We start from the raw sequence: 62642 nt of genomic DNA, 5'->3' as shown, positions 1-62642 counted from the left end.
GGGGAGGGGCAGAGAGAGAGAGGGCGACACAGAATCCAAAACAGGCTCCAGGTTCTGACTTGGGGCTTGAACTCATGAACCAGGAGATCATGACCTGAGCCAAAGTCTGACATTCAACCGACTGAGCCACGCAGGCGCCCAGGGTTTTCAATATTTCCTAGCTCAACACTGCAGTGCATTTTTAGCACACTGACATCAGTGTTCTCCATCTTCAGTCCATCATTTCCATTTCTGCCTGCCTGCCTCTTCTCATTCATATATTGGATGTCACTCCCTTGTTTCAAACTATTTTGTGGCACTTTATAGCTTTCCAATTCATTTATTAAACAGTTTTTATTAAATGTGTAAAGAAAGAGATATCAGAGATGAACCAACAGATTCAATCAGCATGTTTACAATTTACTAAGAAAAACAATGATGAAAAATAAATTACAGTAAGATATAGTAGCCTAAGATGGGGAAGCATGGAGCAGGAGTACCTAACTACAGAGTAGGGAAAGGCTGTGAGGAAAGGCTTTCTAAAGAACAGAAGAATGAAAGATGGGGGTGGCTTGTGGGCCATGCTCTGAAGAGGCCCTAAAGCCACATTTATGGTATCTTGACTTCTTAGCCACATGTTTAAGGACCTTTTGTGTCTCAGTCATGGTGTTTGTCAGTTTTATGTTCCATATTTTCTCAATTTGGATTCCCTGTCAAGAGCTGATTCTTTAAAGTTCTCCAAATGCTGCATGTGGATTCCTGCTTCTGCAGCTCTACCCCCAATGGCCTGTTCATTCTTGCTGGTCTAGGAGACAAGATTCTGTTTTATAAGGGCATCATCTATTTCACACTGTCCTCACCTTCTCTGCTGTACATGAACATATTTCTAAAAGCAACTTGACTTCTTTCCTCAGTTTTCCAGAAACAGTTTCTGTTTCCAGGACATTAGCAAGCCCATGTTAAATGGCAGGGATTGGAGAAAGAAGTGTCTACATTCTCTTCACATAATGTAGAGAGCTCAAAGACTCTTCAATATGTAGAACTCCTTGAGGGAGATTTGTGACTCACCAAATCATTCTTCCCTGTTTTAAAAGATAAAGGATAGCTTTTTCAGTTACATTGAGTAATGACAGCCAAATGGTAACTTCAAATTTAATTTAATATAGACTATAATCTGAAGCATAGTAAACAATAGAAACATAGCAATAGATATGAGACGAAACAGAAAATATTCAACCTTTAAGTGTGAATATATCACTATTTATTAATATTCTCAGATTATTGAATATTTGTGTCTCTGTGCCACTGTGGATAATGAAACCTCCTATTCATTCATAGCAGTGGGTATTAATGTGATTGCAGAGAGTTGAAAAGCATATATATACCAAAAACTAAACTAACAAACAACTTGTTCACAATTTTCTAATCACAATTGCACTCTGGTGTCAAATCTGGCCAAAAGTAACAATATAGAATATACAATTATAGTATTACTTTGTTACCAAAGAAGTTCATAGTAATTAACATAGAAAAAATTAAATTCACAAGTGAAGTATGTCATTATTAAAATGCATTTTGGGGCGCCTGGGTGGCGCAGTCGGTTAAGCGTCCGACTTCAGCCAGGTCACGATCTCGCGGTCCGTGGGTTCGAGCCCCGCGTAGGGCTCTGGGCTGATGGCTCAGAGCCTGGAGCCTGTTTCAGATTCTGTGTCTCCCTCTCTCTCTGCCCCTCCCCCGTTCATGCTCTGTCTCTCTCTGTCCCACAAATAGATAAACGTTGAAAAAAAAAAAATTTTTAAAAAATAATAAAAAAAAATAAATAAAATGCATATTGATTTTTTTCAGGCAATGTGTTGTTCTACATTTTTGTATGAAATAAAGATACCAAGTTACAAAAGCAAAATTCTACAGTATTTAAGTTACAAAAAACAAAGATACCATGATGTGTGATGTGACTTAGTAAGAATACACAAATAACAAATTATACTGGATATATCTATTAGCATTTTACTTTTGGCAAGCCAATGGGAATTTGTAAAATTGATCAGAAAAAAAACCCTGCTAACCGTAATATGTCATATTTTGATGCAACTAATTACTATTACATGGATTCAAATTTACCATGAAACAAATCATGCAGACTGTAACTTGGGATAACACATTTTGCCTTCAAGGGAGACTTAAATTTTCTACCAATGTCATAAAAGATACCACCAGATATTTTTACTCGAATATCTTCTTAAGACAAAAGTAAATCTAACACCATGCCATATTACCATTTCTTATATTATTATACTAACGATCTAATATCATCAGATCCATCTTCACATTTTCCTTATTGATGGCAGATAGGATATTCTGTTGACTGGTACAAAGACTTCCTGTAAAGAAAGTGATTGTTAATGATCCGTGACTCTTAATGAATCATAATTCCTCCAGTATTTGGACTGGTGAATGATCTCTTGTTTGACTTGATATTCTGGAAGTTCTATGTAAAAGTAAAAGTAAAAGTTAACAACATGCCATTCTCATGATTTTTACAAATCAGCTTCTGTGTGCTTAGTTTTGGATGGATTCTATGCCCAGAGAGAGAAACATAATCAAGTTTCTGAATGTAAAGTCCCAATAGTCAAATATCTTATGGTCTTTCTAAGAAGCATCATGCATTTAACTGTGATTGCCAAGAAATCATTTTTTTAAAGACTCTTTTAAATTACATTTAAGTTTCCAATTATTTATCTTTATTTAATTTTTAAGTTTTAAATATTAAAATTTAAGTTATTGGTTTCTCTGCAAATTTCTCTGAAGACTGAGGGTTGTTTTAATTTTGCATAACATGAAACAAATGTAAAAATGCTAACCTGTGTTGCAGAAGGTATTCACAGGGATTAAACCTGACTGACCACTAAGAGAGGGAACAGTGTCTGAAGTGGCTATCAGCCTTCTTTCATTAATGAAGCACCAGTCACCTCCAGATGTAGGGTAACATGAGCTTTGTTGTTACTGATGCTTTTGTTTGCTTTGTTCTTTTCATGACAGAGTATAATTTTGTCATTTACTTAACCTAGATCATTTACTTTCTGGATCATTCAGATTAAGGGTTAAGGATCAATTTTAAATTGTATAGAAAATAATTTGTAACTAAATGTGGTATACTTAAGAGTATGAACGATTTGCCTTAAAATACACATTACAGTAAATTCAAGATTTTTGTCTAAAACATCCACAGTCTCATGCAATGAAGGGAGAGGCCTTTCTATGCAAATGAGAAAGGAAATGAACTTATAGCTGACACACAGGGAATTTCAATAGGCAACACCTTATTTATTTATGGCACAACGGTAATCTGTAAAAACTGACTGGCCTGTGTGGTAGATACTAACTTTACACATTATGTTTGCCTAAGAAATAAAGATTCAGAACAATGAAGATAAGATTTTTGCTAGGCTAGAAAACCATCTGTGCCTCTCTGAACAATATGTCTGTGATGGAATGTCTAGGTAGGCCCAGTAACTGAACAGTGCTCTCAAATATTTTAAACCAAATAAAGTTAAGTTTAATAAATCCCAATGTCATTTTCCCCCTTAGAAAATGATTCTAATTATTTGGCCTTTAAACTGTATCTTGGAACCCAAGAAACATCTTCTCATACAAATACAGCTTTTAAAGCCTTGGAGAAAAGCAATGCGTTTGGGTACTGGTGTTGGTAAGCTCCAAGTTAATGGTTCAGTGGAGTGGGATCCAACAAGTGGATATTACATTTCAAAATAAATACATTTGAATATCTTTAGTCAGAACATAGACTCCTATGCCTGAGCTCTTGGTACTGCCCTACACCTCCTCACTTAAGTCTTTGATTTTATCTGCCTGGTTGTCAAGGCCTCAACAGCGCCAGTTTTCTGAAGGAGCAACACGTATGCACGCACTGGGTAGTTTATGGAGTCCTCCTCTGTGAATGTCATCAGAGAAATGTCTATTGCCGGGTGCTCTTTGCTAGGCCTCATCGTACTGATAAGTATTTTACGTGTGTGTGTGTGTGTGTGTGTGTGTGTGTGTGTGTGTACATGATATATATTCATATATGCAAACAGACATATATTTCTTCATTACATGATACTCAAATTATATGCAAATATACACACATGTATAATGAATAAGCAAATGAACATCATTGATTTATAAATACGAGTTTTCTTAAATGAAAGATAAGCAGATGGACACCATTTATACCTATTTGTCAATGTTAAATAAGTGGAAAAATTTAGACCTTGGACATTTAGAAATCTAGAGATTGATATATCGCTAATGTTAAGTCTCGCATGGCCGCTGGAACATTACCGCATTCCAGCAACGAGGGCAGCCAAGGAAAAAGATTTGGAAAGAGTGAATGAATGTCAGGAAATAGTAATAAGTCTTTCTAAGGGTCCTTGGGAGGCCTCATTAAATCTCTCTTTTAATAATTGCATATTAAAACATGAACAAAGTTTTTTTGCACATAAGAAATTAGAGGGAAGAGGAAATCTTCAGGTAAATATAAACTGTGTGAAGCACACAACAGCTCCGTGCTGTTAGCTGATCAATTCTGCAAATGATTTGAATAAGGAATGCAGCAAAGTTCAACTCGGATTTTGTAGGAAAACCAGGGGAAAGATTGATAACAGTTTAATTGGGGGGAACAATGCACATGTGCTTGTAAAATGCAACATAAAAAAATTCTCCCTGATCACATTTCTCTTGCATGTGAAGACTTAGAGTAACATTTCCATGGACCTATCCCACATTAAAAAATGATTTAGTATGTCTTAACAGAGAAGCTTTCATTCTCAGGCCCTTTGTAAAGTCTGCCATTGTGAAATGTGCTTTAACTAGGCTGATTCTGTTCCAGCCCTTCCCTTCTGAGTTGTATCCAGTTACCTCAGCTTGAGCATAACCAGGAGAAGGATTCCACAGGTGACTGTCATGCACATGACAGCATAGATTACTTCTCCTAGAAACACAAGATTTAAAAAAAAAATTAATGGATTTTTAGTGAGAATAAATAGTAAAAATAGAGGATAGATTTTTTTAACTGACCATTGAAGGGGGAATGAAATCCACTTAGAGTTACTTCCTTCGCATGTTTTCTTTTATGCAATGCAATGCCTTTGACATTAGACAGGGTCGGGTAATCTGAAAGAGAATAACGAAAATGAGATTACAGTATTTAAATGTTTCACATTACTTTTTCTCCATGGGTTGCAATTTGCTTTATATTGTATTACAGAGCAGCAATTTATTTATCACACTATCTTAATAAAATCTGATAAAGATAAAAGTGGGAGCACTTTCCTTACATTTTAACACCTCTTTTTTCTAGCTTTTAATCAGATCATTTCTTTACAGAAACTGTTTTGTCTTTTTTTTTTCCAAATGATAATTAGAAAAGTGGATTACACTTTATGACAGTTCATTGCATTTTATACAAAGACTAGGGGGAAAAAGCAGCAAGTTTAGGCTACCCATTATGATAAATAAAAGATTCCTTTTTTTACAAGAATTGTTGTTTTAATGTGATTTTAACAATATCAATTCTCCCTAAGACTCATTGTATTTATGAATTCCAGTAGACTTTCTAAACTACAATCACTCTGTTCACCCCTCCACTCAGACTTCAACATCCAACTTTACTTATTTCACTATTATGTCTCTTTTAAATTCCTTCAATTTCTATTGTTGCTACCTATTTTTTGTTACCCTTAGGGGAAACTCCTGGCTGCTCTATGGCCGTAGTCTTCATGGGAGTATTTTGCTAAATGCATTTCTACCTTACTTCACAATTCACAAGAGAAAAATGTGTGATCCTTAAAATTAATTAACAGGTTTATTTTAGGTGCCTTTCACTGATAATTTGAAGTGAAATCACTCCTAGCTTTGACTCAATTCAATGCAAATATGAATGTCAAACATACCAATAGCCCAATAACCAATTTCTTTGATGATGAAGATTCAGGTAAAATTTGAGTCTTTCAAAAAGGTGGAGGATCTCATGAGATAAATCTTCCTCTTGAGACAGGATTTGCTGTCCTCTCTGATTGTTTCATGTACTTTGAGAACTGGACACTAAGTATGAGTAGACTGCTGTTTGTAGAAATGAGTGCATCACATAGTGGAAATACATCTGATGACAATAAGTGACAATAGGGTTTGAGTAGGAAGGGAGATGAGAAGACATATTACCATTAGTCCCATTTCATCCTCTCTCCACCTGGCGTTGCTGCTGTTCAGAAGCCAACTGCTTGGAAGCCAACATTTGAGGTCTATGTTAGGAATAATCACCAGAAAGCACAGAAGACAGACTTCAGATCAGTAACAAAGGTCTCAGGGTGGGGCCAAGAGAAGGAGCCAAACATAAGAGGTAGAAAAGTGAGGGTTTTTTTTTTTATTAGAAAACCTATTTTCAAGAAGTCTAAACTCTAATGCAGTGAAAATATTTTAGCTCAAGATTTTTAAATCTCTGATTTACATATTGGATTATTATATATTTCTAGAAGTCTTTCTTAGGAACTGAAAAATCTGTAATGCAATCAGTTTACATTACTCTTCTAAATGTAAAAGTAATAAAGGTAGATTGTGTAATTTTTTTTTCAATTTTTTGGTTATAAAATACTTTCTGTTGTTCACTAAAGTTAGAATAGAAAAATTGAGCTATTTCAAATACCATTTTTATACTAGTGGTTTCTTTTTTTGGACGAATCTTAATCAAATTTATCTTACAAATTTTAGTGAAACAACTTATATTAAAAGTTTAATTCAAATCAATTCAGAATATGAAGAGTAGTTTTACTTTAAAAAAAATTCTATGATGGCTCAGTTGGTTGAGTGTCCAACTCTTAATTTTAGCTCAGGTCATAATTCAAGGGTCCTGAGATAGCCCCGTGTCAGACCCCATGCTGGGTGTGGAGCCTGCTTAAGATTCTCTTTCTCTGCCCCTCTGCCCCTTTCCCCCACTCATGCTCTCTTTCTCTCTAAAAGAAAAAAGAAAAAGAAAAAGAAAAGAAAAAAGAATAAAAAATCTATGGCATTTTGTGATGTTGTAAACATTTAAAAATGTTTTAAATCTATAGCATTTTGAGGCAGATTCATGGTTCAAATGTAAATGTATATAATGTACATTGGATAATTATATGAATGATGCTATATTTTCCTTTATGAAATTCTATCCCTAAGTACATTTGGTCTAGTTAGGTACAATGATTCATCTTTGCATAAGAAAAAAGGTCACTATTTTGACAAATTAGGCTACCTTTTAAATATATCTGCCTAAAGTGATTGTTAAACATTCACCTAGCAAAATTTAGAAAGAATCGTCTCATTCACTAAATTTCACTCACATGGAACTCATTAACAAAGTTATAATAGATCAATGACAGAAATGTTAGCTAATGATCCCAGTGAAAATTTTAATGTGTCTAGCAATCACTCTACAATCTTAAATATTGCCCCCTAGGAGGATACCGAATATCAGTTAGAGAGATTAATGTTACAGAGGGTTTCTTGGCTACTGAAGCCCATTGGAGATTCTCTTCTGCCTTTTATAAACAGTGAGGTTTACAATGTTTTATAACCATGAAATTAAAGTCGGCAGAGTTAATAACCAACCTCGGTCCCACACCATCTGCTATATTTATAGATAAACACTGTCAGTGACTTGTTTATCTTAACTCGTACCCTAGAGGAGTTAAACACTATTATGAACTATATTGTAAAATCCCTGTACATTTGACGGGAAATCAAGATTAATTTCAGCCTTATGTTAAGAACAAATTTAAATAGTGTTCTCCCCAAATGAGCTACAGAGATCTGATCATTCCTTTTTTTTTTTTTTTCTTTTCAAAATCCTTGTGCAGCAGTGGCTGAGGGCTGATGGGATCTAAAACTTTACTTTGTATAATTTATATGATATGGTAAATACATAATTAAAGATATGATACATCATATAAAATCTAATGATTTAAAAATAAATGTCATGGGGTGCCTGGGTGGCTCAGTCGGTTGAACATCCAACCTCAGCTCAGGTCATGATCTCACAGTCTGTAGGTTTGAGCCCTGCATCGAGCTCCGTATTGACAGCTCAGAGCCTGGAGCCTGCTTCAGATTCTGTGTCTCCCTCTCTCTCTGCCCCTCCCCTGCTCATGTTCTGTCTCTCTCTGTCTCAAAAATAAAAACATTTAAAAAAAATTTAAAAATAAATGTCAGAATAGTTGAAATAGAAAGTAAATATAATCACAAAAAAACTTTTGCAGAGAACAATTTAAAAATATATTTTATAGTTATTTATTTTAATTGTTAATGTGTCACATGGCATAGTTAAATTTTATTGTCTTCTTTCCATTTTTAAGGAAAAGATTGCCAATACCATGGCAATATCATAGTAAGAATGAAAATTCGAGGGCGACCTTCTTGCATATCCAAGGATTGGAGCTATTTCTAATTTGGCCATTATTTTCTCACCTGAAGGTATTTCAGTTCCCAAATTGGAAATAATTTTTGAATTTTTTCACTTAATGATCAGTAGTGATATTCATGTATCAGGGACTCTTTCAATTATTAGTGTATAAAACCTTCTAAGATGAATCTAAAAAGCGTTGCAGTTGGGAAGAAAGGAAAATATATAAACATCTTTAAAGTATGAAAAAAACAATACATTAGTAATGTGATAAACCGAGGTATTAAAAACATACAATGACAATATAACTCCACTGCTTCTAAAATGTATGTCGTAAAAAGTAAATTGAGCAAATAATATGCTTGACCTTAACAGACATAACATGCATCAACAAAGCACATTCATTTATTTAGGGCATAAACTCCAAAGAAGATAAAACAATGTCTTAGATTTATCTTCTTGCACTATGTATGGGTAAACAAATGGTTGTCAGGGGTTAGGGAGAAAGGGAAATTTAGAGCTAGTAGCCTGCTACTTTGCAATCCTCAGGAATTCCCTGATGAAATCTATAATCAGCCCCCCATACACAGAGGGCAAGGAAAAACTAAAGAAAAAGGTAAGCCATTCCAGATTTGTAGGTGGCTGTTTTAACAAGGGAACTTATATACGAGGCTTGTCTTGGGCACTCACAAGATAGTAGATCTTGGCACTCACCCACCAGAAAAGTAAAAGTTTATACAGATGTCTTAAATGGGGTTCAGCCACACAGACAGTCCATATGGTCTCAACAACACATTGCTCTCTCAAGACTGCATCTTTGAAACACCTCTGGCTATGAGAACAGTGAATAGAATGCATATTCCAAGAACAGGGAAGGTGGCAAGGATCCTCCAATTGTCCTGGTATAGCTCACATGTCAACCAACAGTAATATCTTCTGGCGACCTCCTCCAACATAATCCAAAGGTACAAAATTTCAGTTATGCAAAATGAGTAAGTCCCAGAGACCTACTATACGCCATAGCGCCTACTGCTAGCAATGCTATATTTTACACTTAAACATTTTCTCAGAGGGTACCTATTAAGTTAAATGCTCTTATCACACATGCAAAATAATAGCAAATAGAGGACAGGAAGAAACTTGTGGAGGTGATACAGATTATACTTATGGTGTAGATAATAGTGGTGGTAGTTTCCTGGTGTATATTTACCTTGAAGCTCATCAAGCTGTATATATTAAATATATACAGTTCTCTGTATGTCAACAAAAACAAAAGCAAAAAACGTCTCCTTGAATAAGTGTACCCTGTAGAACATTTGCCTTGATCTTTTGGCATGAACCAAAAAGCTCAGTGTTAGTGAATGACGGTATTGACAAGCCTGGCAACTACTCTTCGGCCCTCCGTTGAATAACAGTGTTGTTCACACGTCAAGTAGATTTGCTTAGGTATTATAGTGAGTCTCAGCTGCACTACTAAAATATCTCAAATTTTCTACATTTTCCTTAATAGTTTCTGCAAATAATGAAATAGCAACTGAGACAGCAATTAGAATGCAAATTATGTATCGGTATCTGATAACCAACACTAGATTATTTTATTTTTTTTTAATTTTATTTATTTATTTTGAGAGAAACAGAGACAGTGCCAATGAAGAGGGGCAGAGAGAGAGAGAGACAGAATCCCTATCAGGCTCTGTGCTACCAGTGCAGAACCTGATAGTGGGGCTTGAACCTCTGAACCATGAGATCATGACCTGAGCTGAAACCAAGAGTCAGACACTTAACTGACTGATTCAACCAGGTGCCCACTATGATTGACTTAGAAGGCAATACTTTTACATTTTGGAATTAAAAATATATGTCACCTGTGGGCTCATATAAAACATATCTAAAGATACAGATTGAAAATAGGATTAAATATTCATGGTTAGAGTATATGTCAATAAATATGTGATTATATATATATAGCAGAATTACAAACTGGATGGGATTCCTTAGATGATCTAATTCAAACTTTCCATTCTTCCTCACTGTTGACACAAGTAAAACTATTCTAGGAATGAGCCATTTCACACCTTCTATCTCTCCACTACTGTTGATGGTCAGTTCTAGTTAAAATATAAAGTATTCTAGACTTCTCTTTTATCACCTCATGATGATAAACCTACCTTCTTTTGCCTAGCCCTCTGGTTGCTACATACATGTATGTTTGTTTTTGTGGAGGGAGAAAGATCAGACTGTAAGGAGACCTCATGTAGCAATGGTTTTCAAACTTTAACATGAATCTCAGTTTACCTTAAAATGCCAATTTCGAGTCTGTAAGTCTGGGATGAGGCAGAAATTCTGAATTTCTTACAACTCCCCAGATGCTGCTGCTGACAGAATACACACATACACAGAAAGAAATGCATATACATACTCATCCAATACACAAAATGCTTTACTTCTGTATATATGATGCTTCATACTTTAAAAGGCACTTTGACAAACACTGCTAAACTGTATAACATCTAGCCAAATAGGAATTATTATCTCAACTTGATAACAAAAAAAAAAAAACAGAAAACAACAACAACAAAAAAAAACAGAACAAAAAAACCTCAGACTCAGAATAGTTATCTTGTCCAAGATCACAGATTTGGTAAATAGTAAAGATGTAATCTACAAAAGTATGTAAAACACTTTGAATGTTGTCCGGTGTGGCAGCCAATTGGATTGAGAAATAACCTTGAAAAGTAAGAGGGGCAAGTTGTATTTGATAGTGTTGCACGATAAGAAGCATTTAATAGTAATATCTGCTTACAAATGTTCATGACCATGTATGTTTCTGTTGCTGAAATCTGCAATACAAAAGGTGACATAAAGCTAATAACTAAAGCTTCTGAAATGACTCATATACACCTGTAAGATGTTTCAACTTGTGTACCCTTCTGAAATATGTTAATCATTTTCAGTGTAATCGAATAAATCAGCCACTTAAACTGTGACATTTAACAGAAATTAAAAAAAAAATAAATGCTGCAATTTTCAAGGTAGTTATCTTAGACTATGATATCAGTATGAACATTTTCTGTTTTTACAGATGTAGAATTAGGACTATACATAAAGCTTTCCAGAGTGTTCAACAGGCAAAGGGCACACAAAGAATAATGCACAAAAGATCAGTTATAACTGTTTAAAATCAGACTTGGCTATTTCTTTGGTTGCTATAATCTGTGTCTACATTGATACAACCTGAATCTTGGATAAATATATAAAATAACCCCACTGTTTAAAAACTGCCTCTATCTGGAATGAATTTATTGGGGGAAAATGTGTTCCTGAAATTTAAGAGTAATTTTTACCTTGAATTATATTATACAAGCACTAGGAGAGCTTGTAATGAGACAAAAGTAAGATAAGAGTGGGAATAATTTACACTGTATTTAATCAATTTCATAGTTTTTGTTTTTCTATATGGAGGTTTCTAACATACAGAAATATTTTTATGAAAAAGTATATGTGACAATACATTAATTGTCCAGATAGCTTTTGCTTTCTGATGTTTCCACTTGGAATTGAATGATTCCCTAATGTCTGCCCTTTTGAAAATGTGTAAGACTTCACTGGCTAGCTTACACAATTTTTCATAAACTGATTGAAAACACCAGGGAAAAGAGAGTTAGGAAAAAAATGAAGAAAAGGGATACATTTTGGAAAGTCTTCATAGCCATTTGGAATGATGAAATAATTCAGAAAGTTTTATAAATTATTGAGTTTTAAAATGGGAAAAAAATATATAATTGCAGTATCTCTTCCCTGCACATAAATTTGCAAATTTCCAGGAGAAAGCTGAATTTAAAGGATGATATATGTTGTTGGTTTTCCTTAAATAGCAAACTTCTTAAAAATAGACACCATATTTATTTAATTTGCAATATAATATGACCATCATAATGCCATGCCTATGCAATTACCTAATGGCCAAAAAGCATATATTAGCAATTTTACATTTGAAATAGCACATCTGTCACTGTGTAGTGACATATACCAAATAATGTATGATTATATGATGTTTAGTTATTTCTTTGACATTAACCCAGAGTCATTAGATAAATCACATATTTTTCACATATTATCAGTTTTATAAAGGAAAATTCAGAGTCCCATCCGTAATGCATATGGTCACCCAATCAACAATAATGTATTCAGAAACTATTTGGCAATAAATTCTAATGGTCAGGTTTGTTATACTGATGGGCAAAGAGTTAATATTTTGGTCAGTGGATTAGGAGATACCCAAAGCAAAGAATTTTGAGAATTTCTCTAGGCTTCAACTCTCTCATTTATAAAATAAAACTAGTACACCTAGCTTTACAAGATTTTTTTGAGGATGAAAATATTAAAACTCATTAGCATAAACAGGGCTTTTGGAGACTTCCATGAGAAAGAAGGTACAATTATAGGGAGAATGGGAAGGGAAAATAAGGCTAAGAGAAGGGATTCCTTTGATGGTTCCTTTTCCTTTCCTATCCTCCTTTCCTTCCTTTCTCTCCTTGGAAAGATCTTGGGCCAATTCACTGAAGCAGAACCCCCCGTTATTTTCGATTTCAGAAACCCGATTTCAAGTGGACATAGTCAATTCAAAGTTTGTTAGAAGAGGCAAAGTTATCTAAATGTTTTCTGTGAAACACGATTCCTGTAGAACCCTTTAATGTGTTAGCCAAATAAAACATCTTATAAGTAAATGATTGGAAAATTTTAGATTTGACAAAATAAATTCTGTCCTTTTTTTTTTCCTACAAGTGTTTTCTAGGTTTTTGGTGGTGTTGTTTTGTTTTTTTTACTATAGTATAAGGGACACTTTACCTAAATTTATTTTCTCCAAGGAATATGTCTAGGAACCCACTTAAAAAAAAAGCAAAAAACAAAAAAAAACTTAGAAGGGGTGCCTGGGTGGCTCAGTAGGTTAAGCATCTGAATTCAGCTCTGGTCATGATCTCAAGGTTGGTGAGTTTGAGCCCATATCAGGCTCTGTGCTGACAGCTCAGAGCCTGGGGTCTGATTCAGATTCTGTGTCTCCCTGTCTGCCCCACTCATGCTCTCTCTGTCTCTCAAAAATAAATAAATGTTTATAAAATTTTTAAAAACAAAACAAAAACTTAGAAAACATCGGCATATGTGATTGATAGACAAATATTTATGTATTTTGAGTAGGTATAGGATTTTTATTGAGGATAATTATTTTTATTTAGTCAATGGAAAGCCAGATAATATCATACTAATAGTATTTTGTGTTCCTGAATACAGGCACCATTTATAAACATTTCCTCTATTAAGCATACATATATACAAGCACCTGACACCACAATTTCTCTTGTTCTCTATTCCTGAGAGTTAAGCAAATTTTTTAACCCATGGTTTGGGAGATGCCTGACCCACAAAGGCTACTCCTATTGCCCCTTAGAGAGATTGGTGTGATGCAACATTAATTCCACATTTGCTGCCAGTTAATCTGCCATACTTCAATTTCTCAATTTGTCCTCAGGGGACATGGAGAATTTAAAATCTGCCCTCTACTTAGGAGACCCATTCCAGCAGAACGAGAAGGGGTTCATGGATCATTTACACCTAGTCACCTATGAATGTCCACAGGACCCCGTAGCAGAAACCACCATATTTGGACCCACATAAAGATTTTCCAGATAAGTAATTACTTCCTACTTCAAAACTAGCACCATGGCAGTCAGCATGGGAATATATTGGTAGGATGATACATGACCCCACTCTTATGAAGTTCTCAATCTAGTTTCAGGTAAGGGAAATAATTTAAATAAAGTGAGGTGGGAACCGACCAGGGAGAGCTAAGGGAAGGTACATATTTGAGGAATGGGGAGAAATAAGACTGATTTGCATTCAGGGTGCTCTTGGGAATCTGATGAAGTTTAGTGATCTCTCTGTCCTCAGACCCCAGCTGAGGTTGGAAAGAAGAAGCACTGGAGAGCAACAGAGGCCTTTTGCAGACAGAAATAGCACGATCAGGACAGAGATGGAGACTTAGTCTAGTCATAGTGAATCGGCTCATTTGGTGAGGAGACTAACTACGAAACAGTTCAGATATGAGAAGATGAAAACTAAAAATAGGTGGTAGAAAGCATTGTAGAGAAGAGAGACAGTGTGTGGCTACATTTCAAACATAGCAGGCACAGATGTTAGAATTGGGTATGGATCAGAAACCAGCTCGGCCTCACCTCAGCGCTGTCATTTTAGGCAACTTACTGAGACTTTGCTCCTTTATTTTTAAAATGGGATAATGCCTACCACAGCACTGATTGTTCCAAATTAAACAAGACAGTATGTGAAAAGAACACAAAGGAAGTGCTCAGTAGATTACATAGTTATTAAGCATTTTGCCATTTGGAGTTTTATTTGATACCAAAAACGCAGAGGACTAAATGAGAGGTGACTCTTAGGTTCTTGAGACGACTTGATGTTTTAGGATACTTCAGTGAATTGGCCCAAGATTGTTCTGAGGAAAGGAAGGAAGGAAAGGAGGATAGGAAGGGGCAAGGGGTAGAGAAAAAGAACCATCAAAGGAATCCCTTCTCTTACCTTTGTTTTCCTTTCTCTTCCTCCCTACAGATGCACATTATTTCTCATGAAAGATTCCACAAACCCTGCTTATCCTAATATGAGTTTTAATATTTTCATCCTCAAAAAACTCTTGCAAAGCTAGGTATTCTAGTTTCATTTTATAAATGAGAGAACTGAAACTTAGAGACATTATCAACCCTCTTTGCTCTTGAATGTCTCCTAATCCAATGACCTAGATATAGAGAATGGTCAGGATGGAGATTCACTGGTAGAGAATGGAAAACACATGGTTGGACAGAAGGGAGGACAGAAGGGAGGGCAGAAGGTGGACAGAAGGGAGATAATATTCTAAACCACATTATGGTAGGCTAATAGAAGTTCATAACTAGAAAGAGAGAAGAGGTCAGGGATTTAAGTTTAGTAAGTAAAGGCCTTTGAAAAAACCAGCAGTTGGTGGAGAGTAAGATACATAGATAGTAATTGCTAAGTAATTTACTGATTGAAAAAGATATATATGTATATATTTGTATCAGTAAAAGATGTTACACCTCAAAAGTTCCCTTTCAGCTACCTGGCAGTATTAAAAGAACAGAACAAATTAATGTCGAATCACTATTTTGTACACCTGAAATTAATATAATACTGTATGTTAACTAACTGGAATTAAAAACTTTTAAAAAAAGAACAAAACAATTAAAAGCAACAATATTTCCATTGTAGAGGAGGAGGGGTGCTGGAATGGAAATTTGGGCCAAAGAACAGTGAGAGAAATTGACTGGGTGGAAGCAGCCGTGTAGAAGTGTTGGAAGGAGCTATTAGGGTTGTAGACATATGCTTAGTGTACATTTTCCATGTAATAACTACCATATGTACTTAAAACAAAATACTATTGTAAGTTTCAGGCCATTACACTAGGAAGAGTGAGTGAAGAGAGATGCAAGTACTGAATCATAGCTGCCTAGACACTAAAGACATCAACAGAGGCATCTTCCTACATAGACCCCAGTGACACACAGCAGTGTATCACTAAGCTAAGTTGCCCTTTGGAGAAAGCACTACAGTCCAATTTATATGGCTTTTCTCCTTGCAGATCACCTTGACTCTCAACTAAAGTAGACATACAATCTGGAATGAGTGGGCTCTGGCCTCTGTCTTCAGTTGAGTTACTTTGAAAGTCCCTAACCTATGCCTACAGTGAGCGTCTGGCCACTTGAATAAGGTGCTAATGCAATAGTCAAACACCAGTCCCAGAGTTTTCTGAATACTCAAAGCATATTGGGATTGGTAAAGCCACTCTCCGGGCTTAGTGGCAACCAAAGGAAGCCATTCCACACTAAGCTGAAAGCCAGTGGAAAGGAAAGTGACAATGAGCAATAGTCTCTGTCTGTCACAGATGCACACTCTCATCATATCACCAGGCAAGCACACCGTGCCATATAGCAGCTTTCGTCCATTCTGCACACTCTTATCTACTTATCTACTTATCTACTGAAAGTCAGTTTGCTCACTGTGATTTGTACCACAAACCCCAAATAAATGCTTTTCAAGGAATAATATTTAGAAGAAGAAAAATTATGCTGTGCCCATTCTTACGGTTTACTACATATCTGTGTGATGTTAGGGCATTCTTGCAAACTTGAGACTGAGAGAATATTTGCCGATGTTGGTAATGCTGTAAAAGTTTTTCCTGAACCCATGGGGGGAAAAAAACCTCTAGAAAGAGGTTTGAGACAATCTGATATACTAACGGAAGATGAAAGATTGTCGTTATCAGTGAATTCTTAATAATTGTCTCTACTCCTTGTTCACCTATCTCATCTACAGGATTTTATTTGTCTGAGTGCCAAATGTTCTTTACTCTAAGGAGTCTCCCTTTAAGATGATATTCCAGTATATAGGTGCCAGGGCAATAACTATTAAGTGCCCACATATGGTGTTTTATAGGAATACATGTGATGCTATTATACTGTTGTCACAAGAATACTTGGCTCTTTAAGCCAGGAATACACATGCTCATAATAAATTATTTTTATGACTTCACATACACAATCATGATGCACAGAAAGTATAAAGGAAAGATTGCTTATTTTATGCAGCTTTGGCACTAACTCCATCCCCAATTATAGGCAACAAGGGGATTATATGAAGCCAATGAAAGCACGAGAGTGGAAAATGGAAAAGATAACACTACGCTTTCACATACTGAAGCCTGTTATTGTTCAAATTGTAACAGTATTGTTTTGTTGTTTTATTTCCCTCCATGATCTTAAATGCTCCTTCCTTCTCTAGTGATGCCAAAAGTTGAGTTGTCTCACTCATCAATGGCAACTCTTTAATCTTTCCTTTTTGGCTTAGAGCAAACAACAAAGGTAGTCATGGATGATTCATACCATCTTTCATGCTCAGAGGCAGACATTTTCCCCTCTGTTAAAAACACCCAAGGCTTTAAGGGTAGAGGTGGGAGAAAGTGAAGGTAGGAGACAGCTGTTCTCCTGTTGTTTCTGTTAAGGGTTTGTACACTTCAGTCTTTCCAGATTACAGCCGTGTGAAACATTTTCTGCAAAATAGGAAGCCAAGCCAAATTTGCTGGGTTTCAGGTCTGTAGACAAAATTTAAAACAGCTGGATTTTATTGGTAACTTTTGCACGCAAGTAAACCTAGTAGTGAAACTAAAACCAGCGTTTGTCTCCACTGGAGTGGGCTACATCTTTAGGGGCTATCCCCTCCATGTCTCTTCCCTTGAGAGAGTTTTGAATTTTGAAGGGTCCTAAGAGAAACCTGCCAGATTATTCCTTAGAGTACCTGATTGAAATCTTAGCCAATGAAGGTGGAAGGCACAACCAGATATGAGGCCTCTCATAGTCAAATCTTCAGGGGGATGAGAGGAAGGTTGGTCTCTTTCTGTAATCTAATTTTAAATTACCTCAATTAAAATAGCTAATGATTCTCTCTTTACACCTACTAAACAAAAGTCCCCCCCCAACACACACACACATAACACAGTAGTGCCTAGTTACAGGGGCAAATAATGGCCAACTTATTGGCTTTGTATGTAGCAAAAGTCCCACCTCATATCTTAAATATGCCCTAAGTGAAAATGATCATATTCCTTGAAAAAATAATGCAAATTTATAGATTTAAACATAAAAATAGAAGCAATGACACCTGCTCTATCATGGTTATATCGTGAGTTTGAAATATGTTATTTATGAAGCTATTTAGAATTTGGGGAAACAAAACAATAAAAAGTAATCCAGCACTAGAGAAAACCATTTTATTACAAATCTCAGTTAAGATCTCTGAGGGCATGAGTATTTCTCAAGAGCAAAAAAAAAGAAATGATACACACTATCTTAAAATTTTAGCATAACCATAGAAAGAAAAAGTTCTTGGCTGTCTTTGGGCATAAAAAAATATATATCACTTCAGATATGTCCCAATTCGCAGGCAGTGACGAGGTTTGTGGAAAGTGCAGTGGCATCAAAAATATCTTCAGTCATCTACCCCAAGAATATTAAGCACATCTAATATCAGAGGTCATCTGTTTTTGTTAAACCATTACCCAAATTTAATATGCAAGAAATGTGAGGTAAAAGGAGGGAATAACTGACCTCCTTCAAACCACCATGTGTAGGTAGGGCTCAAACTTGTTGCTTAGTTCTTGTTCTTTTTATTACTCCATACTGCCTCCCAACAAACACATTTTTTTTCTGAAATTCTCTTGTTATGTAAACATACTCCCTGGGAGATAGAACATCAGTTGTGAATTCTAAATTTCCCACCATTAGATGAGAAGAGCATATTTTGTTTTTTGACATCACAGTTTCTGGTCTCCAAAATCTCCTTGTTTAAATTATGCATCTATTGCCTTCTGTGTGACCTTGGACAGGTTACCAAATTCTAGGTGTCTCTGTTTCCTCTAAGGTAAAAGAAAGAACACCTACCTCATATATTGCTTGTGAAAATTAATCAAGACATATTAAATCAGTGAAATCGTGTCTCACACTTAGTAAATACTCAGGTTGTAGGACACTGAGTAAGCAAAAGACAAGTAAACTAGTGTTCATGGCCAGGGTACAGCTTTAAACTGGGAAGCAGTAACTTTAGATGTTTATTAAACCACCATTTAAAGGATATTATATCTTATTATAGCTTCAGTTTCCTCCATGCTTTCATTTCACAATGATGAGTTTGTAAGCAGATCCGTTAAAATGTTCATTGTGGTTTGTCAAATAGTAGGATTATTTTCAAGAGTTTGCCCAGATCCTAGGATTATTAATAATAATTCAATGTTTTAAAGATCTGCTCCTGGCCATTAGTTCTTTACTCTTTCTTCAGTCTCTTTGAGGCAGGTAATAATTTGCTCTAAGAGTACCAACACCTGATAGTTATTGCTTTCCATAACAAGTGATGTCAACTATGAAGCTAAATGCATGGTAGAAGCTCATCTATTGGCTCTACCTCTCTATTGCAAAGACTGATGCCTTCCAGAATAGCCCCAAGTAAACCATCAAAGAAGTTAGAGCATTCCACATAGTATAACCTGACAATGGAGTCTAACTTACTCACTGCTATCCTTCTTGAGAGGCTAAGCAAATCCGGGGTGAACTAATGGGTCCTGAGATGATTCTTTTTGTGGAGTTCTGATGCAGATTCCAACTACCAGGACAACTGGCCTTTAAAGTTGCAAAAGTTAATATGGCAGATATGACTTACTCAAGTAATCTTATCCAGTGAATTTCCCTCTTCACCCTTTGGCTGCTCTTCACCTCCAAGTCTAATTTCACGCAGTGTGGAGCACACTTTCTGTACTACTTTCTAAATACCATGTGTTTGATGCTGAAATTCAACTGATGACACTGTTCTGATGTCTTTTAGATCCATGACTTTTATCTATTAGATCAGTGGTTATCATGTGGACAGTGAAATTTTGGGGCCAGTGAGCATTCTTCTAGTGATCCATGTTTACTTTTTCATGTTTATAACATGACAACCTTGGCACTAAATACATCTGGGATATATTAATAATTTATTTATATGTAATACAAAACAGGCATCACTTCACTATTCTTTAATCAAAACCAGTGCCTTTCTTGCTGTTGACTCTGGGGATGTTTTATTGTGTGGGGATAAATGGGAGGTGATGAGGTCTTTTGGTTCCCTGACTTGGTAAGCAAATTCAAACATTTAAGAATAATGATTCTAGGGATGGTATCTTTTTGGTGTTCTGAGTCCGAATCCAATGTGGCAGGAGACAGGTTCCCCCCACCTCAACAAGCAGCTCTCAAGACATCAGCTGGGTGTCCTCTAATTCAACTCAGTCTGACACTACTACCCTGAGATAGCATCAGATACCACAGGTTAGGGATTCAGCCCTATAAGATCCCTCCCTCTTTTCCCCATTTCAGATGCCTGTTGCAAGATCAGGTTGTTATCTGTACTTCTGAATGACTGACTATAAATTAAAGATTCTCATGACCTCCTCTTTGTGTTCAATTAATTTGCTAGAGTGGCTCACAGAACTCCAAGAAATATTTTGCTTCCTGGATCACTGGTTTCTTATAAAAGGATGTAAGTTAGAAACAGCCAGATGGAAGAGATGCACAGGGGAAGGCATGGGGAATGAATGCAGAGCTTCCAGGTTCTCTCCAGATGTGCCATTTTCCAAGAATCTCCATGTGTTCACCAACCTGGAAGCTCTCCAAACACTGTCCTTTGGGTTTTTACAAAGGCTTCATTACACAGCTATGAATGATTAAATCATTGGCCGTTGGCCTTTAACCTCCAGTTCCTCTCCCCTCTCTAGAAGTTAAGTTGGGATTGGATACTGAAAGTTCCAAACCTTTAACCACTTGGTTGGTTTCCCAGGCAACCAGCCCCCATCCTTAGGTTATCTAAAGGCTTTCCAAGAGTCACCTCATTAATAACAAAAGATAACTTTATCACTCTTGTCACAGGAAATTCCAAGGATTTTGGGGGCTCTATGCCAGGAACGGGATAGAAAAGCAAGTATATATTTTTTTATTATAAGTCACAATATCACAGTATTTCAAAACAACCCATGTTGAAATGTCTCCAGTGGAAGTTCAGAAGTGTATGCCTACAGTGATGATTCAAGTAAGAGAATATTGCTAGACTCTGGCTGATTTCAGGAAAGAATCAATGAGCATTCTATGCCAATGATCCTTAAGAATGCAACACGTGGGAACTGGTTAGAAATGCAGATGCCCAAGTTGCATCGCAGACTTACTGAATCAAAAACTCCAGGAGTAAAGACCCAGTGGTAACAAGCCCTCCAGGTGATTCTCATGGAGCTAAAGTTTGAAAACCACTGTTCTAACGGAGCGAAAGTTTGAAAAGCACTGTTCTAAGCTACTATCTCAAGAAGAGCTTTACAATTATAAAGACATCTACTAAAACTCTTTCATGGCACTAACACACATAGTGTACACGGAAAAGAGATTACTACATTGACAAAATGCACCAGGTTGATTAAGTTGGTTTATTTCTCAGTAGCAGACATGTTGTTATATATGAGACATATAAAGTATTTTATACACACACACACACACACACACACACACACACACATGCATGCATACATACATAAAATTAGATATTTTTATTCAAAGGTTCTTAAGAAGTTGTCTAGGTCATGCTACTCAAAGTGTGACCTCTGTACCAATGTTAGCATCACCTGGGAGCTTTTAGAAATGCAAATCTGAGGCCCCATCCCTAACCTACAGAGTCAGAATCTGCATTTTAACTGGAAACCATGTGATTCTAATCTACATTAAAGCTTGAAAGCAACTGTCTGAATTCTTCATCTGCCCTAAAATTATCCAAAGATATATATTCTCACTTATCCTGAGAAAATATGACACCTTTAGATCATCTAGAAATAATTCTGGCTCCCACACCACCTGGATGACATCATAATTATTTTCCAGATCCTTCAAAATCTATATTAAGAGTTAGTATTTACTGAATTTCACTACATTCTGGATACTTTATTATATAAATTAACTGATATAATCATTGCACCAAAGTTCTGGGTTACAATTAATTATATTTTATATTTCACAGACAAGAGATGGAGGCAACAAGAGAATAAGTTTTTCAGTTACCTGTCTCATAAACGGTGGAGAAATTATTTGAACCCAGACATGCTGGGACCATATTGCCTCTCTATGGTTGTGCTCTATAAGGCATATTAACATTTCCAAACATATCATTTGATTATTAAAGGCATTGCCACTAGTCACAATTTTTAACCAAAATTCAAGAGTGGGGCTGAGGGGGAAATGGGTAGAAGAGGCCCTGTTTATACTTTAGGTTTGAAATCTCATAAAGGTTAAATACAATGATTTATCCCTGAGGCCCCAAACCCAAATAAATATCCGGAATTCTAAGACTACATGTGAAATAACATAAAAGCCAAAGTTACAGAATTTACCATGAATCCAGATTTTTACATTGGATGGTAACTAAAGTCATGCTAAAGAACTGGTTTGTTTTTATTATTTTTTGTATTGCTAACTTATAACACACATGCTCATTTTCTTTTTTTAAAGTAATTTTTTAAACTTTTAAAATGCTTATTTATTTTTGAGAGAGAGAGACAGAGCATGAGTAGGGGAAAAGGCAGAGAGAAAGGGAGGCTCTGAGCTGTCAACACAGAGCCCGACGCAGGGCTCGAACCCACAAACCTTGAGGTCATGACCTGGGCTGAATTCGGATGCTTAACCGAACCACCCAGGTGCCCCCACACATGCTCATCTTCTAAAGAATATAAGAGTTTGCAAATAACAACACAAGAGCCTAAGGAATAATAATTAATTTCTAAGAGGAAAAATATACATTAATTAGTGAGTGTCTATGAATCGAAGGACTACAAATTCACTATGGAGCCACTTTAATCCAGAAAATACAAAATACTGGACTATTTAGAGGCTATGTTATAAATATGAATACAGGGAAGAGAAATTCTGTCGAGTGTTCCTTGGAAAAACAAGAGACTTTTTTTAGCACCTGGACTGAATTTGAAGGAAACTGGACTTGAATTAGAGTTTTGTGTAGAAACCAAAAAAAAGTCAGTGGTTTTGGCTAGATGAAGTGATTTATTTAAAGCCAAAACTTAACATAAAGCTCCTGGAATACTAACCTATGTGAATTGGCTATAAGAGAAGATGGGGTGTGTGTGTCCATATGTGAGAGGGACAGAGTGGGAGAGGGTATTGTTGCAATGGGAATATCTTCCACAATTCACTCAGCTCAATGTTTTATTCATATATTCCTTTCTCAGACAGCTAGTGATCAGATGCAAATAAAAAATTAAGAATATATATGAAAGTGAGTTTGAACTTTTATAAACCCATATTACACAATCTTTAAATGACTTTACTAAGAATAAATGTAAAATTTTATGCAGTTTAGAAAAAAAATTAGAACTATATATTATGCACCTACATAGATATATGGGTATGTTTAATGAACTTTCTATTAAAATCTACACTAGGGAAATAGTTTTAGATAGAGACCTTCACTGGAAACAGGTATGAAATGCTGTAAGGTATGAGGAAATGCAGCCAAATACAGAATCTATCCATTGAATGTAGAAAAGATAAATAAAATGGCCTTACTAGCAATCTTGATATCCAAGATGAGGCCTCCATCGACAGGTGGGATAAAGGGCTACAGAAAAGAAATTAAGTGGTAGAAACAGGTACTAATTAGAAGGGCTCTTTTCTTAAGCATCTCAAAAGACTATATACATTTTTAGGAGTTTCTGTATTAATATTTAATAACAGACAGCTAGTTTTACAAATCTTTGGGAGATAATCTTTTTTTATCTTTGTTATTAATAGAGAAAATAATCTCACAGAGTTTGTTAAGAAAATACCCAAATTTAAGAGCAAAACTGTTAGGATCAACTGTTTATTTACAGTGTTGACACCATCCCAGGATCAAATGTAAAAGTTTCCTACTACTCAGACATTTTGAAAATAGGTCTATAAAGGGGAAAAGTGTTGGAAAGCAGAAGGGGTTTGAAATGTTTTTATTAAAGTGAGCAGTAGCACCCTGGTCTTGTTAATTCCTGATTCTTTTGGTCAAATATTTGAATTGAAAATTCCAGCTTAAGTGGAAACATAAATGAGCGTGGTTGTTAATAAGGAAGCTGTACTATTAGAAGAGTTCTAATAAGGGAAAGAGAAACAACAGTATTCAGAAGACAGTGCTGCCATGGAGACACAGTAGACATTGGTTCATTCATTCATTCATTCATCCATTCATTCATTCATTCGTATGTTCATTCATTCATTAACTATTTATTGAGTGGCTAATGTATGCCAACTGTGTTTTTAGGCACTGGGGTAAAGCGGACCACCTTGAAAGCTGCCTGGTATTAGTCTTGCCTTTCTGAGCACAGACGTTTCTCATTCTCTGAGAGGTGTGAGCGAAAAGAGGCTTTGGGACTGATGGCCGGTGACCAGATTTTTCCCACATGTGGATTAGAGCAGCGGTTCCCAAACTTGGTTGAAAATCGCAACCACCTGGGTCATTTTCTTTTTTTTAATACAGATTTCTGAGCTCCACCCCAGGCCCACTGAATTGGAATAAATGAAATTAGATAAAATGCATTTTAAAGTTTCTAGATATTTCTGAAAATTAATAGGTTTGAGGACTAAAAATTTAATGTCCACCCTCTCAATACTTTGAGGTTGTCTTTGTGATCTTCAGGCTCTTCTTTAACATTGGAAAGAGTATTCCCAATAGAGTTGGGGAACCAGCTGGCTTTAGTGCAACATTAATGTAGAAACTCCTAACAATGTGTATAGTCTTTGTAAAACATCAGGAAAAGAAACCCAATGGTCCAGTCCTGAATCTGGGACCAAAAGCAATGATATTTTTTTAAAGACAGGACAATTAAAGTGTATAGAATATCTGATATATAATGGACACTTTATCCACTTAATCTCATTCATACTCTAAATAAGTAGAGTTTTTGCTAATGCCTAATAGGAGAATTACAGCACAGACCCCTCACATTCTGCAGCAAGGCTATGCCACCTGCAGTGAAAGACCATTTGCCATTTGAAATATAGCCCTTAATAGTCTGCTGAGTATTATAAGATCCATTAAGGCATTGGTTCCCAAAATGGAGAGCACAGTATATCAAGGCTATATATAAATATATCAAGGCAAATAAATGTAAAAAAAAACAAATTTTTGGAAAAAGCAAACTTGGAAGATTGTAGACAAAGTGAGTTGAATGAGGTGAAGAGGCATATGGAAACACCCATGGTAGTGGCACAAAGTAGGCAGATCTTTTGATCTCGAGTTAATGCCTTGCAGAGCATCTACTATAGAACAGGACCTCAACAACCAGGTAAACTGATGATCTACCCAGTAGAGGTCAATCATGCCCTCTCTTCAGCCACCCAAGTCCTGTGCAATGAGCATGAAGAGAGCAACTCAGGTGGCAAAAATGGTGGCTATGCATGGGCCCCTCAAACTAGATCGTCTCTCCCTAAGGCTGATCCATCAAAGTTCTCCTAATAACACCAAACCTCCCGGCAACAATAGTGACCTACACTGTGCTCACAGTTCTCCAGGTTGGTGGCAGAATGACGATACCATTATCCCTTCACTCTGAAGGAGGCCATCATGCATATGTATTTATCTTTGTTCTTTACCATCAAAATGCTTCCCTAAATGCCTAATCCATCCTTGTGTAGATGCGTCCTTGCAATGTTTACCTTGAACTTTGCACCATACACTTCTTTCTTTCCTCCTCAGTGATTTTCTGTCACTGCAGCATGAAATGTACATTGGGCTCTACTTGGCATTCATAGATGAACTATCCACAATTTCCAGGGAATCGAGGCTCATGCGACCACTCCTCAGAAGTGAAAGACCAGATCCAAAGAACCAATACTTTCTCCTTTCTTCTGTCATGAAGACAGTTCTGCAGGGCATTTCTCCAAGCACCTTGGAAGATCCCAAAAGGATCAAGACAACTTGAAAGAGGTAGAGTGATGGTGTGAATTGACTACTCTGGACAACACTGTGCAGAGTTTTACAATAAAGATATAAGCCAAGTGGAAAATAGCTGGTTTTCAGACAGAGATCAGCTAAAAATAAGGACTCTCCAACACTGAAAGCTGACTGCTTCTAGATCCCAAATAATAAGAGATAAGACTGAGAAAGATCTCCAGGGGCTCCTGGGTGGCTCAGTTGATTAAGCATTGGACTCTTGATTTCAGCTCAGGTCATGATCTCATGGTTCATGGGTTCAAGCCCCTCATACGGCTCTGTGCTAAAAGTGTGGATCCTGCTTGGAATTCTCTCTCTTTCTCTCTCTGCCTCTCCCCTCCTTGTGCACTCTCTCTCCAAATAAATAAATTTAAGAAAGAAAGAAAGAAAGAAAGAAAGAAAGAAAGAAAGAAAAGAAAGGAAAAGAAACTATAGTTGTAAAAGACCCAGTATTTTTCAGTTAAATTGACTCAACTATGCAGCAAAAATCAGATTGAAGGTATTACATTTTTACTCTGGTCTATTGTTTAGAATAGCTTAAATCATTAAATGAGAGACGGGACATGGGGGTGAGGAATCAAGGAAATAAGGCAGACTTGGGAACCAAGTCAAGAAAACACTTTTTTTTATTGTGGATACTGGCACATGTAACTGAATAAAAGCAAAAAATATTAGAAACCTAACACGTTTTTAAGAGATTATGCTAAAGGAGCCACTAGTCCATTTGCAAAAAGTCTGTGACTGCTAAACTTTTAACGCCTCAAACTGTATGAACAGGATACAGTCTATGAGAGCTCCATATTCTTCAAGGAGGGCATTTTTCCCTAAATCTTCTTCAGATATGGCTATGGAGGAAGATGGATAAGGAAGAACTTCCCAGTGGGCAAAATGGGAGCCAGAGAAGCTGGTTCCTTCCCAGGTATCCAAAGAAATCCACACTGCAAGAGAGGGTTCACAGTGTCTATCTAGCAGGATCTCATTACTGTGTTTTAATACTCTACCATTTTTCCTTATTTTGAATGGAAACTTTTACTGAGGTTATTTTATCCTTATTAAAATATATGCTATATAAGTATACTATATATGTATACACACACACATACACACGTACAGTATGTGTGCAGTGTTTGGTGCTTGTGTTGGAGGCATGACAGGGAATAACTAGTCTTTTTTAGTCATAGGTTGCCTATGCATTATAAGGTACCACAACATCTGGATTGCACATCACCCAATATCTAGAATAATTTTAAAATCCAAAAGAAAATATTAAGTAGGTGGGCAGATAATTGGATCTGAAACTTAGAAAAGAGGTTTGCCACAAAGACTGTAAATAAGTGCAAGGGGTAATGATGTGGCCACAAAGAACATCTCCTGGGAGAAAATTAGAGGGTTACTCTGGTAGAGAGACTACAGCTAATCTTTAAGCAACATAAATATTAAATGGCCAGTTGGATGAGCTTACAAGGTAGACATAGAAGAGGCATCCAGAGTGATCAAACGATTAAGAACCAAGAGAGAAAAAATGTGTATCAAGAAAGAAAGAATTAAACTGTTATTGAAAATGGCTTAAGATTCCAGTAAGACAAAGACTTCCAGAATCTCTGACATGGATGTGGTTGTCATCTTGTAGGATATGTTTTATGAAGGGATCTGTATCCAGAGACCAGGCTAGACTGGGTAGATCAATATGTAAAAAGGGATGAAGAAATTGAAGTAATGAACACAGGCAACTCTTTTTTTGGAAATTTGGCTGTGACAGAGAGGAGACAGGGTATTAATTTGTAATTTTTTTTCCTTTCCTTTTCATTCAAATGGAGATCCTTGAGTATATTTAGAAATGAATAGAGTACTTCTATTCCTAATAGTATGACAAAATTGGCACTGTAACCAATCACTCTTTTACAAGAATATGATTAAAAAGTCCTGAACACATTTTAAATAAAAACTTCAAATGTAGGTAGAAAAAACACTTACTAAAATTCAATGTTCATTTTTTTTAAAAAAAAAGGAATTATAGTCAAGGAATAGAAGGGAACTTCTTTATTCTGATACATAGTATCTACAGACATAATGACAAACATACTTCCTGCTAAAATGGTGAAAGAAGGTCCTTTAAGGTCAGGAACAAGTGTACCCACCATCACCATTTATATTTAACATTTTTCTGTGGGTCCTAGATGTGGAGTGGGGAAAGACAAGAAAAATATAAGAGGCTTAGACAGAGGAAACAAAACTATAATTACTGAAGAGCATATGATTACATAGGAAACACAAAAGAATTCTAAACCCGTTAAATTTTGTGAGTGTTCAAAAATGCTGCTGCATAAAAATGCATACATGAAAAATCACATAAATTTCTATAATTCGATGACAGAGTTTGAAAGTGCAATAGATTTGATTTGGAAGATGTGATTTGCAGAAGCAATTGTAATATTTAGTAATATCTAGAAATAATTAGAGCCAATGTTATACAAGAAAATTATTATTGAGAAGTTATTTTTATTGAGAAAATAAAAGCTTATCGAAGGAATCTGCATAGAGAGCACCTGGATGGCTCAGAGAAGCAACCAACTCTTGATTTCGGCTCAGGTCATGATCTCATGGTTCATGAAATTAAGCCCTGAATGGGGCTCTGTGCTGATGGTGTGGAACTGCTTGGGATTCTCTCTCTCCCTCTCTCTGTCCGCCCCTCCCCTTTGCACTCTCTCTCAAAATAAATTTTAAGAAACTAAAAAAAGAAAGAAAATCTATATACATGTATTGGAAAGCTCAATATCATTAAGAAAATACAAAGGCAGGGGCAGACTGGGTGGCTCAGGTCATGATCTCCCGTTCGTGAGTTAAGCCCCAGGTCAGGCTCTGTGCTGACAGCTCAGAGCCTGGAGACTTCTTGGGATTCTGTGTCCCTTTTTCTCTCTGCCCCTGTACCCACCCCCATCTCTCTCTCTCTCAAAAATAAACATTAAAAAAATTTTAAAACAATGCAAAGGCAAATGTCTGGTGGCAAGTGAAGAGTGGGGAATGGAGGAGTGCTGAGTGGAGGAGGGCACCAAGGGGTGGGGCAGGCAGGTAAGAACCCACCTGTCCTAGGAAAAGTAGCAGGAGGCAGGAAAACACATGAGCTGAGGCTCCTTGTACCTCGCATATGTCCCAGTAGAGTTTATTTACAAAACACAAATTCAAATATACAATTATTAACAACTTCAAGATGATGTATGCACAACATGAAGCCCCAAGCTCAGGACCCTTCTGAACACAGAGCCTTGTGTGATTGCACTGGCTACATGCCCATGAGACTAGCCCTACTGATACCCATGTATACCCATACAATGTAATTGTATTAGCTTACTGGGCCTCAGAATTTTTAATCTCTTGGTGATTCTCATCTTCGGTCAAGATTGAGAACCACTGTCCTGGGCAATATCACACATGTGTGTGTATACAAGTTATGTATCCGGCATGTGTTTATCAGTATGTGGGTGGTTACCTCTGAGTTGGGGGAGAAAGGATGTGATATGAAGTGAAACTTTAAATTAAAAAAAAAAATTAATGATTATTTATTTTTAAGAGAAGGAGAGAGAGAGAGAGTACAAGCAGGGGAGGAGCAGAGAGACAGGGAGACACAGAATCTGAAGCTGACTTCAGGCTCCAAGCTGTCAGCACCGAGCCTGACCCAGGGCTGGAACTCATGAGCTGTGAGATCATGACCCGAGCTGAAGTCAGATGCTTAACAGAATGAGCTACCCAGGCGACCAGAACTTAATTTTTTTTTTTTAAATAACGGCAATGCTTTATACATTAAATTGAATTGTAGATTCAATTATTTTTCATACTTGTATTTTAAAAATTCTTTCCCAAATTATATTTTTATTCAGGTATAACATACAGTGTTATGTTAGTTTCAGGTGTGCAATGTAATGATTCAAAATTCTATACATTACTCAGTGCTCATCACCACAAGTATACTCTTAATCCCCTTCAGCTATTTTACCATCCACCTCCTCACTGGCAACCATAAGTTTGTTCTCTATTTTTAAGAATATGTTTTTTTTATTATACTTTTTCTTTGGTAACTATTAATCAGTTTTAAAAAATGTCTTTTATAGCAATGGAAATTATCCAGTTGAAGAACGCTTGACTATTCAAGAAATGATTAAAAAAATTTCCTTCTTTACATAACCCAGATAACACATAGCAGGGCCAAGATCTGAACCTGAGCATACAATATATCAGATCATCACTTTGCCATATAAGACTATGAATTCATGATAATTTTAAGAGGTATGTCTATTAGTGAATACTCACATACTAATACAAACATCTGATTTAAGCAACAAAACTTCCACTTGCCAGTACTAAAAAAGGCAGGTGTTTTGGGCAAAGAATATGTATATGGAAAGAAATAGAGCATTTCCAACAAATCACTGAACAAATGCTCAGCATCACTTACAATAAAAATTCAAATTAAAAATTAAGAGTTTTCTAAGAATGTAATTGGAATAAACTTCTTTTTCCAGTTTCTACCAAATTTAAAAACATAAAAATCCTATGGTTTAGTAACCTCACCATTTGAAATATATTCTGTTGAAATGCCAACTAAAATGTGCAATAACATTTATCACAGCAATCAATGTCTATGGTGATAAACAATCACATTCCATCTAAATGTCTCCATTAACAGTTATAGATAAAATAAATTATGGTATACACACATGCATGTGTGCGTGCATATACACCATAGGATACTATTCAAACTTTAAAAAGAATAAAGTCATCATATATGCACACACTTTCAAATGGGCCCACCATATATATTGAAATTAAAAAGCAGGTTGTAAACCAGCATATGTGGTTTGATTACATTAAAAATATGTGTATGTGTGTGTCAGTGTAAGAGAGGCATCTGTTTGAGTGTATAGAATGCATTCAAGTTATGTATGTATTACAAGAAAAAAGATTCCCAAAAAATGTACACCAAATGTCTTAACCTTGACCCTCTCTAAATAATGGGATTGGGGGGAGGAATCTATTTATTTCTTCTGTAGACTTTAAATTGTTTTAAGCTTGTATTATATCCGTATTGCTATGCTTTCCATTCCCTGTAAGATTTAACAGAGAAAGGTAGTCTCTTTTTATTGAAAAAAATTTTTTTCAATGTTTATTTATTTTAGGAGACAGAGAGAGACAGAGCATTGAATAGGGAAGGGGCAGAGAGAGAGGAAGACACAGAATTCAAAGCAGGCTCCAGGCTCTGAGCTGTCAGCACAGAGTCCGACGTGGGGCTCAAACCCACGAACCGTGAGATCATGACCTGGACTGAAGTCAGACGCCCAACCAACTGAGCCACCCAGGCGCCCCTCTTTTTATTTTTTAAAAATCATTATTCAAAAAGAAAAAAAAACTTAGTCTTTAGGGGCAGAATAGGGATTGTCCAAATCCTTTTTAGATGACTGTGGGTGCATTAAATAAGCCAACTTTGAGCAAGGCAAAAAGAGAACGCTCCTGTCCACGCCAGGTACACTCATACCTATGGACTGAACCTTTCAGTTTAACAAGGAAACACAACAGTGCTCCTTTAACTCTTTCCACTTCTGCAGGCCTCTGTCTTAACCAATTCCTCCCTGCTCCATGTTTCCCACCGCTCTCCCAGCTCTAGCTGCCACCAATTTGCTCTGTGTTGCAAGATATGAGAGAAATGTAAGTCTGTATGGATTCAAAGATGAGTAAGTAGGTAAGAGGAAGTTAGTGGCCAAATATACAATTTGTTCAGGATGCTCATTTGCCTGAGCATCTCATCTGGTCCTGTATGCAGGAATGGAGGACGCAGAAACACACTCTGCAGCGTGTTTTTGAAGCTTTGTTCTCATACCAGAACTAGGAGGTTCCAACTGAGAGGGCTTTGGAGCACACTAAACAGACACAAGCTTGCTGTCTTCACCATTTCACAAGTAGAAGAACATACTGGCTCCGAGCCAGGGTTTGGATCCTGAGTCTACCTCACCCAGCTTGGGTATAGACCCCTGAGCAAGCCATTTCATCTCTTAGCTTCTTTTTCCTCACGTGGGAAACCAAAAAAATAATAGTATCTGGCTCATTGAATTAAGACTAAATGAGAAAATGTGACCAAAAATAAGCATTCAATAAATGCTAGGCACTCTATAATTATTTGTAATTATTATGAGTGCCTTGGATACATCAAAATGCCGATTATTTCTAGATGAATTTATGTTCCAAGTAAATGTTTTTTAAACTTCAGAGAACAATGCATTAGTTAGTCATGAAATCATTTTTAGTGGGTCACAGTCAGAATTGAAAAAAATTAAAATGGAATAGAATAATAATAATATGTTGTTGTTTTTTTTTAAATAGAAGGCATTGCACATATAAAGTTAATGTAACATGCACTGCTTACTGTGGTGAGAAGTCAAATGAGTTTGAAAAATCATGTTTCTGAGCCAACCAAAGGTGACAGACAAAATCTTCCCTAAGTGCTCACTCAGTCCTACTCAGTTCTGCTTTCAGGTAGAGTGAGCAGAGGCTCCAGAACGTTGGACATGAGCTGCTCTGATGGATGATTTTGATAACGCATAAGCCCGCTGTAGTTATCTGGGCAGTCAGGAGGCAATGGTTAGAGAAACAGTCCATTAAAAAATGTCGTTGTGCTCCTTCTCAAGTATATGGGGCAAGGGAGAAAGGTTTGTTAGAGCTAGCCCGGCCTAAGGACTCAGTTCTTGTTTTTGTTTGAAACTTTGATGGAAATTTTCCATCAAACTGTGATGGAAAGCCTTGAAATTTCCTTTAACTCTACAAACCTATCACTTGAAATTCCTACCTTCAGTAGGTAATGTTTGAAAAGAAAATCTACTAAGTTTGGTCTGATCAGGGGAGTGAAGAATGTCAAAGAGTTTCGAATTTTCATTTTTCCAAAACATTATATAGTACTTCCATGTTTCTGGATTTTTTTAAATGTCCATTTCTGTTGTTGCTCTACAAATGGTTTTGTTGTGGACAGGTTATAGCACCTAAACATGATGCAAGTCAAATACAACAATAATTAAAAACAGACAGGTGAAAACCAGGCTCAAAACTAAAATTACCTTGTCAGCACTGGCATTTTTAGGGAGATTATGCCCAAAGAATTAAGCTATCCCTAACCTGTAGGATCTTGCATTATTTTTCTGGATGTCCCTTAATATCCATGGTAAGTGCCATGGTAATGTAGCTGTACATATTTCTGTTGGTTTAAATTACTGTATTTGGTATTTTCCTCTGTAATGTTTTGAGCCATTTGTTGTTAAGTGCATTTAGTTCCAACAGTTAGCCACCTAATATTAATAGGAGAAGATTATTTACAGAATATGACTCAACACATATAATGCTACAATTTTCCACTTTGTACCATGATTTCAATTGAAGTATGTACATCATCCTAATTATAGAAATTGAAGAAATTCCACAGAGACCTCTGTTGGAATGAAAACCATATACTCTGAGTTGTATCTCTATCACCTAATACACATCAAATCACAATTCTGATCATATTAGCTAATGTGTATCTCTTTAGTATCTAAGAAAAAATTTTAACAAATTAAAAAAATGTGTGTATCTACATAGAGTTATAGGTATAGATATATACATATCTGTATCTGTCAAATATACATATATATAAATATAAAGATTTGGCTTTCAGTGAAACAGTAAACATCTATTATTTTCTCCTGGGAATGGTATTTGTAGGTTTGGTGGTTATAATGAGGGGCTTATGGGGATATTTCAAGACATGAACAATTTTAAGGACTAACCCAGAAGATGGATAATAGAGAATCCTTGATTTAGTATGTGATCATATTCTTGGATTTTTTTTATAAGACTCATATATATATCCCTGTCAACCACCTGCCCATTCTGATACTCTGGATAAGTTAAATTCCTAAATCTCCATTTTCTTGTTCCTAAAATTGAGTAAATAATACCTTTAGAAAATGTGTTTTCATCCTGTTATTACAGTTAATCAGCAGACATGTTAAAGATCAAGAGTAGAAAAACTAAATCCAAGAGTAAATATTTCACGGAGGTTGGGACAGTCATATAATAGATTATTAAATTAATGATCCTCTGATGAATCCAACCTTAAATATACACATCCTTGTATAGTTCCCTCTCACAGTGACTCAGAGCCTGGCCATGTGACTTTCTCTGTCCAATGAGACGTTAGCAAATATGACAGAAGCAGACAATTGATAAGTATATGCACATAGGGGCTTAGCTGCTAGGTATGCTACTATCAACGTGTAAGATTCCAGGGTCGACTGCTAAAGAGAAGAACTATATATCCCAGCCAGTAGCGCTTACTAAACACCATCTTGGACTATCCACCCTCAGCTGAGTCACTCAATAACAGTAGCCACTTGAGTGGACCCCAAGCAAGGCCATCAGGAGAATCACCCAACTAAGCCCATTGTGCAGAACTGTGAGCAAATAAATGGTTATTTCAAGCCACTACATTTTGGGGTTGTTATTCACAATAGATACCTGATATTTTCAGTAATGTGGTAAGAGAAACCTTTCATGCTATTGATATTAAAATCAGTAAATGAAAACTAGGAGTGACCAATCATATACATTAAAAAACATATACCACTCACATGTAAATGAATAAAACAGCAAGTACACAAAACAATCAAAAAATATATTTTAAGATAGAAAAGCAAACATAAGGCTGCCTTTGTTAAATTTCCTATGCTGGACTAGTACTTTGTGCTGCATAGACAAAAAAAAAAAACATGTATAATTTACTGAATATGTAGAACTTACTGAAACATGATCTTCTATGAAGCATATGTTGGAAAATCTTGCACAAATATTCTTCACTTTGTGTGATGGTCCTACAGGTGCACTGCGCTTGAAGGACTGTCCCCAAGATCCCAATGTAAGCTGCTTTGCAGTCATCACTCCCTGAGCAAGTGAGATCCTGCTTGCTTAAGGTACTGATGCAAAACTCATCTTCATGGCACTTTCTAGTCACTTGCTGCCAGCATTTCCACTGAAATGTTCTATAGCGCCTCCTAGAAAGAATCAAGAAATGGAATTGGTCTGAATGATATCTCACAATAATATGTGGAGCTGCCTCACCTAATGAAAGACTGACATAAAACAAAAAGCCCTCCAAATGCCGGTATATAGCCGAAAACAAACTTGGTATGTTCAAGCATCCCAAAAGAGACTGTAAAAGAAGAGAAATCTTGTGAATTATTTTCCTTTTGTGATGAAAGACAGAGGCTAAGTTTAGGATTTCCTGGATGAATCATCTTTCATTACTAATTTTATTTCCATGGGTGATGGTGAACAGTATGAACTATTCGCAATATTCTTGAAGCAGAATGTGCTTTTGTGGCTAACATTTGGTCACTGTCTCTTACCAAGTTATTTCATATAAGGCTCTTGACCTTTCCAGCCAATTTTCCTACAGGATGGGAAGTACTGTACTCTTTCTTAATATTTCTAAGCAGACTAATTAGAACTTATAAAATACTTTGAGCTTCTCTAGCAAGAGCTAATTGAAAAAAAAAATTATTAATTTATTTAATGACTAAGAATCCATTATAACCATATCTATTCATAACTTTTCTATGTATTTGATTCTTGCTGTTGTAGCTTGGAATAAAAGTCTAGATAATGAACAACAATTTGACTTTTAAAATGTTCACAGAAAGAATATATTCTCAGTGGAACCAAGGATATTAATCTTCCTACTTAATATTGATCACCTAAAATTACTTCTTACCCTTTTGTGAATAGGTCACCGTCAAACATGCATGAAAATCTTCTGAGTAAATGACATTTATCTTGAGCTTATTTGTCCAGAATGTGATACTCTGCTTAAATCCATAACTATTTTTAATAAGCTCATATTTTAAGTAAACTTAAAGGAATCAGCTTTCTAATGTAATGGCAAAAATTTATTAGTATCTATTAAAATTTATATTTAAAAAAATCGTACAAATTTTTTGAGCCAGCAGAATATGTTCCTTTAGTTCAATTAAAGGTTATCTAGAAATGTCATGTAAATATAAGGAATTTATATTTGTACCTAGGTGTCATTTTTTTCATTTTTAAATATATATTTTGCTACATTTAAGTTGTAGGAGTTATCTACTCATGGAAGTTATTTCATTCAGAAAATTAGTCGTGATATTCTGCACAAATGCTGAATTAAAGGATATCTTAAAATTAAAAAATCATACAATTAGTACACATTACCTATATGAGTTAAAAGATGGCAAAAAATTATATGATAGAAATTCTTTTCCAGGTTTAAATGTTTTGATGTACAGTGTTTCATTACCCTTATTTTCTTGATATACTGCAGTTTTCTATTATTTTGTTCAAACAATTGTTTAAAAGTATTTTTTGAAATGGAATTATTTTGTTTTCATTTTTGCTATTGATTTCTGGTTACATTGCAAAATGCAAGAGAATGCAGTTGGTATCATTTCTGCACATGGAATGTATTACATTTGCCTTTGTGACCTAATATATCGTCAAATTTTGTATTACATGGCACTTAAAGTAAGTGTGTACATAGTAGAGGTTTGCTTTTAAAAAATAAGTCGAATTTTTTAAAGAATTTTTTAAGTGAAAAATTTTAGAATTTTTTCACTACTTTCTTGAATCATACATATGATACTATAGTGTACTATAATTTTCTGTAAGCTCATAAACATATATAATTGGCAAAAGAGGGAGCCTGGGTGACTCAGTCAGTTATGCGGTCCACTTTGGCTCAGGTAATGATCTCCTGTTTCTTGAGCTCGAGCCCTGCGTTGGGTTCTGTGCTCACAGTTGAGAGCCTGGAGCTGCTTTCAATTCTGTGTCTCCCTCTCTTTCTCTCCTCCTCCCCCACTCCACTCTGTGCCTCTCTCTCTCTTTCTCTCTCTCTCTCTCTCTAAAAAATAAACATTAAAAAAATTGTAATTGGCAAAACATAATCTCGTCCCCCAGGATACATCTATTGGACAAAATGAGTTGAAAAATAGTCTTTATACTGCCTTCTTTGGCCTTTTCAAATAAATAAAGGAGTTTCAAAACCTAATATCTATTAAAGAATCTGGAATGGGGACAGAAACTTTATTTTAAAACCCAAATACTCTCCTCTCCCCAAGTACAGGCTCTTCAACAACAACGACAACAACAACAACAACAACAACAACAACAACAACAAAAGGCAGATAAAAGACAACACTCTCACTGAAGGAATAGTTTATCATGTAGAGTTTTTCATCTGAATTACATTAAGTTAACATAAATGCTAGAAATCTTCCTAAGGCAAAATTTGCTTGAGAAAATGACAGGATTTGTCTTTTCACCTTGACTACTCATATTGCATCATATTTCCATCACCTCTATAAAATATTCATTAAGGGACTATTTACACATGGTGAAAAGAAATCTAGACTACAACAGTTCTTCCTCTCTGAATTAATCCATGAAAGACAGACATTATATAAGAAAAGACACATATATGTACATTAAAAATCATAAAAATTGCAAGATATGCAATTGCATAATTACATGATATTCAAAGGTGGAGGGAAACAAGATGACGTCTTTTAAGTGCCTCTAGTTTTGCAGACCGTGCACCAAGCATTTTGGAGTGGTGGTTAAATACAGGAGTCCTTTTGGAGAAAAATTACCAACTCTGTACCAATCAGTCTGAAAAGGCATGGATGCCCAGATGAGTTGAATTCAGGAATGTGTACATCAGAATCCGTCATGGGGCTCCTCAAGGATTGTAATAGCAGATCCCATCACTTGCCAGTAAAATACTTAATTTGATAGGGAAGCTAAGATATATTGTGTTCTGAAAATTAAATGCAAATAACTATAAGATAATGATGAAGTATACCTAGGATCTTGGCATTGGAATTAAGTAAAGCTGGATACCCATTCATGGAGACATCTGATATTTTTACAGGAATTGTTTAAAAAAAAACTTTTCCTGGCTATGAAGATATTATTAGTTTTCATTATTTGTATAGGTAGATGATTAACAGGTAGATGTAAATATTCTATTTGTGATATGATAAAAAGGGTAATCAAACATTTTTACCATATTTCACTGATTATAGGAGATACCATTATCTTATTACAACTGAAATAACTTATTGGAAATTAAATCGTTGTTTTAATTTAATAAATATTTTCTTGTCTTTGAGCTTAAGACTCATTCCAAAGATTTTATAAATATTAAAATGTGTAAAAAATTACATCTTAGAATCAATGAACTACAATATTTCACTGACTGAGGACTTTTGAGATAGGAGTTTAAAAATCTAAATTGCATTGTAAAAAAATTTTTTGTCATGAATTTTTTATTCACTCAAGAGATCGCCTTGGGGCGCCTGGGTGGCGCAGTCGGTTGGGCGTCCGACTTCAGCCAGGTCACGATCTCGCGTCCGACTTCAGCCAGGTCACGATCTCGCGTCCGACTTCAGCCAGGTCACGATCTCGCGGTCCGGGAGTTCGAGCCCCGCGTCGGGCTCTGGGCTGATGGCTCAGAGCCTGGAGCCTGTTTCCGATTCTGTGTCTCCCTCTCTCTCTGCCCTTCCCCCGTTCATGCTCTGTCTCTCTCTGTCCCAAAAATAAATAAACGTTGAAAAAAAAATTAAAAAAAAAAAACCTTTGGCAATTTTTGGTGGTAAGTTGACACAAAAACGATGTCAATGTTCTGGCACTCTGCTTAGATATTTACTCCTCATGTTACAGAATGTGTGTTGCAGAAAAGCACCTGTCTTTTTCGACAAATATTTAGGAGATCTGGAGTTATTCTGAAAGTTGGAATGGTAGAGTAAAGGAGTGTAATTAAAAAGCTAAAGAAAGCAGTTTGCCGAGAATCAGTCCCTTCAGGAAATTGATAATAAATCTTTTAGCTCATTTGCCAATGGTTAAGGCAAGGTGACAAATGTGACAATCCTTACTCTGAGCTATCACACACTAGACTACTCTTCTACGTTAAATGTATATTTTGACCTTTAAATGATTTTGCTGTATGGAGTTTTATTTATTTAAATTAAATTAAATAAAACAGTCCTTGTTAGAAGGCACTGGGCAAATTGCTATGAAGAATTATTCCAAAAAGAAGCACAAGACGAATCCAAACATGATATGATTTAATGCCGGTTGTGAAATAAAGCTCCTTTAACATGGTAACAGCAGTGTTACAAATTATTTTGATTCATCAAATTTATTTAGTATTCTTCTTTCCTGGATTTTCTTACTCATCCAAAGAGGTCCAATTAACTGCAGATTTCTTACCGTATAAAAGATAAATTCACCTTGAATATACAAGGAAATGTGTTAATGAAGACTGTAGTGAGGAAAAGAAAAAATCCAGTGTTGAATTAGATTTATGGTTCCCGGGAGTAATTACCTGGAAAGACTCAGACTAGTCTCAACCAGCAGCAAGAGTGGAAGTTGTAATAAGCGAGCCAGATCATTCATACTTCTGCTCAAAATCCTCCAGAACCTGTCCATTTTACTGGGAGTCTAAATCAAGTCCTTAGTATCCCTCTGGGCCCTAGGAGACCTAGGCAGGGCTGCCCCACATCCAGTTAAATGCTTAACTGCAGCTCATCTTGCTGTCCCCCATACATGCTCTGCCCTCACTGCTTTTTGAACAGGCCCAGTTTTTCCCACAGCACTGGCTGGTCTGTTTGGTATCCCTGTTTTCAGATGCTTGCTGAGAGAGGCTCATTCCTCCACTTCCTTAAGTCTGGTAAAATGGTCCTTACTGGGACCACCCTGTTCACATTGCAACTCTTTCTGCCCATTCACAATCTCACTTATTCTGTTTTCCCTCTTGGGGTGCTTGTCTCCAGAATACTCATTACCTTTTAATATAATATACATTTTCGTTATTTATTATCTCTCTTCCCCCACTGGAATATAAGCTCCACGGGACAAGTATTTTTGTCTTTTGTACACTGATGCCTAGAGTAGACGTGGATGCTTGATAATTATTTATTTGAATAAACAAATAAGTGACTAACATTACTCCCTTGGAAATCAAGGGTGTGAGGTTGGGAAGAGGAGAATGGGTACATTTCTGACCTCATGGTGTACATATGTGCTGGGGATGTCCAGACTAGGCTCAAGCTACCTTCTCCTTCCTGATCTCCAGCCTAGGAGAGAAAGACTAATTTTGAAGTTTGAAGAGTCACCTTGTCAAAACTCTCTGACATTTAGCAGACATCATAGCAAAAACCAAATTAAACTGACATGTAAGTCTGTTTATTTATTCATTAGTCTAACTTGAATGTCTAATTTTAATAATGCTATTTCATGGCTACCAAATCTTGACATACTGAATTTGCATATTCTGAAAATATATTCTGCATGTGAATTTCAAAATGGAAGCTACACATGTACCACAGATTCAAAAATATGAATTGTCTGGCTTTGTTTACATCATGTTGGATGACGGGGGGAACTGTAGCTAATGTAATGAGATCAAGTGTTAGGACTGGACTGTAACAAATAAGGTGCCGAAATAAGAAAGTAAGGTATGCGTGTTTTTACTCACCTGCATAATTCATCATTTCGGCAGCTGTGAATTACATTGAGGCAAGTAGGGGGTGGAACTATGTTCACGGCACATGGCTTGCTGTGAAGAGCTTCTTTGGACTGCTGACAAGGTATATCAGATGGAGCACAGTCACAAAAAGCCAACATCTGGGCAATGTTAAAAGGCATACTTTGATAGAAGAACCGTATGGCTGCTTGGCAGTGTTTCACATCACATAGATTTCCATTTGCTGAGCAAGCTTTAAGGTAAGGGGCCAACTGTGCGTTACAGACCACATCCCCTACGCACGCCTCTGCCACTTCCAAACAGGACTGGATCCCTTTGATTCCTGAAAGCAAGGATATGTCCAGGTCGTGGAAAAGTAAACATAAACCTGTACCTACAGAACCTGCAAAACACTATAAGAAGTCTATGAGCAACACACAATGGTGTAACAATGTGCTACTTTGGGCACACAGTATGTGTGTGGTTTTGTTTTGTTTTGTTTTTAAGAGTTCGTATGAATTTACTGAGGCCTGAGTAGTGGGCTATTTGAATCATCCTTCATTTATAATGGATACATATTGTGATCCAGAAGTGATGGGAAGTGTGTAGAGCCAGAACAGAGTGGAAAAAAAAAATTCTTGAGTCCAAGTTTCTCAAATGTAAACAATAAATCTTCAGAAATTGCATGTGAGGTACATAGCTTATGGTGAGTTCATGGGCTCAAATCAAAATGATTTTTGTTCGTTCTGTTGTGCTTTTTATTTTGGGTGAAAATATTGACTAAAGGTTCTGACTGGATACATAGTTACTCTAGCAAAGAAAGATGTTCAAGTTCTGGAAAACACAGCTACATGTGAGTGCCCCCTGCCACCAGACACATACACACAAAAACAGTTAGCCTCAAACAATTTATGTGATCAAAATACCAGTGAAATTTAACCCAGATCTAGTTTTTAGGTTTAACTGTAAAGTATTCCTCAGCATAACTGTAAATAGAGGATGGATGGGGAGGCAAGTTGCTTTGACACATGAGCTAAACAAACATAAATGTTGTTGCATTTTGCAATATTAGACTAGTAAAAAGCCACACAATTTATTTTGTATTGGCATATCTTTAAGAAAGCTGGCAGCCATGCTTAAAATCATATTGTCTAGTATTTGCAATACAGATGGAAAGTACAATATGTAAACATTACCATTATAGGGAAGAGTGGTCAGATTCCACTTGGATTGATTATCCTCTTTCATGTTATCTAGAAGGAAAACAAAGAGACCATTTCATTAGTGAATGATTTTTTTTAATTTAATAGAAGTATGCAGGCTAAGTTTATAAATGAATAATCAAGCAAAAATAAGTACAAGCCAATGGAACACTTATTTAAGACTTGATACTCAAAATTAGTAGGTGTAGATGAAGAAAAATCAACCCCCAAAGTATCATTCAAGTGAGTTAAACAGCCCTCTCTGAGGATTCAGTTACTTGAAGATTTAAACAAATGCTAACGACCAGGCCATGTGCACTGAAGTAAACAAAGAATCTGGGGAAAAAGAACAGAAGGAATATTGTCTGAATCAAAAAAATTCTTCCCAGCAGGGTCTTAATTAAATTGAAATGCAATTTAAAAATGATTTCCACCTCTGATTATCTTAATCTCTTAGAGTTCCTAGGAATTATAATCATAGAGTTAGAGAAGTGCATTGCTAGAAGTCAACTCAGTGGCCAGCTACTTCTAAACTATTTCAAGAAGCATTGGTTGAGTTCCTACTATGTACCAGGTACGATACTGAAGACACCAATGTGTAGTCCCTATCATGAAGCATTCACAGCTTGCTATGGAATATAGACATATAAAGAAAAATCCAAAAAAAAAACATAAGGAGCACTAATATACATATGCATAAAGCGATAAGGGAATAGTATGGTCAGATTTACATTTTAAAATAAAAGTTCAGAAGCACCTGGGTAGCTCATTCAGTTTGGTGACCGACTCTTGATTTCAGTTCAGGTCATGATCTCATGGTTTGTGGGTCTGAGCCCTGTGTGGGGTTCCACACTGTCAGTGCAGAGCCTGCTTGGGATTCTTTCTCTCTCCCTTTCTCTCTTCCCTTCCCCTGCTCCCCCTCTCTCTCAAAATAAATAAACTTAAAAAAAATAATGACTTCTGTTATTGTGTTGCAGTCTTTCCAGGCTCCTTGTATTGTTCCATCTGTTCTCATTATATGTGCTTTCTCCTTTTTATACCAACAAAATCTCAGCTCACGAATCACAGTGCTTCTAGATCCACCCTCCTGTGTCACTGAGGAAGCCTGGAATGTTCCCTCTTCTGCTCTATTATTCCAGATTGAGCAAAATCCCAATAAGTGAACCTCAGAGAGTCATACAGCTTTTGCAACAGATATAAAAGTCTAGGCTAGACTTCCATCTCTGCTTTGGCACTGATTGGTATGGAGATGCCACTGATTACATACCACATATTCAAGAGTCTGTCATTGAAACATAAATAAATCCTGAATTTACTCACTTTTATGGACTGAATGTTTATGTTCCTCCAAAATGTATGTGTTGAAGCCCTAACCCCCTATGTGGCTTATTTGAATATGGGGTCTCTCAAAGTAATTCAGGTTAGCCAAGGTCATAAGAGTGGGGCCCTTCTGATAGGATTATCATCCAAGTAAAAAGAGACACTAAGGAAATCTCATGTCAGGATACAGAAAGAAACCACGAAGTGCAGAAGCCAGGAAAAGAACTCTCACCCAAACCAGCCCTGCTAGACTGTGATCTGGAAGTTCCAGCCTCCAGAACTGTGAGAAAATAAGTTTCTGTTGTTTAAGCCACCCAGGCTGTCGTATTTTGTTATGGTGGTCCCAGCAGACTCATATACTCACTAAGTGGGTAATTATTAGAAACACAACAAAATATTTATTTTAGCATGGGAAAATAAATCCCATCATGGATGTGTATTGTTTTATCTGCTATGAGTAATTTGGGTAAATTCTGGGCACATTAAATCCTGATTTCATATGGTACATATATGAATATACATTTTTCCCGGAGGATATTTTAAACAGTAGCTTAATTGCTGAAGAGGAGCTAAAGGGCAATATGTCACAGTAATAAATCAAAGAATGTACCAATCAGATCAATCTCTGAAAGAGAAGATCATATACATCAAAAAAAAATACACATGTTCTTTTTTATTCATCCACTAATATCAAAATATATCCAGAATCTGCTATCTTCTCACGTTGCTACCACCCTAGTCCAAGTTAGCATGAATTTCTCTGTTGACCTCTAGGTCCATGGTCTTATTTATCAGCTATAAGTGAAGGATGCACCCCATCCCTGGTTTATACCTATTGTACAGATCTCACCTTTTTATGCCATACATAAAATTTAGACATCAATTCCATACAAGGGGCTGCCTAATTTGATGTATTTACTTGGTTACTTAATAAACATTTCAGACTCAACCTGTCCAAAACTGACATCTGACTTCTCTGTCCCTCACTGAAACCTCTTCTTCCTGTAGTTGTTCCCATAGTAGTTAGCAAAAATAATGGCAACAACATCCTTCTAATAACTCAAGATAAAAACCTTGGGATCAACTTCCATTTCCCTTCTTTCTTGCATTTCCACATAATTTACTAATATCAAAATATATCTTGAATCTGACAACTTCCCACAGTGGTCCATTGTCCATCATTTTTTTCTTGCTGCATCATTATACAAGCCTCCTAACTGGTCTTCCTACTTGAGTCTTTGCTTCTCTTCAGTCAATGATCAACATAAAAACCAGAATTATCCTTTTAAAGGTATAAATCAGATCATGACGATCCCTTTGTGAAAATTCTTCAGTGATTTACTGTATCACTCAGAGAAAGAACCAGTGACCTAGAAATGACCTAGAAAGCCTTCCATGATCTTGCCCCTGTCTTATTTCTGATATCATCTTCCACATCTCTCTCCCTTATTCTCTCCTTTACCTATGTGTCTCCTTAGCTCTTCCTCAAACTTCCAGACAGATTTCCAGTTCAGGACTTTTGATTCCCCTTTTCTTCTGACCTAATTGCTCTTTCCTGAAATATCCACAAGGCTCATTTCCTACCTCTTTTCGTCTTTGCTCAAAATTCATTTAAGGTGTAACTGTCTGGCCATCCTATTAAAATTACAAACTACCCACTCAGACCTCTTTTTTACCTCTGCTTCATTTTCTCTTAGCATTCATACTGTTTGAAATATGAAAAATACTAAGATACCCTTTTTGGTGACACAGGTTCTCATTTTCCCAGCTGCTGAAAGTATAGTTGCGTGATGACTCACACTGGTTATTTTCTAGGCATTGCCCTCATGTGAAGAAAGTGCAGCCAAGGTTACACATTTTCCCAGAGGACAGCTCATATCTCAGGACTAGCCCACAGGAAGTGTTCGAGGATCTGATCCCTTGCCTCAATAGGTGACATCTCTGAAAAGCCATTCCAGGTCCAACCTTCCTATGGAATAAAGTAAGTTTGCTGTGGCTGCTGTATGAGTTTCAGCTGTTCCCTCCCTCTGATCCTGTTTTCCTCAGTTCCTTGTTGCTTTTGTTTCCAAGCCCTCAGGCCACACACATCTTTTGTGTGCAAACCTCTGTTTCAGAGTCTTTTGCTTGGGAAGCCTATTCAAGACACCCCTCAATATAGAATGTAAACTTCAAGAAAGGGATGATTTCCGTTTGTTTTGTTTACTACTTTCCCCCCAGGTCTTAGCCCCAGGCCTAGGCATAGTAGGAACACAAAAGAAATATCTATTAAATAAATACATAATATTACTTACCACATTTTGTCTATTTATTTTTCAAATCCCCTGAAAAATAATAAGCTCCTTGAATGAAGGACAAGTGTTTTGTTTTGTTATTGCTTTTTTTTTTTTAATCCTGCTGCACAGGACATAGCACATTATAAATATCTCGTGAGTATTTGTTTAATGAATGTGTAATGCATGCATAAATGAATGGATGGATGAATACAATTAACATTTTGTTGGGGCACCTGGGTGGCTCAGTTGGTTAAGCAACCAACTAATGATTTTAGCTCAGGTTCAATCTCATGGTTGGTAGGATTCGGCCCAGTGCCAGGCTCTGCACTGACTATGGAGCCTACTTGGAATTCTCTCTCTGCCTGTCTGTCTGTCTGTCTGTCTCTCTCTCTCTCTCTCACTCACTGTAAATAAACAGACAAACAAACTTTAAAAAAATATGATGCTAAAACCTTTTAGCATTTGCCTCTTTCTTCATAATCCATTTGGACATATTCATGGCATCATTTTTTTAAAAATTTTAATTTTCAAAGAGAAACAGGCATAAATGACAAAGTTGGAATTAGAAATTAAATATTCTTTACCTAATTCATATTCGTGATTACATACTTAATGTTCCTAAATTCTTCTTGTGTGTACCAACCTGAAACAATTTCCTGGCTGAATCCCTCTTCATAGTCATCACTGTAGGCTGGAACTTGATTCATGTGAACATCTTGTATACAAATATCTTCAAACAAACTTTTCCAAATTTCAATACACTCTACTTTTGAAGGGTTGTTGCAATGACAATTCCACAAGATCGTTTCTTTCAGACTTTCTCTTAATGCTGCACACGTGTAGCCTCCATCAAGGGTCTTGCATTGTTCTGATTCTCTCCCACAGGTTTTCTTAAAATTTTCATACAACAGAGTGCAATGTTCCGACTCCTGGCACATACGTGCTGCTGTGACACAGTCAATCTTTTTTCTAACCATTAATGATGTGTTTTTCTGATGGAACCACTGTGTGATATTCGACTGTGAAGCCAAATGTAAAGACAGTGCTGATTCTTCTATAAAGTTAAAATAAAAAAAAAAAAAAGAGAGAGAGAGAGACCAAAAATTAAATAATTTAATCTTACTAACTGGCCTGGGTGGCTCCATTGGTTAGGCATCGGATTCAGATTTGATCTCATGGGGTTCATGAGATGGAGCCCCACCTTGGGCTCTAAGCTGACAGTGGGGAGCCTGCTTGGGACTCTCACTCTCCTGCTCTCTCTGCCCCTTCCCACTTGTGCATGTCCGAGTGCACACTCTCTCTCAAAATAAATAAAATAAATGAATAAACAAATATAGCATATAGACTTATCTTTTATAAATATTCTTGTATCTATTGTCTTTCACAAACCATTAAAATTTTCAAGAGAGCTATTACAAATGAACCCAAGTTTTTAAAAACTGAAATAAGGGGTGCCTGGGTGGCTCAGTTGGTTAAGCATCCAAATCTTAATTTTGGCTCAGGTCATGATCTCACGGTTCATGGGTTCCAGTGCTGTGTTGGGCTCTGGGCTGAGAGTGCAGAGCCTGCTCTCTCTCTCTCCCCCTCTCTTTCTGCCCCTCCCCTGTTCACACTATCTCACTCTCAAAATAAATAAACTGAAAAAAATTTTTAAAAATTTTGAAATAAACACACTGATTATAGTTTATGTAACCACATAATGGTAATGCTCAATCTCTTTTAATGACATTTTGTCGTCATCATTTATTTTTGTTTTTCATTACATTTTGATGACAACTGGTAGAAATTGTGTGTAACTTAATACTTATAAGGCAACACATTATTTCCCTTGCATAAATTTTTATGGATTTCCATCTTCTCCTAGAAATACACTCAGTGTTTCTCTGTCTTCTAAAAATATTTTTATGTTTCCCTTAACAAGCCTTTTCAGCCCTTGGGGGTTATATGCCTCACTGAGCATACATGTTTTACTGGACAGTTCAAATGAAGTCATAATTATATGAACTTTACATAAAAAAGATAAGAAAAACAACTTCAATAGGAGACTCCAAGTCAGCTTAACATAGGCTTTCAGAAGTATACTATTTCTAAAAAGTCTTATCTTCCTCTAAGGCACTTCAAGTAGGTCTCCACAATAAAAAACAAAAAAATCCTTGACCCTACAATTCTTCCCAAAGTAACCTTTTTCCCTGTGGCATTTTGGTCTAAAACTAAAATATTGTTAAATTTTGGTTCATTAAATTAATTTTCTTATACCTTATAAAAGGTATAAGACCTCACAGCCTTAGTTTCTACAAATGCATCATATTTATGCAAGATAAAGGTAATATAACCAATTTCATGATATGAACATGTTTACTTAAAACCTGCTAGGGCATCCTTATAAGCACTATTTGGAGCCAGCCTCTGTACTGCGTGTGTTTTAAAAAATACACTACTATAGCATTTTGCACATTTCTCAAATAACAGCTCACAATGGATTTTATAATTATGTAAATCAGACTCCTTTACTAGAACAGAGGTCTTCTTTTCTATTACTTTTGGCTAGCATATGCTGGGTTGCATGAATAGGATGGATGTGAATTAATGCTGTTCTCATATAATTAGTTCTATTACATTGATAATTATATACCTTGAAGTAATCTGTAATCCTGTCTAAATGTCATCAATCAACCTATCTAAATATCTATCTTTCTATCTATATATTTAATCAGCTGGACTAAATTAAATGACTTGGCTAAATGTCAATTTTGCTCTACTATATTTTCAGCTAATCAAGAGCAGAGACTGTTTCATTCATCTTTATATCCATCCTCCAGCATTTATATCTACACATGTTAACTGAATAATAAAAACTTTATGAATAGATCCATGATTTAGGTCCTCAAAAATATGTTTAAAAATTTTAAATCCTTATGTTATGGTATTATTGGTTATTTGCTAAGTATCAGGTACTGTGCTGGGTGCTTTATCACAGTAAGTAAAAAAGGAAAAAGAAATGCCAAAGCTGATTTTTTCAAGAAGTTTACAGTATATTAAGGAAGAATGGAACAGTACACACCTATATATGTTTGGGAATGTTTTGAGAATCCAAAGAGGGAAGGTAGGGAAAGGAAGAAGGAGGTAGGCAGGGGGAGGAGGAGGAGGAGGAGGAGGAGAGGGAGAGAGACAGAGACAGAGATCGTGTCTTGGAATGATGACCAAAAAGTTTGTGGAAGGTGTTATAGTTGAGATAGGATGGGTATTAAGATTTCAGTTATTTCCTTCCCACACTAAGCTAAATTATAAGCAATAAACTAATGCTCCCTGTATACATAACAACTAGGTCATGTCCATCATGAAGTTTATTTGTGAGATCATTTAAGTCTTCTCTATAGGGTTTTTATATTCCTGGTTATCAAAATTATTGCATAGTAGTCTTTAGTAAGTGTCTATGGGGAAAAAAAGGGTTTAAATATGTGAACTGATTTCAATTTATCTGCTCTAAATTTATATGTACCTGTTGACTGGTCACTACATTTTGCCAAAACTTGGTATGATTAAAAGTGGCTAAAGAGATATAAATTAAGTTGTCTTACCATTGTGAAACAAAAGTCAATAAACATTTTTAGTATTCCAATATGCTTTTATTTCATCCCACTTCAATCTAAAACTAGTATAGACGTATTAATTAGCTAACTAATGTCATTTCAGGCTGTCCTAGTTGATGACTTCTCAGCATTTATAATTGTTGACTATTTTCTCTGTGTCTCATTCATTGATTTCAACAACTCTTTCTGATGTTTCTTTTCCTATCTTTGAAATCTTCTTTTTGGTTACTTTAACTATATCATGAATTTTATTATCAAAATCTTTACAATATTCTCACCTTATAGCGCTTCCTGACCAATCCTATCTTCCTTCACGGTTTTATCTATTTCTTATAAACTTTTAACTCCAAAATCTGTATGTCTATTTTATGTTACTCTCTTCAGTACAAGACCCATGTTTCCAAATGCAAGCTAGATGATGTACATTCCTTCATTTCTTTTTAAAAATTATTTGTATCTTGCAAAACTTCAAAGAAAATGCCAACATTCCTAATGTGAATGTTCCAAAGCATTCCACAGATGCAATCTCCAAAATATAATTCATCACTTCTACCCCTAATCCTGTGCTTTATTCTTTCTTTCCTATCTCAGTGTATCTCAGTACCCTGTCCCAAGCCATGCTTTATACATTTCATTCTCCTCATATCCAACTGCCACCAATTCCTATTGATTGTGATTCATAAATATACCTTACTTATGTCTTCTTCTCATAGTCCTCAGCACCAGTGTGTTAGTTTAGGCATACATCACCTCTCTCTCAAATTATTTGATATCCCTGGCCTGAATCTTTCCCACCCCTCCATCCTGTCTTTTGCATTCCTGCCAGGGATACCCTTTGAAAAGCCGATTCTGCATTTCTCTGTTTAAAATGCATTAATAGCCCCTTGTAATAACAGTTTGAGGCCTAATCCCTTTAGAAAGGTACATAAATTCAGGCTTCCTCCTTTTTATAACATCTGCTTTCTTCCCAGCATCATCTCCTAATACTCCTCCATTCTACAGTCCAGTTTAACAAAGGATTTGTTGCTCCTTGAATGTGCTCTGCCTGATTCTATTTTCTCTGTTTAGAACATCCATTTTGTCTCTTTAATCGACCCAATTCACCCTAAAAGCCCCAAGTCTGTCATTTCTTCTGTGAACCTTCTGAATCACCATTATTTTATCCTCTATACCTTCAAACACTCTGTGTGTGTGTGTGTGTGTGTGTGTGTGTGTGTGTGTGTGTGTATCACCTAGCATGTATCACATTGTACAGGGGATACTTAGCACTTACCATTTTAATTAAGAATTGAACTAAAAGTAAATAACAAAGGTATCTGGGAAATCCTCAAATATTTGGAAGTTCAACAATGGTATTGTAAAATAAACCATGAATCAAAGAGAAAGTCACAAGGGAAATGAGAAACCATTTTGAATTGAATAAAAATGAAAACATAGCATACTAAAATTTGTGAATATAACTAAAACAGCACTTGGACATTTATATAATGAAATGCTTATAGGAGGAAGGAAAAAAAAACATCAAATCAGTGATATAAGCCTTTATCTTAAGAAACCAGAAAATGAAGAGCAACTTCAAGTCAAGTCAAACACAACAGCAACAAAAAATAATAAAGAGCAAAACTGAGAGACAGGGAGAGACAAAGAGAGGAAGACACAAATTACCACCATCTGAATGAACGAAAGGACATTACTATAAGTCCTATAGATATTTAAAGGACAATTTGAGAATATTAGGAACAACTTAGCAGAGAGATATGGAAAAAAGGTAAAATGGAAACCCTAAAAATAAAAATTCAACATAAATCCAACAAACAGAAAAGTTCACTGAAAGACACAAACTACCAAACTCACCAAGAAATAAGTAAAACAGTTCTATGACAAACACGCTGAACATTTTTAAATCTTCCAATGAAGAATTGCCCAGATATCTTCACTAGTGAATTAAATTAATTAAATTGAATTAAATTAATTCCTTAAATTTAAGGAAGAAATACTACTACTACTTTGTATACTCTTTTAGAATAAAAAAGAGGATAAAATACTTCCCAAATCATTTTTAAAAACAGCATTATCCAGGGGCACCTGGGTGGCTCAGTCAGTTTAGCGTCCGACTTTTAATTTCTGCTCAAGTCATGATCTCACAGTTCATGAGTTCGTCGTGAGTTCAAGCCCCAAGTCAGGCTATCTGCTGACAGCTTGGAGCCTGCTTTGGACTCACTGTCTACGTCTCTTTCTCTCTCTTCCCCTTCCCAGCTCACACACACTCTCTCTCTAAACATTAAAAAAAAATAAAATTAAAATTAAAAACAGTATTATCTAGACAACAAAATCAGACAAATATGCTGTCAGGAAAACATTCTAATGTCCCTCAGGAACATAGATTAAAAACCCTCAACAAAATAGTAGCAAATTCAATCCAGCAACATATAAAATGAATAAATACTTCATAACTGAATAGTATATATCCTCAGAATGAAGGGTTAGAACCAACACTAAGAATCAACAAATAATTCATCATATTAAAAAAAACCTAAAAATATACACCATGATCATTGCAAAAGAGGCAGAAAATAATTTGCGAATCTATTCATGATAAAATCTCTAAGCAAACCGGATATAGGAAGGAATTTTCTCTGCCTGATAAAGGGAGGAGGAACCTACAAAGAACTTACTGCAAAATCCATTTTTTTATTTAAAAAACATTTTTTTATGCTTATTTTATTTTTTAGAGAGAGCACAAGTTGGAGAGGGGCAGAGAGAGAGAGGGAGACACAGAATTCAAAGCAGGGTCCAGGCTCTGAGATGTCTGCACAGAGCCTGATAAGGGGCTGGAACCCACGAATTGTGAGATCATGACCTGAGTTGAAGTTGGTCACTTAACTGACTGAACCACCCAGGCACCCCTGCAAAAACCATTCTTAATGGTGCAAAACTAAATGCATTTCTCCCAAGACAGGTAAAAAGGCAAGGATGGCCACTCCCAGAAATCCTATTTAACATTATCCTGCAGGTCCTACTCAGAACAATAGAGCAAGGAAAAGAAATAAAGCCCTACAGTTTGGAAAGAAAGAAATAAAACTCTCTATTTGCAGATATAAATATTTAAGTCTATGTAGACAATCCTATAGATTCTACAAAATAAAAGATACTAGAAGTAATAACTGAGCTGAGCAAGTTACAGGCTATAAGGTGTGTGTATATACACACACACACACGTGGTATATATAAGATATACATATATATGGTATATATATATATGATATATGTAAATATATGGTATATATAAGATATATGTATATATATGGTATATATATATACTTTATATATACCATATATATATAATTTTGATATATTAGCCATAATTGATTAGAAATTAAAATATAAAAAAGTTACCATTTACAACAGCATCAAAAAAGTGAAGCATATTTATGTAAATCTTAACACAAAGTGAAGTATACACTGAAAACTACAAAATATTGCTAAGAGGAAAGTATTGGCAAAAGTACAGAAATATAGGCAGCTGGAACAAGATAGAACAATCTAGAAATCGAGACACTAATATATAGCCCAAAGGATTTTGGAGAAAGGTGAAACTGTAGTCCCTTTATCAAATGTGGTAGAACAACTGGATATCCATAGAGAAAAAAAATAAATAAGTGAATCTGACCCATGGTTTGCACCATAAACAAAAATTAACTTACAGTGTATCATAAGCCTGAATGCAAAACCTAAAGTACTTAATATCTAGATCATATAAGAATATCTTTGTGATTTGGGGTTGTATAAAGATTTCTTAGATGCAACAGCAAAGGTATTATTTATAAAAGAAAAAAAATGATAAGCTGAACATTGTTAAACTTTAAAAAACAACAAACTTCTGCTTTTTGAAATATACGCTTAAAGCAATAAAAGATATAGACAGGGAAATATCATTTACAGAACACATATCCTGATAAGCCCTATTCAACACAGAGGAAAAACTCTTAAAACCCAATAAAAAAGGCAAAACTCAAATTAAAAAAGGGCAAAATTTTAAAGAGATGCTTTACCAAATAATGTATATAGAGGACACCTACGCACATGAAAATGTGTTCAACATTATTTAAGTGAAAATTAAAACCACAATGTGACACTACCACATATATGTTGGAATGGCCTCAAAATAAAAGCAAATAACAAAATCAAGTGCTACTGAGGATGTGGAGCAAGTGGAACTTTTATACATCGATGGTTAAATTAAACTTAGAATATTGTATGAAAGCTTATCATACAGTTGAACATAAACATTACCGTATAGCCCAACAAGAATATGGAGAAATAAAAACTTATGCTTGTAGGAGTCTTGTATGTGAATATTTATAGCAGCTTTATTTATAATCTCTAAAAATCTGGAAACAATGCAAACCACTTTCAGTGGTGAATGGATAACCAATACAATGGAATACTACTCAAACAGAGAACAAACTTGTTCAAAAACTACTAGTGAACCTCAAATCCATGATGTTAAATTAAAAAAAAAAATCAGGCAGGTTCAAGTTTTCCTAATTCCAAAAGGTTACCTAATTCCATTTATGTGAAACTCTGGAAAAAGCAAAAACATGGAACAGAAAATTGGCCAGTTTGCTCACCATGAGTGTTTTGAGAGGTGGGATAATAGGACCATTCATGATAAATGAGAGGTAAACCTATTTCTTATAAAACGAAAAATGAAAGAAGAGGCAAGAACCTCATGATAACAGCTGCAATCCCAAGCTGTCCACTTTTCAGAGAGAGTATGCAAGAACATTGAGGATCCAGAAACTGATTGTTTTAGAACTATTTCATCCTCCATATCCCTTTGAAAATCTTTATGAATCCTCAAGGACACATGCAGACTACTTTGAGTACCACTACTTCAGTGTCAGCCCGGCACCTTGAGTAGCTCTAAATCAATGCATAAATGATTAAATGCTCCCATCCAGAGGCAAGTAGAATTCCAGATAAGTGGTTATATTTTGGACTTTCTCAGGAAACTGAGTTCTTTAACAACAGAAATGATACCTTACTTGTCTTCTATCACTTAGGTCTTGGGCAAAGCCATAGTGAGCCTCACAAAAATATGAACTGAGAGAGTGACTATATAATGCTAATTAATTATGATTGGATGAAGCTTGAGATAGTGGTTAACAATTACAGAAATATGTTAGGCACTTACTGAGATCTATGACTCACAGAACTTTGTATTACACAAAAAAAACTGTTCAAGTTACCAATAAGAGAGAGAGAGAGAGAGAGAGAGAGAGAGAGAGAGAATTAATCCAATTACATAGATGTGGTTAATTTTGAAACTGTACTTTTCTTTTTTATGACTGTAATATTTCATATAACCACATATTATTACCTGATTCATTGATGCATTTTTTCCCAAGCAATTTGTTAATAGTGCAATGGAGGTTACCAGTGCAGAGACAATCTTCAAACTGGAAATTGTTTTCCACCAAGGACTGGATGCTCAGGTTACAGTTTGATGAATCCTTCATCTTGCAGGGGTTACCTGGGTTTTAACAAACATGTAATACTCCTGATATTAATCTAAGTATCACCCTACCCCAAATGCTTTTAACGTATTAACCTGAGTAATGCCTTATTATAATAAGATTTCCTGGGGATGCTGCAAGATGTCCACGTAAGTGACTTTTTAAGCACAAGATCTATTTTTACTATCTTTCCCTCAATGTTTACTTTCCAAAATGGATTAAAGCTTGCTGTATTTTAAAATGACTTTGTCCCCACTTAGAATATCAGTTTTTACTCTTCTATAATAATCAAGGCTGTCCTTATATGAGGTGACCAGAATGATCCATAATCCACTATTTTGTCAGTTTAGCTATTTTTATTAACTATTTGTCATAATCTTCTGGTGTATATGTCATTCTAAGATTATAATAAGAGACATGCAAGTGGCTCAAAATTCATCATGAGAAATGAAGTGGTCCTAACACTTTGTAAGCACTCAATAAATATTATTGAATAATGAGTCTTTCACAATTATCAATATTTCCTTTTCTGCTTTAATTTACAAAGTCCTATTCATCCACCCAACAATTTTCTTTTAATCATTTTTTGAATAAAATCACTTGAGTTCATTTCATTTATGTATTTGAGAATATTTCTATTTCAGCTTCATGAATGAGATAATTATGCAAATATTAATGCAATTCACTGAAAATGACTTGCTATTTGTATACTGAAGTACGTGTTATAATTCATGACACATTGAATGCAGTATTTTAAATTGCTTTATAAAATGTAAAAAGGAGTTTCATCATCAAAACAAATAGCAGATTTTTTTGCCACTGTCTTCTATTCTCATCTTAAAATTACTGTATTACTTAGAGCAAATTAGGCTTTTAAAATTCTTTTCCTGACTTGTAATAAGAATGTTGGGTTAGGCAGCTATAACTTACTTTGGACTATGGACTTACTGCCTTCAAGGGCAGAACGGAGAAGGAAATCATTCTCTTTTCCTCTACATCCTATATAATTCCTTGAGGTTGTGGGAATGGGGAGGACTTCTGATGGTGGAGATTGTAAATGGTGGCCATCAGAACTATAGGCTGCTGCCTCTTAAACCCAACTTACTTCCCCTTACGTCTTTTGGGAAGTAGAGGATGCACACACAGATAGGCAAGAGTCATGAGCAGTACAGACGTCACACTGCGCAAAATAGAGAAAGTACATCATGGAAGAATCTATTGTTATTTTCCTTTTTCAATTTTTCTTACTGAATATTCCATAAAGTTTATGAGGTTTTTATAGTATTATAACATCCAATATACAAGATGATAAATTATATGAGAATACAATATTTTGAAACGTTTGTGATAATAGTACTAAGGTAATGTCTCACTATATAATCAGTTTATCTATTTTTAGTGAACGGAGTCCTACTATAATGGTCCATACAATATTTATTCAACGAATTGATATATTCCGTATGTTTTCTTTTTCTTTTAAACAAGTAACAGTAACTCTAATCTTCATATTCTCTAACCCTCGGGACTCTGCTCAAATGTTTGGAATGTAGGACATGTTAAAAATAAAAATGTATTTTAAATTGTTCTCGACACAGATGGAATGGAAGATAGCATGTCTGTTACAAGAATATAAAAATGTGTATGATACACATACAAATAAATAACAATGCTCTTGATCATCACAAATGTTTTTTTTCCTATTTTATTACTGACATACTAATATGTAAGCAAAAACACATTTGAAAAATTTTTGCCATACTTCTGACAAGCATGCATATAATTATAACATTGTACATGGTGAGATAAGTAAAACAAACCCTGAAATCTTGCATAAACCTCCCCACAGGGCATTAAGGCTCTTGAGTTCTTGTTACTACATTCGCTAATAAGCAATTGAAGGTAAATCACTTGAATATTAAGTTTGAAAAAAGTGTTTGGAGCAAAGCTAACTTAGTTCCCAGGTCAGTGAAAGAAAATATCAAATCCTATTTTTACCTCAGTAAAAATAAATCATTTGTGTGTATTTTAAATAATGTATTTTATTGAGGCACTTGGGTGGTTCAGTTGGTTAAGCGTCCAACTTCAGCTCTGGTCAAGATCTCATGGTTCATGGGTTTGAGTCCTGCATCAGGCTCTGTGCTGATAGTGCAGAGCCTGCTTGGAATTCTCACTCTCTCTCCCTCTCGTTCTGTGCCCTCCTCCCTCTCTCTCTCTTTTTCTCTCTCAAAAATAAATACATAAACTTAAAAAATTAAATAATGTATTTTACCTGAAACATGACATGAATCTTCCATCTTTCTCCATGCAAGTTTACATCCATTTGTATCACTTAGGCATTGCTCTCTTAAATATGCGCAATCAATGGTTTGGGAAGTGGATTCATTTTCCAAGCATAGCACCATAGCTGAAATAACAATAAGAACAGAACAAAAACAACAAGAACGTGTTTGCAATATTACAGTATGACAGTTATTTACCTCAAAACTAAGTTACTGGTGATAAACAACAGTGTTATGGAAAATATAATCTGATAAGATCATTACAAGATTGGAACGGATCTTAACCTCCCCCCAACTACAGATCTGTATTTCTCCTTTATAAGATTCTTAAATGAAGAGTCTAGATTTGTGCTCTTATTTGGTGCATATTTATTCCTCAGTTTATATTTTTAAGACTATTGCTCTATTGAAACTGCTCTCTCTGGGGCGCCTGGGTGGCGCAGTCGGTTAAGCGTCCGACTTCAGCCAGGTCACGATCTCACGGTCCGGGAGTTCGAGCCCCGCGTCAGGCTCTGGGCTGATGGCTCAGAGCCTGGAGCCTGTTTCCGATTCTGTGTCTCCCTCTTTCTCTGCCCCTCCCCCGTTCATGCTCTGTCTCTCTCTGTCCCAAAAATGGATAAAAAACGTTGAAAAAAAAAATTAAAAAAAAAAAAAAAACAACTGCTCTCTGAACTGTCCTAATCATCTCCATGACATCAACCTTAATAGTTTTAACACTTCATCTTGCCTACTTTTATCATTGCACGTTTTGTTGCTATTTTGTTCTTAAAACTCTCTCTTCCTTTGGCAACCAGCTCTTCTAGTTCTCTTGATACTTATTCATTTGATATTTTCTGACCATAGTTAGGCCTCTTCCCAGGATCTTTGTCTTTTTCTGTTGAACTGTATTTTTAGCTTAATGTCTATCCTCAGATGTTTCCCATTCTCATTCTACACATTCTCTATGTACAATTCCATATACTTTAATGGTTTTAACTAAAACCTCTAGATTGATGATTCTCTAAAGCATAATTCAATCCCATTATTTTTCAGTATTCCAGTTATATTTGTTGTTATCTCAACCAAAGTGTTCCAGATACATTTTAAGACTACAGTGTATTTTTATCATCATCACTCCCTGGTGGACAGCCCTGCTTCATCAATTTCACTGTTCTCATGGGCACCCAACACTAGAAACCACTGATTCATCACATACTCCTTTTTTATCCTCGACTTCACTCTTTTATATCCATTTGTGCATAGTTCCTTGACTCTTATTTTGAATATTTGACCAACCCATCAATTAGTCAATTTGCCTCCAGTTTCATCTTACTCACATAGGTTCTTTATACCCCCTGCCTACTGTACCATCCTGATCCTGCCATTTCTCTGCTTCGACCTTTGGATGGTTCCTCATAGGATAGTTCTTATATTCCTTATCATATGCAATCTAGACATTTTTGAGCATGTATAGTTTCCCAGATGCTCCATGCTGTCTTGTACCTCTGAGTGTTTACTGTACCCTCATTAGTAGGCACTCCTTTTTATCTCCTAGAAACTTTTCTTTCTTTCTTTCTTTCTTTCTTTCTTTCTTTCTTTCCTTCTTTCTTTTCTTTCTTTCTTTGTCTTTCTTTCTTTCTTCTTTCTTTCTTTCTTTCTGTCTTTCTGTCTTTCTGTCTTTCTGCCTTTTTTTTTGTCCTCTAACACTCAACACAATAATTACCTATTTTATGGAATCCTTCCCTGAATTCAGTACCCTCTTCCTATATCCAAATTAATTTAACACCTCTTATTTGTTTCACTAGAATACTGGGATTTCCCCAAGCATAGCTTTACTGCTCTGTAATGAAAATGTGTATTTATATGATTGTCTCCACCATGGGGTTCTAGGGTCCTACTAGGCAGACATTGGAGGTAATTCATAATTGTATCCTCATCATCAAACACAATGAGACATTATGTATGTATGTTGACTTACGCTAACTTGAATTGTCATTTAAGAATGAAGTATAGGGGCACCTGGGTGGCTCAGTCGCTTAAGCATCTGACTCTCGATCTCAGCTCTGGTCTTGATTTTGCAGTTCGTGAAATGAATCCCTTCATTGGACTCTGTGCTGACAGCATGGAACCTGCTTGGGATTCTCCCTCTTCCTCTCTCTCTGCTCCTCCCCCACTCATGCTGTCTCTCTCTCTCTGATACTAAACTTAAAAAAAAAAAGAAGTTGTAAATAAGTAATACTATAAGACTATAATAAAAATAATACCTTCCAGATATTTACAAGTTATGTTGGGTAGAGGAGAGGTTTCCAGTAAGTTTTCTAAAAATATCAAAAACATAGTGATGCTAATTTAGTATAATGTATAAATTATTTGAATTGATTCTGCAAGCATGCCAAGCAACACTTGCTGGATCAATCCATAGAAAAATATGGGAAGAGCAATCGAGTTACAGAAACAATATATTAATTATAATCAGGAGATCTCAAAGTAGGTCTCAGAGTCAAATTAATTGAATTTTTAAAAAGATGATGCTAATTATGAATTGCCTGTGACAATGCAGAGTTATGGGCTTCAAGTAAAGCCTAAAATCTTTTCTTTATCTTACCTCTTTTCAAACCTCTTCTCCTAAGGAGAATCCAAGACAACTCATTGGATGGATCATATGTACTACTTGCTGGGTCACTGCATTTGGAGATTAGGCCCAAGGGTGTAGCTCAGTCACATTTTTCTTGTTGAGGGCTGGAGTGAAAATTGACATATCAGCCTTCTGTTTTGTCATGTGTTCATTGTTAAGCTCATTTAACCAATGAGAAAGAGAAAGAGAGCCCCTTCGGTTCTGGCCCAAAGTTACTTGTTTGAATCCAGCTTGCCAAAGACCCTGAAATATTTTATGTCAGACTCTACTCATAAGAAAGTGGAATTCTATGGGGCGACTCAGTGGCTCAGTTGATTGAGCAACTGATTTCAGCTCAGGTCATGATCTCAGAGTTTGTGGGATCGAGGTCTGCATTGAGCTCTGTGCTGATAGCTAAGAGCCTGGAACTTTCTTCAGATTCTGTGTCTCCCTCACTCACTGCCCCTCTTCTACTCATGTTCTCTCTCTCATTCTCTCTCTCTCTCTCTCTCTCAAAAATAAATAAACATAAAAAAAGGAAAGTAAGAAACTGGAATTTTATTTGACATTGATCATTGAATCTTGTAAATAGCTCCTTCAGGAAACTTATAGATGATGGTATACTGAATATATCATCAAAACCTTACCAGTACCTCTGTCTAATGATGGTTAATTAATTCTACATATTATGTTTCTCAAATCTGTTTCATTTTCTTCCATATTTAAAATTTTAAGTTCCACTTGATTGTTTACTTTATACGATTTTCCACACCCTCTAGTAGGATGAAATACTAAATCTACTAGGAAAACCATCTCAGTGATCTGGCCCACAAGAATGAAAATAACTTTAACTTGCCAAAATCTTAGTCATTCCTTACTATAATTTGTGGCCACGTATTTAATCCAGGAGTTTTCAAGGATTCTCTTGAAATGCTCAATGAAAAACAAGTTCTGTTTTAAAGTAGCAATATGAAAAATGTTGCACATAATATTACCGTCTTAAGTCTTATTATGATATGACATGTTCTATTTTAAAAATTCACCATGCCCCACGTTCCTCTGGTGATAGAACTTTCCCGCACCTTTAGACCTATTTAGATGATGTTAGACAAGTATTCTTAAGAATGAACTATGGGAAATACAGGTTAAGCCTATCAGATAGTACAGCTTCGACCCTAACAATGTTAGAAATCATTCACTTCCTAGTCTCAAAATTAATTTAGAATGGAAACTTGAAAACAAGAGGCGATCCTTGCTTTTTCAACTGGAGCTATAATGAGGTTGTAACATGTTTTATGTGTTCTGTTATACTGCTGTCTTATCTACAAAATTAAAATTTCCCAGAGTTTTCTTCATAATCATGAATGGAAATATGCAAATAGTGTTAAAATAAATCCAAGAGCAAAATTTTGAGATAGGAAATAACTATTACTAAAACTAAAGAAAAACTGAAAATACATAAAATATTCCATTCTTTCTCCCCTTAATTTTTTTGATTCATGTTCAACATAATTTGGAATAACCTTCTTTGTTTTCTTGCCTACAGTTATGTTTTTATTCATTAATATCTATTAGTGTAAACAAAAAAATACTGGCTCTGTTTTAATGAATGGAATAATATTCAGCTATAATCATAACTATTTCTTTTCCTGAATTCATTTTATAGATTCTACTAAATTCTGAAGAAAAATACAGTAGTTTGTCCGATGACACCTACAACAAGTAGATCTTCATGGATTCTACTTTAAGTATAAATGAATTCTTTTCCACCAGCATTTTATGATACCTTCACACTATCCAACACAAGAGGGATTATTACAAACCTTTCCTGTAGCTAAAGAAGCTAACTAAAATGTGAAGCATTTGATGGGATGTTAAGTTGTTTTATTCTATGAAATGAATCCTTTTTAGTAAATATTAACACTTTAAAATTCAGGGAACTGAATGCTTTAAGTTAATCTCATTTAATTTCAAAGAAAAATAGATAAATTTGAAATTTGCCATCTTATAACTTGTAAATAGATACTGGAAGGTTTCATTTCTCAAAGGCTCTATTATCTGTGTGAATTCCATAAATCCTAGGTAACTGGATTATCCCATATAATAAAATGCAAACAATGTGAGAGATGAATGCAATCCCTGCATTGTGCATTTTCTACAGAGTTATAAATGAGTAAGTGTGCAATTTTGAGAAAGTAAGAAACCATGTTAAAGTATACACTGAAAATTGAGACTTCCTATTACAAGCCCATTAGTTTAATCAACAGTCAAGTCAGATAAGATGGCATTCAGTTCATGAAGAAACAGTGCTATGGATCCAGGTAAACTAGAAGCATGATTCACTTACCAAGGAAAATGAAGACTATCATGCTGGACAACCTGGAGTTATTCACCTGCAAGAAAGGCAGACGTGTTAACTGCAGCCACCTTCTTAACAGTAACTGTGCAGATAAGGCTTCAGCTTCTGCCCTTGCTTCCCGAAAGCATTACTGAGTCAAGTCAGCTTCCTTTGTCACCATTTCCTCCCCAATCTTTCCTGAGCTGTGAACTTTCCTAATTATGTCCAAATTCAATTATTTTCTTCTGAGCATACTAATCTCGGCTATTATGCTTCCAAGAAAAACCCACAAGCCAGATGCTAAGAAATGATACATGCTCAGCACATTCATGAGAGAGGTTTTTGGTTTTTTTTTTTTCCTTCGAGTAGAATAGTAAATTGTGTAAAAGCCTCTCAACTATAACCCCCAGGTTTCCTACACACTGGAGTATCCTCAGTTTCCACTTCATTAGTTAACCTCATGACAGCAAGTTTAGGTCATCTGAGAATGTGGAAAAGGAGAAAGGTGATAAGCAGCCCAGGCAAATGTATAGGGAATTCAGGTTCCACTAGAATCAAACTGGTGTGCCTCATCTTCCCAAACAAGACATGTTCTCTACATGTGCCACATGCTCCAGTATGCTTTAAGGTTGTAGTGTTTCAGCTGCTGTTCTCCAAAGTCACCCGACACAGTATCAGTGTAAGAAATGACTCCTTGCAGTGATGCAAAAATTCCCTGGTCTGCTGGAAAGGTAAGCCACTTGTAGTCACTTGACAACTGTGTTTCTCCCAGCTTCAGTAAGAGGCATTGCTGTGGTCTGAATATTTATGTCTCCCTACAAATTTACACGTGGACATTCTAACCCTCAAAATGATTACATTTATAGGTAGAGTCTTGAGGAGGTGCTTAAGTTGTCAGGGTGGAACCATCGTGAATGAAGCTCCAGAGGGATCCCTTGCTCCTTC

The 62642-nt window shown here is 35.8% G+C and overlaps 1 protein-coding gene across 1 annotated transcript; it reads right to left on the bottom strand.

Annotated features, from left to right (window-relative positions):
• Nucleotides 1-2403: 2403 nt before the first annotated feature.
• On the bottom strand, nucleotides 2404-61728 carry GFRAL (GDNF family receptor alpha like). The gene is made up of 9 exons (XM_047857929.1): nucleotides 61707-61728; nucleotides 56757-56891; nucleotides 54352-54510; nucleotides 41780-41836; nucleotides 40596-40926; nucleotides 34829-35079; nucleotides 5053-5148; nucleotides 4894-4966; nucleotides 2404-2467 (listed from the first exon to the last, which is right to left on the bottom strand). Exons 1-9 carry the CDS (start codon nucleotides 61726-61728, stop codon nucleotides 2404-2406), a joined length of 1188 nt encoding a protein of 395 aa, XP_047713885.1.
• Between the last annotated feature and the right edge of the window lie 914 nt (nucleotides 61729-62642).

This window comes from Prionailurus viverrinus, chromosome B2 (assembly GCF_022837055.1).
Source record: "Prionailurus viverrinus isolate Anna chromosome B2, UM_Priviv_1.0, whole genome shotgun sequence".
Classification (NCBI taxonomy): Eukaryota; Metazoa; Chordata; class Mammalia; order Carnivora; family Felidae; genus Prionailurus; species Prionailurus viverrinus.
This window is presented reverse-complemented; position numbering and strand designations above follow the sequence as displayed.

Excerpts from the sequence above, each read along its gene's own strand:
- GFRAL (XM_047857929.1), bottom strand. The coding sequence starts at position 61,728 with ATGATAGTCTTCATTTTCCTTG. Across the intron at positions 41,837-54,351 it reads AAAATGCATCAATGAATCAG|ATAACATGAAAGAGGATAAT; the intron begins GTAATAATATGT and ends TTTTCCTTCTAG. Across the intron at positions 35,080-40,595 it reads CGAAATGATGAATTATGCAG|GAGGCGCTATAGAACATTTC; the intron begins GTGAGTAAAAAC and ends GATTCTTTCTAG.